The 72,089-nt window shown below is 37.3% G+C and overlaps 1 protein-coding gene and 3 long non-coding RNA genes across 4 annotated transcripts; all 4 read left to right on the top strand.

Annotated features, from left to right (window-relative positions):
* Positions 1-22,219: 22,219 nt before the first annotated feature.
* Positions 22,220-26,455, top strand: LOC127851883 (uncharacterized). Its single transcript, XR_008036009.1, has 3 exons — positions 22,220-22,260; positions 25,298-25,457; positions 26,351-26,455. It is a non-coding gene; the product is annotated as an uncharacterized LOC127851883 (long non-coding RNA).
* A 20,181-nt stretch (positions 26,456-46,636) lies between these two features.
* Positions 46,637-50,868, top strand: LOC127851884 (uncharacterized). Its single transcript, XR_008036010.1, has 3 exons — positions 46,637-46,677; positions 49,711-49,870; positions 50,764-50,868. It is a non-coding gene; the product is annotated as an uncharacterized LOC127851884 (long non-coding RNA).
* Positions 50,869-51,154: 286 nt separating this feature from the next.
* LOC127851881 (uncharacterized) lies at positions 51,155-62,274 on the top strand. Its single transcript, XR_008036007.1, has 4 exons — positions 51,155-53,768; positions 56,324-57,785; positions 58,374-58,427; positions 61,729-62,274. It is a non-coding gene; the product is annotated as an uncharacterized LOC127851881 (long non-coding RNA).
* A 608-nt stretch (positions 62,275-62,882) lies between these two features.
* LOC127851876 (uncharacterized) lies at positions 62,883-66,706 on the top strand. The gene is made up of 4 exons (XM_052385830.1): positions 62,883-63,041; positions 63,597-63,702; positions 65,268-65,358; positions 66,442-66,706. Exons 1-4 carry the CDS (start codon positions 63,007-63,009, stop codon positions 66,663-66,665), a joined length of 456 nt encoding a protein of 151 aa, XP_052241790.1. The 5' UTR covers positions 62,883-63,006; the 3' UTR covers positions 66,666-66,706.
* The last annotated feature ends 5,383 nt before the right edge of the window (positions 66,707-72,089 follow it).

Genomic DNA, 72,089 nt, shown 5'->3' with positions numbered 1-72,089 from the left:
TATCGGGATTGTTTAATATACTTAACATGTTAATCAATAATAATAATAAGTTGCGTCACAGAATCAGAAACAAATTTGATGGGGTCGCAATTTTATTGACTCTGATTTTCCGATTGTCTGTATTTTTTACCCGACTTATGAAGTCAACATACACAAAATGTCACATTTTCGAACCATTTTTATACCCCTCGACTTATGCCCAGGCAGACCTATGACCTAGTTTTTACGGTAGCCCTTTGTTTCTTGAAAAATTTTCTTTGCTGGTGAGCCACTTGCTGACATTTTGCAGCCGATTTTTTTTGTTTACATAGACACCGGTGGCGTAGTGATAATGATACATTAACACCGTTAAACAGTTTTCAGTACATGTGGTTCATGTTTAGGTTTGAAATCACTAAAACAGCCCGTCTCGGTAGTAATTATACAAAATTTTATAAAATCCAAACATTACTTTTTTTCTTGCGTGAGAAATTATTTAGTCAGCATGAGACCGTCATCGCATGTCAAAAACCGTGAGACACACGACGAAACCGTGAGACTTGACAGGTAGACGTTTCAGATTCTGCATTCACGTATGCACTATTTAAGACGTCCTCCGATCGCGAACCTAACATTCTGTAATTTCCTGAGTTAACATTATTCTGTCCGCTTTCTTTTTTTAAAGAATTGTGTTAATTTCAGTTGCTTCGACTTTCCATTTTCGCTCGCAGCATCCATTTTTCCCGTAATCTGCAACTCACTTTCTAAATCGGTCTTTCAAGTCGCATAGCGAACGTAAAGGGAAGTTACTCTAATCTACTTTTTTAGCCAATCAAAATCGTTGTTTCTTGGGAAATTAGTTTATAGTGGCTATGTCAACAGTGTTTTCATTATTACCCGATTGGCGATCGATATCATCGGTTGAAAATCTCGAAAAATCGGTTGTTTTTTTATCCGATAGTGAAATAAATTTAGTGGTGTCGCACCGCACAGTTTTTAGGAAACATCGTTGACGATTCGTCTGTCTAAAACGAAAAAGCCAATAAGAAGTGTTGTAACAGAAGCATTTCACACCGCGCTGTTTTTATAAAAACATCGTTGACGATTCGTCGGTCTAAAAAGAAAAAGCCAATCAGAAGCATTGTAACAGAAACCGATGTAAATTCAGCATGGAGTCTGATCGTGGAAAAATGAAAGAAAAATAAACCTTTTAGATTTCGGATCTAAAGCTAAATCTGGTTAGAAAGAAAATGACACAGTGGATTTTTCTTCTTGTTTATATTGTAAGTTATTGTTCAATAACTATCTGTTATATTTGTTTTGGTTCTCGTTATCTTTTTTGCGCTGTTTTAGATCGGCTTATTTCACGATTGTTTTGACTTTTCTTAGTGCCATTTGTTGTTATGGTTTTATTGCTGAAAAGAGAATAAGTTTTCCGCATTATCAGAATTGAACTTTCGAATTGTATTCAACTCTTTATAGTTTTCCACAATCACCCTTGTTTGAAGTTGTTGTTTATTTTAATTTCTTTGTTGCGTTTTTTTTCATATAGATCTAGTTTTAATACATAAGGAAAAATCTAAATTGTCCGTAATTGGACCTGTCATATTAATTACTACAATGTATATATTAGTTTGATTTTTATCTTGCTTTATGAGTAAATTTATATTTAGGTGCCGAAAACTCAACATTAATGATGATAGATTCTTGCGAGATGTAAATGTGAGATGAAGTTCTCATCAGGTAAAATTTATTTTAATAGAAAGAAAATATTTTTTTTCTCTCCTGTCTTATTTCCTTTGTCGATCATGAATTTCAGCCAGAGCACTGATATCTATTAGCCAAAGTTGCATTTTTTTTTCTCGAGGTGGTGCTTCGCCCCCCTGAACTCCCTACCAGGGCATTGCCCTGGACCCACCGGCCTTATCTGTTGCTTTATTAAACAAATCTGTTGTTCCAAATAATAATGAAAACACTGTGTCAATGCTATAACTCCGCCTATCTGATTAAATCACAATTCTGTACTGGTCGATTCGATAACGTTGAATCGTAACCTCTATAGCATAGGTCATTACACGGCACGCTTCAGTGATTCAGTTTTCAAAAAGTCTGGTCGCAGTGTAAAGCGTGACTAATTAAGACATTAGCCACGTGAATTATCTTAGCGATGTTTCTGGTGATTTATACGGCCTGAAAACAGGCATTTATGGTGTGCATTTGTTAAGCATAGGGTCTATTTTTTTCAATCGCCAATTTCATGAAAATCTTATTTTTAATCGCCAGCTAGGAATTGTAATCGCCAATGGCGATTTTGGCTATCGGTAACGCTAACGTAGGTTCATGTCTAAAATTATATTCAGTATGTATTTCAGTTTAATAAAGACATTAAGAACTTCTACAATTCCATGAAGTGAAATTAAGTAATAATTCCTGGACAAACAGAGAAGTTTGGTAAAAAATTAATTTTGAGTTATCTCCCTTGGTCTGGCATTACTCGTATATGTCACTTCCATTTCCAAATGTAGCATGATCCAACAAGGGAGGTCACATTTGGGTTGTTTACCAAAAGTGGTTCTTTATTACTTCACTGTACATGAGTCTAACTGACTTTAAGAGCTCTTTTCTAGTTGGATAAAACAGTCTGAAATCACCCACTCCAGAAAGTCGAAACACTTATCTGACAGAACATTCAATTCCATGCTACATGCAAGCTATTTACATCACAAAAATTGTAAACCAAAAAGATTGGAATATTTGTTTTCACGGTTATAGACAGTGTTCCTGATTGAAATCAATGTGCTATTGCTTGAAAATCATTTATTTATTGGTATACACAAGAAATGTCATTATGTGGTAGAATATTTGCAGAAATAAGAATTTTGAAAACAGTTTGTGCCTGTCAACATTTTCCGATTGGTTTCGGAAGTTGCCAATCGTATTTATATACACTGTATTGATAGACATAGGCCAAAGGACAGAATATCCTTCATATTTCAAGTGTGTCGGCCTTGATATTGTCACTTTATTAAATGAGAAGCAAAATCATACATGTATCAACCCGTTATAGTCAGTAAACATTAAAATATTTGGGTGCAGTCATTTGTTTTTTGTAAACCACGACATGCTGTTTTTCGTTAATTTTCGTAACCATTGGACATTTCACATCACAAGTTCTCGTATAAATGCGTATGTTTTCCTTCAAATATTCTACAACTTTCTTGGTGTATGCGAATACGTTAATGATTTAAAAGAAATATTACCTTGATTTTGGTCAGGAAGTCTTTATATAATTGCTTAAAAAAGAAACCCCAAATTTAGTGCATACAATATTTGAACCCCCCAGGCCCTACATATTTCATGTTCAGGGGTTGAAGAATTTTTCCAGAGCCAATCACCCTGCAGGGCAAGTAGGCCTGACAATCCACTCGCCCTTAACTTTAATCTACTCGCCCTGCATTAAAAAAATAGATTTCTATATTTATAGTTATGATCAACCAGAACCTTTTAAACCTACTTAACATAGTGACACTAAACTGCAAACAAATTAACTACATTATATGATGGATTATATTTGCTTTCCTTACGTTTTCTGCACTTCTTTTCTTTTCTCAATTCTTTCCGCTTCTCGTTTTGACGACCTTTCTAATTCTTTCTGTTCCCTGTTGCCACCACCTTGCAGATATTTTAAAATAGAGCCCTTTTCCATTTTAATATTTCAGACAAACTTTTACTGAAAGACACGCTTGATTGACAAACGGTTACAATATGTTTATTTTAAATTAAATATAACAAGTATTATAATTAACCGTGATGTATTATTGTTTTATTGATATTTACATTAAAATTCACAGAATGACCAATATATTTAACAGTTTTATTCACTTTTAATCGATTAGCTAAGAGCACTGACAAGGACGAAAAGAGCGCAGCCGATTTCGAGAATTATTTTTACTGTGCCCGTGACGTCATTTTTCATTGTCAAAACAAAAGTGCAGTTTCTTTGTGTACTAAACGTATTTTTTGTTCGTTCGAAAAATTGTTCGCAATTTGTATCGATATGGAAGGAGTTCTGGAACTGAATTTATATTTCTCAACTTGAAAAACAGCACTCGCCCGGTCGGTCAAGTATTTAACAAATTTTACTCGCCCGACCATCAACTTCACTCGCATATGCGAGTGGTCGAGTGGATTCTTCAACCCATGATGTTATTCTTTTTTCGATAGTTCCATAAATTCCTAAAACTTCGACCACCCTTTTACAGTACAGCCAAAGCGGAACAAAGGTATTTCGCGATCCGCGGCGGCAAGGTGAAATGAGTCGATGATGCGTCAGTTGTTGAAGCCGCGTCATGATGCGGCGGCAAGTCGCATTTCGCCGCGAAACTTCGCATCTGTCCGCCGAGGCATCCCCCGATCCGCGACATGATGCCGAGTCGATGCGCATCATGAAATAAAAAATCTTTTAAAAATTATTAGTTACATGTAGTTAACAAATTTTGAAAGAACAATTATAATAATAATTAAAATCATAATAAATTTATTGTGCGCGGATTGTATTAGGATATACATGTAAGCATAGTTAATGTGTCTGGCCAATTAAGTTTGTTTCCCGCCCGTAGTGTATGTATTTCACACATAAACAAGGTCACGTAATTATGTTTTTGCACATACAAGTGGTCAAGGCTCCTGCATATGGTGGATTTATAAATTTATTGCATGTTGAATTTGCTATTATATTTAAGCTGAGAAAATTAGCAGCTTGAAGCCACATCAATAATCAAGACGGTGACGACGTATTTGTTGTTTTGTTAATTATCAGCTTATTATAACTATTGTTTGAATATGTGTATATAAACACGTTTTATTTTGTTCATATTATATAGATAATATTGCTACTAATTACCCGATAATCCCGTACATTCCAGTTTTGAAGCATTTAAATGCTGGTAAATATTTACGATACACAAACATTCTTGATATTTCCTTTAGTATCAAATACATTTTGGCATTTTTTACTATTTATAAAGATGATGAAATAACGTCTAATCGGGGCGTTTTTTTTTTCCCACTGAACATGACTGTGATTTACGCCTGACGTTATGTTCATGTATTTATACAACACAAAATACACCCAAACTTTCCAAACGACGTTCTACATGTCTGCATAATTTTCGCGCGCTTTTTATGAAACAAAGGATATTTTAGCACTGTTTATTTGACGCTAGAATTTACCAAATGTCGCATTAGCATTAAAATTTGGAAGTGTGTTTCGGATTACAAATTAAATAATGATAATCAAACGAAACATTAACAGTTGCGCGTAAATTAATTCTATGCTACATATACATGTATGTACATGTAGGTGGATATCTTTTCACTCGATCCGCCGCGTACGTATGCGGCGGATTTTCTCCGCGAAAGTATGCGAGGTTAACTACAGACTCGGTGTCGTTGCGCGGATCAATGCTGAGTGCCACGGCGATACGCCGCGTCAACACACGATTCGGCCGCCGTGTACTAATAATCTGGCTGTGGCGTAGCCGCGGATTATGTTTGTGCCGCTTTGGCTGTACTGTATTTTGGACATTATGCCATATACATGTATCTGATTAATCTTGAGTTATTTCTTTGTATTTAAAAATGTTATCACATAATTTATTTTTTTGTTTACAAAATATTAATATTATATATAGTTTGGAAAAAAGGCCTTTGTTTAAGATTAAGCTAAATTTGCTACACATGTAAAATAAAATGCCAATAATTTTTAGAATATTCACTTTAAATCAGTATGTTTTTATTTATTAGTCTAAAACATTATTAATTTATTGATTTATTAAAAAAATATTACAAACATAAAATGTTTTCCTAAAAAAATAATGACATAACAGATTGATTGGAACATAGGAACTAATCACTGGGTTGCTAGGGTGCCATCCTAGGATTGTCATGTTACTATTAGGAAGTACATGATATGTCAATTACTTTGCCTTTATTTTGTTGTTAAGACATGGAGTGTTTAATGAAATGTTTTACTTTTCTTGAACATGTTTTTATTCAGTATAAAAAGTCAATGAACTCTGCATTGTTGCTGAATATACAATGCGCTTGAAAATAGGCTTTATGCTGATTGAAATTAAAAACAAAAAAAACAACTTAAGCATCAGTATTTGTTCTTTCTGAGCAAAAGTGGCATTAAATGTTAGTGAAGAAGATTCATTTTCAAGAATAAACATCAGAACTATAAATGTTTTTTAGAATGTGAGCATTTTATCCAGTAATCTCATGGTACCAGTTTTTGGATAGAAATCCAATAGCATTATTTAAAAGTTTGCAATCCCTTGTTCCGAAATAAAAATCAATAACAAATACGCGGAGTAATTCATTTAAACAAACAGAAAATGCATTCTGAAACCCTTAATAAGAGTCCTGCAATCATTTGTAATCAATAACTTATGTTTAAAAAAATCATTGGTTCATGCTACCAATTGTAAAATATTGCAACCAATTCCTGAATAATGTAAATATGCCATGACGTTGGAATAACATATATCCCAATCAGACTAGAATATTTAATATACCCATCGTCTGTTATAAAAAATTGTAACATAGGTTACAACTCAAATTTCTCACTTTGTTTAAACTTATTATAATTTGTAAATTATCAACTGGTAGGAGAGAAACATACATTTATGTTTGTTCTCCCTTTCTTCTGTTTGAATCACATTCTGAAGAAGTACATGCATTTGAACTTAAGTAAACTACTTTATAATTTAAACATTTAGGAAATTAAAGCAAATTTTGTCGCAGAATTTTATTTTATTTTGTATACTGTCTTGCTTTACCATTCGACCCTAACATATTGACTGATTATATTCATAAATGTAGCAATAATGATATGTTTCTTATTGGCTTTTTTGGTCTTGTGCTTCATTTAAATAAAAAAGCCTGTGTGGTAAGAGTGGTACAATTAATTGCGTAGTAAAATATAACACCCTGATGCCTGTGATGTTAATCAAGATTAAAGGTAGAGGTACATATTACTCTAAGAGGGATTTGCAGGACATTTATACACTTAGAAGCATGATGATGATCAGACATTGTTTAACCCCTTAGAAATGATCTACCGGGGTACGTAAATTGATGTGGGGGTGCTGCATAAAACAACAATCAGGTCTTGTGTTCCCTGCATAATACAACTAAATAAGGTAAACATGTTCGCCGCATAATACAAATACATGTAAATGAGACCAAAGTGTTCACTGCATAAAACAACAATAAGGTCATTGTGTTCGCTGCATAATACAACTTAATCATGGCGATCCATCCATTGACAAAGAAATTAGTTTTTACAGTAATATATGCAATTGATTTTGCGTTCATTTGCTGTTCTTGTTGATATCCGAGTTTTTCAAATGGCAGCGTTATATGTTCCCTTTGATATATTGCTCAAGAGCTAGAAGGTTACAACATTGCAGGGCATAGACCCCATTTTTGTAAGTTAATACATGTTAATTATCCAAAAACTACTTCATTACATTTCTACTGTATTTATTGTTTTTAACAACAAAAACATACATCTGAAGCAGTTAGCAAAACTTCTCTCTCATACAAAATTTATATAAACAACCAATAATAAACATCCTTAAGGTAATTGTATTAAAATGTGCAGACGTGTTATGTTGTAGATAATTGTATAACCTTAATGTTGCCTTGCTTGGCTTTTCTTGTAAGAATGAATGTGGCTGTCCCACTTGTGTTTTCTGATAATAATTCGCACTGTTTGTATTAACCCTAAGCTACCAATAAAAAGAACAATTTTTAGCAATTATCTGATATGACTGTAAAGTGGTTTACTCTTTATCGTGTTTAATTTGGTTGTAGTTGTATGCATGAACTAGGATGTACATGATTGTAATACTTAGCTATCTATTTTCCACAGTCAACATTTAAGCATGCCCTTCTGTTTACCAGATAGGCTTGACGCTCCTCACCAGTGGTTATTTCCGTTGATCACAATAATAATAATAAGTGACAACAAAATGTGTCTTGTTCTAAAATTAATATATTTATGAGAAGACTAAAAATATTGTGTATGCCCCTGCATTGACTGATTTGGGAGGTACATATTGATTGACCCATCCTTCCATCTCTACACGGTGAACACAAATCTTTCTTACTTGCATGGATGTTGTACTTGAACACTACCAACGCACCCATATCAACCTGACTGCACGTTGCTGTTGACCCTCACCTACTTTTGGTTTAGACTAATGCAGAGTCCAATCTCTTGTAGGCTGCAGAGTCCAATCTCTTGTAGGCTAAGAGCTTATATAGGCTGAGAGCTTGTATAAGCTTTATTGCTGAATAAATGTTGTTGTTGTTGTTGTTGTAATTGTTTATCCCTTTACCACTTACATACATGTTTTGACGCATTTGTATTCCCTCAGAAAGTTAAATTTAAATAAAGACCTATCTTACTAGATGCATGTTGAAAAGGCTTCATTTCAAACTCTTGAATACTGATTAGCAGCAAACAGCATAAAACCTGAACAGCCTGCGAGTTACTAACAGGCTGTTCTGGTTTTATGCTGTTTTCACATAGCCATTTTTACATTGCTTTGAGTGGGAAAGGGTTAACTAAAATTTACGCATTACATCTAACAACATTTTCGCTTTCTACAATGATTAAAAACTAGGATGGATATTTTCTATGAGCACTCTTAATAAACAAAAATCACCTGCTTCATCTTGACTATGACATTGACCAACTTTGCTCAGAAGGTCTAAATTTTGGTTACACCAAATTTACCCATCTTTAGTTTCTCCTTGAAGTTAACCTCATTTTGTACTTAAGTTTTCACTCTGGCCTAGTTCTTGGTTAATTATACCCCACCAAACAAAGTTGAGCTTGTCTGTTGGTAATTCGGTAGGTCGCTCCGTATTACGTGTCCGCTCTCTGATAAAAGTTGTTTTCATCCGATCTTCACCAAACTTGGTCAGATGTTATAAGTAGGTGATGTCTAGGTCAAGTTCGAATATGGGTCATGCCGGGTCAAAAACTGGGGTCACGGGTTCACTTAGTGTGTTTTAAACATTGAGCATGGTGTCCGCTCTCTAATTCAAGTAGTTTTCATCTGATCTTCACCACACTTTGTCAGAAGTTGTATCTAGATAATGTGTAGATCAAGTTCAAACATGGGCAATGCTGGGTCAAAAACTAGGTCACGGGGTCACTTATTACGTTTTAAACATTGAGCATGGTGTCCGCTTTTTTTGTTAAGACAACATACAAAATATTCTGTTTCAATGCGTCATGTGGGGGTATTCGTCACGTCTGTGACAAAGCTCTAGTTATAATTGTCATAATTCAAGCTCCTTGTATTGCCTAACGTTTTATTTCAATTTGCTGTCCAGTCATTGTTTTATGTCTGTCTGTTTGAGAGTAACCTTCAATGATATATTTGATCTTGCATCAATTATGATTATGAAGAGCTTTGTTTCATGCAAGGGCATTGTATTTTGACAATTGCTAGGATATCCTATATACCGGACTTCATTTTTTATTTGACATTGACCTCAAACTTAACAAGCACTTCTTTGGGGTCTAACTGTGATGCCACTGACCAAGTCAGATTATTGTTACGTTTAATAACAAGCAATAATGAGGAGAGTGTGACAACCACTTCTGGGGAATTAGTCACCATCTATGAGAAACAAAACGCTCTCATTCAATACAGCAGTATAACACAAAAAATAATGCTCATTGCTTAATAAAATTCTTATTTCAAGTAGATTTTTTAATCAGATCAGGCATATAGATCTTTAATAATTAAATGCAACCACTTCTGTCATATCAAAATAGAAGACTTAAAAGCCTGTAAACAGAATTGATGCTCAATACTAAGATTTTACAGTAAAACATTTATTTTTTCTTTTGGGGTAATGATATATTTAAACATTTGGATTTCACAATAAATGATATTTAAGAACATGTGTACATTTTTTTTAAATAAATAATAATTATAAATAATATTACAAAAAAAGGTTTTGTGGAGTTGTGTGGAGTTGGTCTGTGTTAAAAAAAAAAGACAGATAATAATTGACACAAATTGGTCTCAGCATGTTCAATAAATTATAACAGTATGTTTCCGAAAGAACATATAACACAGGCAAGTGTTATATGGTGTACAACAAATGTCAATTGTAAATGACAATATTTAATCTTCCCATCATTTATATACATTATATAATATATTACATGTATTTTTCTGTTTGTGACAAAAAAAGCATGATCATTGCTAATGATGAAGATGATGATGATGAGAATGATGAGAAGGATGATAATGATGATAATGATGATGATTATGATGATGATGATGGTGATGGTGGTGGTGGTGGTGGTGGTGGTGATGATGATGGTGATGATGATAATGATGTTGATGATGTTGAAGATGATGATGAGGAGGAGGATGATGATGATAATGATCATGATGATGATGATGCTTCTGCTACTACTGCTGCTGATGATGGTGATAGTGGTGGTGGTGGAGTCAATGATGATGATGATGATGATGATGATGATGATGACGATGACGATGGTGATGGTGGTGGTGGTGGTGATGATGGTGATGATGGTGATGATGATGATGATGATGATGATGATGATGATGATGATGATGATGATGATAATGATGATGATGATGATTGTCATGATTGTCACGATGGTGATGGTGATGATGACGATTATTATGAAATTTATACAGATATTATGATTATTATTTGACAATTGTGATAATGATAATGAAGATGAAGAAAATGATGATAATGCACTGACTCTTGTTACTCATATTTATTTTATTTTTTTCTCAAAATCATGTCTTTAAGGTGCTCGGTTAATTTCTTTAGAAGTTTTTGATAAAACCTTGCGAAAACCACCTGCTAAGTTTTTTTTTGTTACATGAAGTTTTGGATGAATGCCACAGAACCATTTGCGCTCTTGTGTTCTTTCTTGTATACCTCCAACTAGGCCAGTCAGGCCTTTGCCTGGATTAAAACAATCAGGAATTGAGTTTAATGATGCTTACCATTGCTAATCTTAAATCATGACAAGTTGGTACTTTATTTTATTTTCACTGTTAACCAAAATAACCTATCTCATGTGAACACATTGCATCCTATCAATGTTTGTGGTTCTGCTTTAAAATAAAATTATACAACACCAACATCTTTAATAAAAAAGTAACACTCTGGTCACAATGCACATGCTATATGTCTAGTCGTTAACATTAACTTATACACTTGACATTGTATCCAAAACTGTGTATTTTTTTAAGGCTAGGGACCAAGTACTGACTGTACAATACTGATCTATACATCATATCTTACAAGCTGTTTCTTGTGAAAAGTTTGCTGTCTCATCATGTGTTTTAAAAGTCCAGCTTTAGACATAATCTCACTACCAACACCCTACCAGCTCACATGGAAATATGTATAATAGGTGCCCAATATACATAATTATGAATCTTTATCATGACATGGTAGTGATGGGGAAAGATTTGTGCTTAATATTATTCAACATGTTTTTCTATGATGTCAGTCAAGAGCCACTTATTCAGAAAAAGGATGCAATTTTTATTAACTGCTATTTCTAGAAATCCACTATTTAAGTACTTACAGTCAACAAGGATGAATGTTGACCCTCTTGTTTCACTGAAGCTGTCTTATCCAGATGTTTTGGCCTAGATTTCTTACCATACTTGTGTGCAGCAAGAAAATTGATGGCAGATATAATTGCGCAGCCGCTCATGTTCATATTCTTTGCACGTTTATGCTGTTTGCATCTGCCTTCAATGTCAACATTAGTAGATTTCACGCAAACAATCGGCCTTCCATGTAAACAAAAGTAGATTTTATGCAAACATTTGATGATATCTGCAAGGCGCAGGATGTTAGTCCAAACTTAAAATTTAAAGGATGTTTGCATAGCTATGAATATTTAGAATATTTAAGTAATTGAACTTTGGCCGTATATAGATGTATATATATATTTATATATTTGATATAAAGTGATAATGCTGGAACAAGGCTTACTTAATTATTTAAATAAATAATTTTATAAAATTTAATAAATATGTAATACAATATTTATTGCAGGACCTTTGCCCCATCAGCATTCAATTATGGTTGTCAGGGACAGAAAAAACATTAATAATTGAAAAAACGGAACCATAGATATAACATTCGCACAAAAGAGAATGTGGGGGGCGCTACGAAAAAATAGCATTAAAGATTGAGGTTATTTTCACTGATGTAAATGTGGAGTGGTATTTCACTGAACATTGTAAATATGGGGTAATATTTCACTGATGTAAATTTGGGGTGGTATGCAGGGATCTCAATAACTTTTGAGCCAACAAGCCAAAATGTGAAACCAACAGGCCTTCTAGTGATGGTCAACCAGGCACTTAAATTTGAGCATTTTTCTGTGCATTTTATGAATTTTAGCGTTTTTAACTAACAAAAGATAAATGAAAAAGCTCTTTATTACTTTATTAAAATTTTCGATTTTAGATTGGGAATGGGGCAGAAATGGGGCCCTACAGGAATGGGCGGAAAAGGCATGATCGTCCGTGAACCATGCACATTTTGCGTAACACTTCTAGTTTGAAACGTAACTTAACCCTTTCCTTGACAGGTAAGCGTTTCTACGACCCTATCGATTCCCTGTCAAATACGCGTATCTACGCCTGTATCGATTCCCTGTTATCTACGCATTTCTACTACCCTATCTATTACCTGATATATACGCGTTTTTACGCGGCACAATTTAATTTGCTATTTAAATGCTTAAAATGACGTTTTAAGTGTAACAGAAATGCATATACACCTGCGTTCATCATTTTTCTAAACTGTCAAGTAAACATCCGGTAATGTTGCTATTTAAAGTTCTGATGCAATTGGCGACCAATCAAGACGAGGGTTTATCATTTGACATGCGTAAATCACGTTCCGGGATGTGCGCGCTTCGGGCATTTCGTAATGTCCTAAAATAGCTGCTATTCTCGAACCGTATTTAATTTGGACATTTTCCGAAAACGTATTAATACGGTAACTCGTTAAAAATGTTGCAAAAATAAACATGTTCCATAGGGATATAATATGATTTGGGTGTAAATCGATTTCTTTCTTATTGTTGTTTGATTCCATTATATCGTAAATGTTTGTTTCCGAGATCATATACGAGAATTACATCGATATATTAAATGGCATGTACACTCAAATGTTTTTACAAACGACACGTGCTTATCTAAAGTTTGTGTTTCGTAATACACAGGATATTTGATTATCGGTGCTTGATTGGGCAATAAAACTAAGACGCAGTCGGCGGTCTTCAATATGCCTTTGGTACTGACCAACATAATAATTAATAGGGCACGTGCTAATCTAACATTTAGGGATAAGAAACACGGGTTCTAGACACTTTGAATAAACATGTTTACCGGACGTAGCAGTAGTCTTCAGATGACGTGGGCGCGCGTGCCAATTGTTACCTCGGCATTTTGTAATTTGGCACACAAATACACGGGTTTGTCGGCGACGTCTGGGTTATAAAGTTATATGTCGGCGATCAGATTATAAACTGGAGTATTTGATAATAAAGTAGCCGCTTAAAATTGGAATTTTGCAAATAAATACACGAACTGCAGACTTATTGAAGACGCCGACATTGCCGGATTTCGATCGGTAATAAAATGCAAAATGCAAATTGATTATATGAATATTCATGGCACATTATGCAACATCCAATTAAATTGTTACCGGTATCTATAAATGTTTATAAATCATTTGGTGAATTAATGTAATAGAAATACCAAGTATTGTACGAATTTTATAAGAAATAATACAATTGATTTTGAAAATGCATGAAGTTGTTTGAGAAACTCTGTGTTTTTCTATAGTTATTTATAAGAATTTACATGAATTTTGAGGCTTGCAGAATGAATTTATAAAATTAAAAATTCTTCAAGAAAGAAGAATTGTAGTTTGGAAAGTAAGAAAAAAAAATAATATTCCAAAATATAATTATTTGTATTTGATTCAACACACCAACTTCGCAAAGTTTCTATATGAGCTGGAAAGAGATTTGCATTTAAACCCAGTAAAACACATAACGGTCAACTTTACATGACTATAACTGATGAATAAAATAATGTAAAAACATAAGATTACACCACAGGAAAGAAAATTTTATTAGCTAAAACTTTCATATTGAGTGTTTTTCAATAATATTTCAAATTGTATGAGAAAATCAGGTTTAAAGGCAATGACGGTTGCGTTTCCAAAGAGGTAGATTTGCATTGAAACGCAGTAAAACACACAACTGTCAACTTTGCATGACTATAACTGACCAATAAATTAAGTTAGAAACATACAATTTACACCACAGGAAAGGAAATTTTATTAGCTTAAACTTTCATATTGTGTATTTTTCAATAATATTTCAATTTTTATGAGAATATCAGGTTCAAAAGCAATGAGGGTCATAAAACAGCGTTTTTCCAATAACGCCTGTAAAGATGGGGTACTGATATTGATAAGATGGCTATCAGCCACTGGTCAGCAGGCAGCTAGGTCTTGTGGTAACTGGAGAGGCTTATATTGGCTAAATGGCTGTCAAGAAAAGGGTTAAGAGCTGTGAATTACAATGGAATACAATTGAATGACTTTATCTCATACTAGTCCCTTTTTATGGCCCCAGTAGGGTGGCATATAGCAGTTGAACTGTCCGTCAGGCCGTCTGTCTGTCAGTCTGTGCATTCATTCGGAAACTGGCCATACATTTTGCAATATTGAAGATAGCAACTTGATATTTGGCATGTATGTGTATCTCATAGAGCTGCTCATTTTGAGTGGTGAAAGGGCAAGGTCATCCTTCAAGGTTGAAGGTCAAATAAATCGCTTCAAAATGGCGCAGTAGGGATCACTGTGTTTCTGAAAACACATCTCTTGTTTATTCAAAATTCAAGATTCAATCTCGTGTTGTTAAAATAAAAAAGTTTTTCTTTAAATCAAAAGTCTACCTGGTACACAAAAAAGTCTGAATAAACCCCTTTTAACCTTGGTGACACTCAATATTAACCAAACATTTTGTCACGTGATATATCGGCTATAAAGTTTTCAGAGCAAGTCAAGAGGTAGTTTAATATTGGACGTCATTTGTAGATCATGCATGTTTCATTGAGGTTTACAAAATTCTATTGTTGCTAAATGGACGCTGGGCTACCAAAGTGACAACACATCTGTGTTATATCATTAAAGGAGTACATACATTGCAGTCGAATACAAAAGCTTTTTATTACTTTATTGAAATTTTGTTAATAAAATGGCGACACATTACGATAGGGTTACTTTCTATTGTTGCACATCATGCAAAGAAAACAATAATATTGAAAAATATTCAGTGTATTACTGTAAAACATGTCAACAGTGTTTCTGTAGAGAGTGTTGTGAGCTATATCATGATTATTTGTTTAAAAAACATGTTAAGTACGACCGACTAAATATGAACAATTGGCCAGTCTCAAAGGAGTTGGAGGCTGTTTTACTAATGTGTGATATACACACTCATAAACAACTAGATACCATCTGCAAAGACCACAGTAAGCTGTGCTGCTCAAAATGTGTTTCCTTTAGTCACAGGTATGTGAACATTAAAAATCCTTTCAAACCACATTCTTTAAGGTATTCCTTATTTGCCTAGTGATCCTTATGTCAGGTCCACTCATTTCCCCACGATTTAAAACTCATCTTACGGTTTGTACAGACGGTAATAGTCGAATGACTTAATATGTACACACGTGTAAAACTGCAAGGTTAAGTAGTATTGTGTTTACATAAATTGTTCTTATGATGCCCCATGGTTAATATTGGTCATGTACAGTTGTCTTAGGGTTTTAAATAGATTTGTGATCAGGGTTCAAATAAGAGAAGGCAGTTCATACAATGTAGGTCTGATGGTATCGCACATTGTATGGTGACTCTGTAGGATTGTTAAAAGAGGAAGACATTGACTTCCTGGGGTCACACAGTTAATTTTTACTTAAATGATTTTCAGTACAGCGCTTTTTACTTTCACAGTTACAAATCTTAATTTCATCATAATTAGCAACTTAAAAAACATTGATATAAACACTTAAAAATTGTATGATATAGTAACTTACCAATTCCAATAAATAACTATGACAAGGTTGGATCATCTATGTTAGATTTACTTTTATGCTCCCCATATGAATATATAGGGAGCATATAGTTGCCAGTTTGTAGTTCCTTCCTTCTGTCACACTTTAAGTACAGTTTCTCATAGCGTCTTCAATATTTTTCCGATCTCTTACATATTTGGCATGTAGGAACCTTGCATGGACCTCTACCTTTTGATGAGGTTTGACTTCACTGGGGTCAAGGTCACAGAGGCTAATAATAGATTTTCCGTCACACTTTTGTTACAGTTTCTCATAGCGCCTTCAATATTTTACAGATCTCTTACATATTTGGCATGTAGGTACCTTGCATGGCCCTCTTCCTTTTGATGAGGTTTGAGGTCACTGGAGTCAAGGTCACCGAGGTTTATAATAGATTTTCTCAAGGTCACACTTTGGTTACAGTTTTTCATTAATAGCCACTTCAATATTTGACCCATCTCTTACAAATATATATTTGAGATGTAGGTACCAGTTGCATAGACCTCTACCTTTTTGATGACGTTTGGGGTCACTGGGGTCAAGGTCAAGGTCACCTAGGCTAATAAAACATTTTATTAAGGTCACACTTTTTTCCCACACAATTAAACCATATATCGACAAAGCATCATTGGGGAGAATCCATCAGTGTTACTGATATCCTTGTTGTTCTTTGAATACATGTTGAATGTGTGGTAGTGTAAATTAAAAAATATTGTCTTTGTTTACTTAAACTTAAATATGCTTATACATATCATGCTTAATAACTTAAAAATAGTCTAATATAATCTGCATTTATCATATAAATACTCGTTGATAGCTTACCTGATTAATATTCTTACACGTTCCTGTGTGTTTCCTGTCTTTATGTATATAAGAATGGCGATTTTTAGCTCAGTTTAGGTGAGCTTTTGTGATTGCCTTTAGTCTGTCATTTGCAGTTTTTGATGTAGAGAAAACATGTAAAGATCAATCTTCAGATAGATCAGAATATTTATCCCAATGGTATCTAGGTCCAGTTAGAAACTGGGTCTCATGGCATGAACTTTGGTTGATGGGTCAAAATAAAGAAAAAAACTTGTGAAAACTCAAGAGACCACATGTTTTGCCAAATCTATATGAAAACTAGTTTGATAATTTATTTCATATATAACTGATCCGAAATTTGAAACTGGGTAATGTGGGGTTAAAACAAGGTCATTACGTCAGATTCAAGAAAAAGCTTGTGAACACTCTATAGGCCACATGTATTGCCCAGTCGGGACATCTGGACAAATAATAGTTTGGCTGACTTTGAAACAGGGTCATGTGGGTTCATAAACTAGGCCTGTAGATCATATTAAAGAAAACAACTTGTCCAAACTTTAGATGCCACATTTATTACAGCGCAATGTTCATTAAAATTAGTCAGAATGTGTTAGAATGATATTTTGCCATACTTAAAACTGAATCATGTGGGGTCAAAGACTTAGTTACAAGGTCAAATTATAAAAGAAGCTTGAGCACACTCTATAGGCCACATTCATTGTCCTATTTTTCATATAACTTTTTAAGAAATCTGGCCAATTGGTATCTAGTGTGAGTTCAAAACAGGGTCATACACGGTTAAATACATAGTAACCATGACAAATCTTCATGTAAGATGTTGACAAGATATTTCCCAAGTAAATCGTGGCTGAGTTGGAAACAGGGTCATTTAGCGTCAAACACTACAAGGTTATAAGGTCAAATTACAGAAACAGTTAAAGAAAATTCCTGTTAGCGCTATCTTCATGAATGTGTGTTCTAATTATTTATCCACCAATTAAGATATGGTTCATGTCCATTGAAATACATACTCGCCATTAGGTAGGGAAGTTTTACAGCATATGGTCGCAGTAAAATGAACTGTAGACTGGAGAACTCACTTTTTTACCCACTTACATGTATATAGCAACTTGCTGAGGACATTGACAACTTGTTATGATATCTGGGCTGATTTTGAAAATGATTGTACTTTGTTCAAAAACATGGCTGGCAGGTGTTGGGTAGTTTTCCTTGTGTATAGCTTTTTTCCTTCTTGTTTGATTATAATGCAGTCAATAATATTTTTCAGAAAATGCCAAAAGGTGACACTTAACTCAGCAAAGATACAGGCAGCAGACGTGCAAGAACTGTTTGAGAAGCTCCTGATCAATATGAGAAAACTGAGGAAACTGCAGAGTTGCTGTGAGTCTGGAATACAGGATCTGAAGAGTTCATACCAGGGGCTAGAACACATGGTACACACAATGAATAACAAAATTAAATCCACTATGGCCAAAATTGTGAGGAGAACTTTAAAGAAAATACCTAAAGTTGAGCAAAACAAAATCCATGAATGTATGCATTCCACTTTGTTTCATATAGAAAATATTACTTTGAATAAAGCAAAAAATACACTATCAAGTCTTGAAGATTCTCTCAAGACTGGTGTTGAAACGTGCATCCGTCATCATCATGAATTAAACACACTCCATGAACTCCTTCTATACAGCAGTGACAACAAGAAGAAGAAACTCTGTATAATAGCTAGTCGAAAAATGCATTGACAAAATACAACAAGTTGAATCATACCTGGATGAGAAAAGTGGGTTCATTCCCTTGTGACACAAGGCCTCACTTTTCAATTCGAAAAAAGGCCCCACTCTCTCGCGTCCCAATAGATCTGGTATCTCCGCATCCACAACTTCCAGACTCCATTCTCGGACTCCTGGAAAAACAGGCAGTAGAAAGGGTTAACGACCCTTGTTCTCCAGGATTTTAAAGTCGCCCTTTTTCCTTGTCTAAAAGAAAAGCGGCTCCTGGAGACCAGTCATAGACTTAAAAGTGTTAAACACGTTTCTAGTCAAACCTACTTTCAAGATGGAGACTCCTACCGTCATTCGGCGCTCCATCAAACCCATGCACTGGGGGGTTCCTTGGACCTGGAAGATGCATTCTTCCATGTTCCTATCCATCCCAACTACCGGAAGTACCTGCGCTTCTCCTTTCGAGGCCAGGTCTACCAGTTGCGGGCGTCACCTTTGGATTGGCCACAGCTCCACGAGTTTTCACCAAACTCATGGCCGCAGTGGGCGCACACCTCTGAATACACAGGGTTCAACTGCTTCAGTATTTCGACAATTGGCTTTTACACCAGCTCGATCGTCGACTGCTTCTGCTACACATAGAGTTCTCTTGGAAGGAGCTCCTCTCTTTAGGACTCCTCAATGAAGCCAAGTCAGACCTCATTCCCTCTCAGAATTTCATATTCGTGGGAATTAATTTTCTGACCCACATCAATCGGGTCAGAGTCTCGCGGCAACGTGTATCAGACCTCCTTTTGAAGGCCAAATGTGTGCTGTCCCAATCTCATATCACAGCTCAATATTTCCTCTAACTCAGCGGTATCCTGAGCTCTGTAGCAGACTTCGTGCAGTTGGGACGTCTCTTCCTACGTCCTCTTCAGCATTATCTCTCAGCTCGTTGGAAATGGTCTCCAGACAATCTGCTAACACAGATTCCCATCCTTCCGTCCTTAGTCCCCCACCTTCAATGGTGGCTAGACGAGGAGACCCTATTGGCAGGAGTACCGCTTCTTCCCCCGCAACCTTCTTTACATCTCAACGGATGCGAGCATGGAAGGTGGGGCGCTCACCTGGAACCCCGCAGCTTGACATTATCAGGATTGTGGTCTCCTCAGGAGTTTCACCTGCACATAAACAATCTCGAAATGCGAGCAGTCTTCCTAGCTGTTTCTCAATTCCAATCACATCTTCGGGACTCCTGTGTGATGGTATCGACAGACAACACATCAGTCGTGGCTTACATCCAGAAACAGGGAGGTACACACTCTCACTCCCTGTATCTGGAAACAAGGAACTTACTTGTTCTTTGCAAGAGCCTCACCGTCTCTCTCTTGTCTAAACACAAACCAGGTCGTCTCAACGCCCTGGCGGACGGTTTGTCTCGCAAACACCAGTTACTTCCATCGGAGTGGACACTTCATCAGGAAGTGGCCAACCAGATTTCCTCACATTCGGCTATCCACTGGTCGACCTGTTTGCGACCAGAGACAACCACATACTTCCTCTGTATGTGAGTCCAGTGTACGAACCAGCAGCGTGGGCGGTAGACGCGCTTTTGTTCGATTGGGACCAACTGGACGCTTACGCTTATCCCCCACCCATTCTAATTCCCCAAATTTTAGGGAAAATCAGTGTGAGCTCTTGCCGGATCCTCCTGATAGCCCCTTGGTGGCCCAGGAAATCCTGGTTCAACGACCTGCTCGGTCTCCTGTGCGAATTTCCCTGGGAACTCCTGCACAGGTCAGATCTCCTATCTCAGAGAAGCAGACTTCAATTGCACGGTGGATCCATACATGTTCCACTTACACGTCTGGCCGTTATCAGACAATTCCTTCAGAAGAAACGCTTTTCTGTCAGGGCTTCAAGGCTCGTTGCCTCTGCAAGGAGAAAGTCCACCAGAGCAGTCTATGATGCTCGCTGGAAACTCGTCTCTAATTGGTGTGTTCGAGGGAAAATTGATCCCCTCAATCCCTCTGCTAGACGCATAGCGGATTTTCTAATCTATCTCTTTGATGATAAGAAACTTTCTCTTAGCTCCATCAAAGGATACAGATCTATGCTTTTGCATACCTTGGCTTTTCGTAAGTCATCACAAGTCTGTGCTGACCCAGCCATTTCAGAACTAATCCTAGCCATGGAACTTAAACGTCCTGTGTCTCGTTCTCTTACCCCCAAATGGGATTTGGCTTGTGTTCTTGGATCGCGTACTAAGGCTCCCTATGAACCCCTTAATCAGGCTTCTTTACAGTTCCTAACCTGGAAGACCGTTTTCCTTCTTACCATGGCTTCATCCAAACGTAGAAGTGAAATTCATGCTCTTTCTATCGAAGAAAGCCATCTTCGTTTTGATTCCTCCGATGGCGCCGTCACTTTGTTGTGTCAGCCAGAATTCCTTGCTAAAACTCAACTCCCCCTAAATGGCTTCTAAACCCTTCAAGGTCCCAAGTCTTTCTAGAACTTGTGGAAATGAAGATGAAGATAGACTCCTCTGCCCTGTCAGGTCTTTGAAGTTTTATCTTAGTAGAGTTAAGTCTATTCGAGGTTCTCGCAAGAGACTCTTCATGCCCTTAAAAGGGGGGTGCGATGTGTCTGCGGCTTCTATTTCCCGTTGGATAGCATCGACTATAAAAAGGGCTTACTCTTCTCTTTCATCAAGGGATTCATCCCTTTTTAAGATTAGACCGCATGAATTACGAGCAATGTCGGCTTCGTGGGCGTATATTAATCATACCCCACTCTCTGACGTGCTTCAAGCTGCTTTCTGTGGGAATCAGACCACCTTTTCATCTTTTTATCTTCGTTCTCTGGAGTTCCAACAGGACAACTTGAATCTGTTGGGCCCCCTTGTGGTTGCACAAACGGTAGTATCTTCTACGGCATAGGTATATTACGCTTATCTGTGAATTAAGTTAATACCGTAATAACGAAGATTAGCTGAGAACCCGAGATAGGGGTTTCTATGTGATGGGGAGCTTTTCGCGAACCTTCCCGCCGCAGCTGCAAAGTCAGCTATTAGATAGCAGGTAACGTAATTAAGCTATTAAAACAAATTTTTATAGTAAATTCATTTTAATAAGTAATTACTTACCTGCTATCGGTAAGTCCCACCTCCCACCCCGCTCTTCGTCTAATATTTTCATATTGTTTATTGAAATAAGAGTGATGGTTTCTGGGTAATATCCCGTTTTTGGTTACACTGCACTATGTGACCGTTCTGACCTGGACGGGTTTATGACAAGTGTGGGATTCGGACAGAAAGCTTCCGGATAAAATACGATCCTTTTGGATAAGTAAGCTATTAGATAGCAGGTAAGTAATTACTAATTAAAATGAATTTTACTATAAAAATTTGTTTTACAGACCCATAAATACACCAGGAATGCGCCGTCTTGTGTATTTCCTGTTTATTAAGAATGCAAAAAGATGAGGTGGTAAAGAACATAATGAATTTACATAAGGTAAAATATTCTCTTAAATTGTTTGTATATTGTACATATGGTAAAATATCCTCTTAAAGTGTTTGTATAATGTGAAACCATTATTATTCGTCAGACATTAATTTTCGTCTTTTTCGTCCTTCGACCGATGGACGAATTGAAGATCCTAACGAACAATCATGTCCCATATTTGAAACAAAAAAGACTGAATTACCATAGGCATGAGGCATTTAAATCCAGCGTAATCCACGCATATACACAGTTCTCGAAATTAACACTCGCACACTTGCAAGATTAAAAAAAGAATGCAAGGTAAGTTAAAAGCCACTAGTATTTTTTGCGAGTAAAGAAATAGTGAAAAAAAACGAGTTATATTGCTAAACGCGTTCGACGGCGTGAACGCTAAACTGTAGGTCAATTTTTTGAACGTCCGAGTACCCATATGCGGAAGCGCGCACCTTGTTTGTAGACTGGTATACTTATAGTACAGATACCCGGATGGTATTGATACAAAGAATATTAAACAGTCGACTATTCACACTCAAGTTAAATCCGGTTTTGACACAAAGGGGTGTACATTATACAGTGTACTGACAACTGACATTTCCTGTAAAACGCGAATGCAATAAGGCTGTATCAAATGCGCTGACTTCGTTTAGGTATAATAGTGTTGATTAGCGCTAATTGTTAACAACTTTATCACCCATTGTGTGTATTGTGTTTTTCAGGGGTGTTGCTGATTATACAGCCAACACGCGGCGAATCCAGATTAAAGACAATACTATTTAACGCAATTAAAATATGACAATGTGTGATCAACACCTTACTGAAATGTATTCTGCGCTTTTATTACAAATTAATAAAGAATATATTGATTTGTGTTTGGTTGTCCGTGATTGTAATGGAAAAAGACTAATTGGCAATTGGCTTCGTTGTTTTAAAACACTCGTTAACGGTTATTCAGTCCCACTTATCAGCTTATCATAACAAAGAACGTGTCAATGACATAAAATAAAAGGGACAGTTACTATCAACTGAAATAACAGACTTGTTAATTGGCATATGCCAGACAAGGCCCACCTCCTGCAAGTGACTACCAAGTGTTGCACCCCCTCTTTCCCCAGCACAATTTTTTCGAAACCGCGTATTACATGTATTTCAAACATTACAAACAAATCTGACGCTTTTTTTTTCAAAACCAGAAATGGACGAATTTAAGTGCTGACGAAATAGTCATTTTTTTTAAAAAGGACGAAATTTCGTGCTGACGAAAATAAATGGTTTTACAGTATCACATATGGTAAAATATCCTCTTTAATTGTTTGTATATTGCAAAATCATTGATATTCCTCCTCATCAAATTTTGGTGATTCCAAAAGTATTTCATGGACATATTATTAGTAATGTGTGGGTTACTCAGTTTGGAAAAATAAATGGGGAATTTGTGTCAGTTCATTTTCCGTGTGCTTGTGATAAATTTGTGGATCGGTAAAACCTTAAAATCAACAAAAAATAGCCCCAAACGCATTACAATTCTTTTATAGTGTTACCTCTGTATTAAAAATGCTAAATATGAAGTGGACAAGAATATGATTTGATTTCATAGCATTTAAAATTGTGTCTTTTCTTTTATGTATCATGTTTACAGTGTTGAGTTTGTATAAAGTTGTGAGATATTTAGTTAAGCTTTAAATGCCTTGGTTCTATAGAGCCTGTTTGCAAGGAGGTGTTAAGTTCTTGATGTGTATATGTACTGTGTTATTGTTTTTTTGTCAATTATAGGGGCCAAGATCGGCCCCATACCAAATGCTGGAACTATGTATTTTTCCCAAACAACTTCCTAAAATTCCCAATTGAAGGTAAAGTAAAAGAAATTTGTCTAGCGGAAAGTGTTGTCCCTGATAAGCCTGTGTGGCTGTATAGGCTTATCTGGGCAGACACTTAGTGCACAATTTATAAAGCCCTGTTTTCTCGGAATGAGGCTCAAAGTAAATCCCCCTACAGTCTGTTACAGAGTTGTACAAGATGATACCAGGTGAGCCTTGTTATGGGAAAAGGGTGCTTAATGCATGTTATGTACCATCCACAGATTAGCCTGTGCAGTGCGCACTCAGAATTATCAGGGATAATGCTTTCCATTTTTGAGGAATTTTTCACTTTAAAAAAATTATTTTGAAACAAAAATCATGTCTTGGTGAAAAGTGTCATCTCAAGTTAGCCTGTGTGGACTTCACAGGCTAATGTGGTACTATACATATTCATTAAGCCCAGTTGTCCAGAATATGGCTCAAGTTTAGTCTGCTTCCAGTCTGTTGGCATTTGTAAATTCTGATTAGAACAAATATGGTGTAAAAACCACTATGATTTAAAACTGGTAATTGAGACATCGGTGTACATATAACTGCAAATTTAACATACATATTGAGCAATTCTAATAGTAGCTCATAATTTCCCAATTTAACATAGTTTACCATTTTTAAAGAGTTGGCTACTCATTTTTCACAAAATTGAAAATGTCGAGCCATAATTTGTTCACAAAATAGCATATCAAACACAGTTAATGTTTAAAATAACTTGGACAAAATATTGTTTTGTTATTGGTAACTGTGAAAATATACATTTATGTGCGTCAATAAAGTACAGGCAAACTAGTATTGTAATATGATAGTTATTAAGGGCAAATGGTTTGTAACATAATTTTTACTCCAGGATGTATGTGAAGAAAAAGCCTTTTCTTTCCATCTTTATAAAGAACACGTAATAGGCACTTCCTTATATGCAAATGGACTAATAAAATGAGCACTGAAACTGAACTTTTCAACAAAAACGCATGTCAAAGAATATATTTTGATTGGATTTGTGCAATTAAGTTCCATTCAATTAAAAAGACCTATAATTCCCAAATTAAAAGATAGAATGTTCCCTATGTTTGATATTATTACGCTAATTTTCCTCATTGGTGTGGTACAGGTACTTTTTTCAATTTGGCAAAAAAATGCTGGTGTATTACTAATTTACTAGTTCAAAAGACTTCATATTGGTTTTCTCAATGTTACAGCAACTGCTAAGCACAGAAGACAAAGGAGTAGTGAAAGGCTCAGTCAAATCAAAGTCCAGCGATGTGAGGGTGACACAGACTTTCCATGTCCTGGTATTGCAACATGAAGGACATTTTAGCTGAAACTAACAAGGGAGAGAACTGTAGATCTGCATTAGCAGTGAGTTGTTGCCCTTAAGTTGTTTAATATTGTGTTTTTTTTAAATTATGTCTTACAAATTACATGTTAATTGACTTTAAAACTGTTTTCTAGTGTGAATTTAAACAGATTTTAACCATCAAAGGTCTGTAAAGGCATGGTAAAATATTATGTATGTGTGTTTTTTTGCAACGTTGGTGAGACATTAATATTATTGTTAAATATTAATATTGTTGCCTTCCATTTATTGAAACATATATAAACAATAAAACATATATAATGGCATTTTAAAAGTAATGTGATTAATAGAACAAGTACAATTAAAAAATATTAAATTTTTAACCAGATGGTTTTCCTTCTTTTTGTTATGCAGCAAAAAAATGGCTAATAGATAAATAAGCTGTGATGTGGAAAAATGGGGCCTAATGCATGTGCTTAGATTGTTGTCACAGATTAGCCTGTGCAGTCCACACAGGCTAATCATGGACAACACTTTCCTCTTAAAGGTATTTTTCATTGAACAAATAATCCTCTTTATGAAAATCCAGTCTAGTCAGAAAGTACCCTCCCTTATTAGCTTATGTGAATTTCACATGCTAATCTGGGACGACACTTTCTAACATTAGTGATCCGCATATTGGCATATGAAAATACATTTCTGGAAATGGAGTAAAGATTATAGATATAAATTTACAGATACGTATAGCATTAGCCAACACTTTTCTTGTTTTAATACAAAATGACTTAATTGTATTTATGTTCCTGCTATTGATGACAAGGAACCAATAAAATGCCAGATTAGAAATTCATGTTGTTGAAAACCTTCACAGCCAGTCAAGAGGCATATTTTGTTATAGATTGTAATATAATTTGTTACAAGTTCCTATCACCCACTGTGTTGTTGTTGTTTTCAGCAGAGCACCAGCATTGATATCGAGTTGGCCCAGCAACCGCACCAGTCTCGCCTGCAGGAGCCCCAGTCCAGAGTGACACTTCCCCTCCCTTGACTTCTAACTCCTTCCCCATGACCTCCTGCCTCAAAAAGTCAGCATCGTTGAACAACTCTGTTCTGCAGGAAATTCTGAGCATGATTCTGTTCTGACAAACGCAATGTAAACGTCATGTTTTCCAAACATAAGCCTGGGTAGTTTTGTTAAGCTAGAGTTCCGCGTGGGCCTGAAAGGGACGAGTGTTACAGACACGAAAAGTTATAGCAGTAGTTATGGTAACCCTAACAGTCAGTTGTTGCTGTTGGACATCACAACAAATATCATGAAGAATAAAAAGTTCAATAACAAACAGAAATTGAACAGGAGGAAATCAAGGAATAATAAAAGCGTAAGCTTTCCTAGTGGGATACTTGTGCTGTTGATAGTTTGGACAACAGTAGGGTTACGGACTGCCCCAGATTGTCCTCTCAGCGGCCAAAATATCATAATAGAACGGACTTTTGGCAATGTTACTGAAAAAAAAGGCAATAATGACTTGGTTGTGAATACCCAGAGCACGATACATCCATGCTGACAAAGAACGGCGGTAATGACTTGGTTGTAAACACCTAGAGCACGATACATCCATGCTGACACAGGCAGAAATGACTTGGTTGTGAACACCCAGAGCGTGATACATCCATGCTGACACAGATAGGCAGTAATGACTTGGTTGTGAACACCCAGAGCAAAATACATCTGTGCTGACACAGAAAGGCAGTAATGACTTGGTTGTGAACATCCAGAGCACAATACATCCATGCTGACACAGAAAGGCAGTAATGACTTGGCTGTAAACACCCAGAGCACTATACATCCATGCTGACACAGAAAGGCAGTGATGACTATGCTGTGAACACCCACAGCACATTACATCCATGCTGAAACAGAAAGGAAGTCATGACTATGCAGTGAACACCCAGAGCAAGATATATCCATGCTGACACAGAAAGGAAGTAATGACTATGCTGTGAACACCCAGAGCATGATATATCCATGCTGACACAGAAAGACAGTAATGACTATGCTGTGAACACCCAGAGCAAAATACATCCATGCTGACACAGAAAGGCAGTAATGACTTGGTTGGGAACACCCAGCGCACAATAAATCCATGCTGACACAGAAAGGCAGTAATGACTTGGCTGTGAACATTGAACACGATACACCCATGCCGACACAGAAAGGCAGTAATGACTTGACTGTGAACATAGAGCACAATACATCCATGTTGAAACAGAAAGGCAGTCATGACTATTCTTTGAACACCCAGAGCACGATGTATCCATGCTGACACAGAATGGCAGTAATGACTATGCTGTGAACACCCAGAGCAAGATATATTCATGCTGACACAGAAAGGCAGTAATGACTATGCTGTGAACCCCCAGAGCAAGATATATCCATGCTGACACAGAAAGGAAGTAATGACTATGCTGTGAACACCCAGAGCAAGATATATCCATGCTGACACAGAAAGGCAGTAATGACTATGCTGTGAACACCCAGAGCACAATACATCCATGCTGACACAGAAAGGCAGTAATGACTTGGTTGGGAACACCCAGAGCACAATAAATCCATGCTGACACAAAAAGGCAGTAATGACTTGGCTGTGAACACCCAGAACACGATACACCCATGCTGACACAGAATGGCAGTAATGACTTGGCTGTGAACACAGAGCACAATACATCCTTGCTGATACAGAAACGCAGTCATGACTATGCTGTGAACACCCAGAGCATGATATATCCATGCTGACACAGAAAGGCAGTAATGACTATGCAGTGAACACCCAGAGCAAGACTTTTCCATGCTGACACAGAAAGGCAGTACTGACTATGCTGTGAACACCCAGAGCACAATACATCCATGCTGACACAGAAAGGCAGTAATGACTATGCTGTGAACATCCAGAGCACAATACATACATGCTGATACAGAAAGGCAGTTATGACTCGGTTGTGAACACCCAGAGCAAGATATATCCATGCTGACACAGAAAGGCAGTAATGACTTGGCTGTGAACACAGAACACGATACACCCATGCTGACACAGAAAGGCAGTAATGACTTGGCTGTGAACACAGAACAAGATATATCCATGCTGACACAGAAAGGCAGTAATGATTTGGCTGTGAACACAGAGCACAATACATCCATGCTGACACAGAAAGGCAGTAATGACTTGGCTGTGAACACAGAGCACAATACATCCATGCTGACACAGAAAGGCAGTAATGACTTGGTTGAGAACACCCAGAGCACAATACATTCATGCTGACACAGAAAGGCAGTAAAGACTTGGCTGTCAACACAGAGCACAATACATCCATGCTGACACAGAAAGGCAGTAATGGCTTTGCTGTGAATTCAGAGCACGATACATCCATGCTGACACAGAAAGACAGTAATGACTTGGATGTAAACACCCAGAGCACAATACATCCATGCTGACACAGAAAGGCAGTAAAGACTTGGTTGTGAACACCCAGAGCACAATACATCCATGCTGACACAGAAAGGCAGTAAAGACTTGGATGTAAACACCCAGAGCACAATACATCCATGCTGACACAGAAAGGCAGTAAAGACTTTGTTGTAAACACTAAGAGATTCCTACATCCATGGGGTGTGCTACAGACGCAAATTACGCCCACTATTGTGAACAAGGTGCTTAAAGTGAACACGTCTGGTTTTGTTATGAGCACTTAGCACTCCAAGCCCAAAAGGCCTCACATTGAATTGATGCAAGAGAAGGCTTTAAAAATGACAGCAGTTTTGTTGTGTGGTCCAGAAAATGACAGCAGTTTTGTTGTGTGGTCCAGTACGCCCTTCGACTCTCAACCTTAAGAAAGCAGAACTCAAACTCGTCTCTTAGCAATATCAGCAAGGCCAGCATGTCATCTCAGCTTCTTGAGCTTCAGGTGAGACCTTACAGTGTTAATTATTTTGTTGAAATCGGGGCCGAAATTCAGCCCCATTCTTATCTCAAAAAGTCTATATCCATGATTACTGGCTTAATTTCTCAATTCATGGTTTCCCGGAAAAAAAGAATGTTTTGATAGGTTGCAACATTGAGTTAATCAGAACTCAAATTCAGCCTTTGGCAATATCAGCGAGGCCAGCATATCAGCTCAGCTTCTTGAGCTTCAGGTGAGATCATACAGTGTTATTCATTTTGTCGAAATTGGGGCCAAAATTGAGTCACATTCCTAATCTTAGACAGTTTATTTTTTCCATGATTACTGGCTAAAGTTCTCAATTCAAGGTTTGACCCCAAACAATGTTTTAATAGGTTACAAATTGAGTTTGTTTCCTTATGCAGCTCTATAAGTTGAACCTTAGTGCAATTATCTTGATAGCACTTATTCTCTTTTTTTAAATTATGTTTAGCAAAAACTACAACCATTTTCCCAATTAAATTCAAAACACTATGATTTTTTACGAATTGTCCCAATCCAAAAACGGTTAAAATAAACTCTGCACAGAGGTAGCCCCTAGTTATAGCACATTTTTAAGTTTTTTATCCGAATAACTGGCTTAATTATACCCCCACAAACGAAGTTTAGGGGGGTATATAGGAGTGAACTTGTCTGTCGGTCTGTCGGTCTGTCTGTCGGGCCATATTAAGTGTCCGCTCTCTAATTCAAGTAGTTTTCATCCGATCTTCACCAAACTTGGTCAGAAGTTGAATCTTCATGATGTCTATGCCAAGTTTGAACATGGGCCTTGTCGGGTCAAACACTAGGTCATGGGGTCACTTAGTGCGTTTTAAACATTCAGCATGTTGTCCGCTCTCTAATTCAAGTAGTTTTCATTCGATCTTCACCAAACTTGGTCAGAAGTTGTATCTAGATGATCTTGAGTCCAAGTTCAAACATGGCCTTGCTGGGTCAAAAACTAGGTCATGGGGTCACTTAGTGCGTTTTAAACATTCAGCACGTTGTCCGCTCTCTAATTCAAGTAGTTTTCATCCGATCTTCACCAAACTTGGTCAGAAGTTGTATCTAGATTATCTTGAGGCCAAGTTCGAACATGGGCCTTGCCGGGTCAAAAACTAGGTCACGGGGTCACTTGCTGCGTTTTTTTAACATTCAGCATAGTGTCCTCTCTCTTTTTCAAGTAGTTTTCCTCCGATCTTCACCAAACTAGGTCACACGTTCACTTAGTACGTTTTACACATTGAGCATGGTGTCCGCTCTCTATATCAAGTAGTTTAAATCCGATCTTCACCACACTTGGTCAGAAGTTGTAACTAGATGAATTAATGTAATAGAAATACCAAGTATTGTACGAATTTTATAAGAAATAATACAATTGATTTTGAAAATGCATGAAGTTGTTTGAGAAACTCTGTGTTTTTCTATAGTTATTTATAAGAATTTACATGAATTTTGAGGCTTGCAGAATGAATTTATAAAATTAAAAATTCTTCAAGAAAGAAGAATTGTAGTTTGGAAAGTAAGAAAAAAAAATAATATTCCAAAATATAATTATTTGTATTTGATTCAACACACCAACTTCGCAAAGTTTCTATATGAGCTGGAAAGAGATTTGCATTTAAACCCAGTAAAACACATAACGGTCAACTTTACATGACTATAACTGATGAATAAAATAATGTAAAAACATAAGATTACACCACAGGAAAGAAAATTTTATTAGCTAAAACTTTCATATTGAGTGTTTTTCAATAATATTTCAAATTGTATGAGAAAATCAGGTTTAAAGGCAATGACGGTTGCGTTTCCAAAGAGGTAGATTTGCATTGAAACGCAGTAAAACACACAACTGTCAACTTTGCATGACTATAACTGACCAATAAATTAAGTTAGAAACATACAATTTACACCACAGGAAAGGAAATTTTATTAGCTTAAACTTTCATATTGTGTATTTTTCAATAATATTTCAATTTTTATGAGAATATCAGGTTCAAAAGCAATGAGGGTCATAAAACAGCGTTTTTCCAATAACGCCTGTAAAGATGGGGTACTGATATTGATAAGATGGCTATCAGCCACTGGTCAGCAGGCAGCTAGGTCTTGTGGTAACTGGAGAGGCTTATATTGGCTAAATGGCTGTCAAGAAAAGGGTTAAGAGCTGTGAATTACAATGGAATACAATTGAATGACTTTATCTCATACTAGTCCCTTTTTATGGCCCCAGTAGGGTGGCATATAGCAGTTGAACTGTCCGTCAGGCCGTCTGTCTGTCAGTCTGTGCATTCATTCGGAAACTGGCCATACATTTTGCAATATTGAAGATAGCAACTTGATATTTGGCATGTATGTGTATCTCATAGAGCTGCTCATTTTGAGTGGTGAAAGGGCAAGGTCATCCTTCAAGGTTGAAGGTCAAATAAATCGCTTCAAAATGGCGCAGTAGGGATCACTGTGTTTCTGAAAACACATCTCTTGTTTATTCAAAATTCAAGATTCAATCTCGTGTTGTTAAAATAAAAAAGTTTTTCTTTAAATCAAAAGTCTACCTGGTACACAAAAAAGTCTGAATAAACCCCTTTTAACCTTGGTGACACTCAATATTAACCAAACATTTTGTCACGTGATATATCGGCTATAAAGTTTTCAGAGCAAGTCAAGAGGTAGTTTAATATTGGACGTCATTTGTAGATCATGCATGTTTCATTGAGGTTTACAAAATTCTATTGTTGCTAAATGGACGCTGGGCTACCAAAGTGACAACACATCTGTGTTATATCATTAAAGGAGTACATACATTGCAGTCGAATACAAAAGCTTTTTATTACTTTATTGAAATTTTGTTAATAAAATGGCGACACATTACGATAGGGTTACTTTCTATTGTTGCACATCATGCAAAGAAAACAATAATATTGAAAAATATTCAGTGTATTACTGTAAAACATGTCAACAGTGTTTCTGTAGAGAGTGCTGTGAGCTATATCATGATTATTTGTTTAAAAAACATGTTAAGTACGACCGACTAAATATGAACAATTGGCCAGTCTCAAAGGAGTTGGAGGCTGTTTTACTAATGTGTGATATACACACTCATAAACAACTAGATACCATCTGCAAAGACCACAGTAAGCTGTGCTGCTCAAAATGTGTTTCCTTTAGTCACAGGTATGTGAACATTAAAAATCCTTTCAAACCACATTCTTTAAGGTATTCCTTATTTGCCTAGTGATCCTTATGTCAGGTCCACTCATTTCCCCACGATTTAAAACTCATCTTACGGTTTGTACAGACGGTAATAGTCGAATGACTTAATATGTACACACGTGTAAAACTGCAAGGTTAAGTAGTATTGTGTTTACATAAATTGTTCTTATGATGCCCCATGGTTAATATTGGTCATGTACAGTTGTCTTAGGGTTTTAAATAGATTTGTGATCAGGGTTCAAATAAGAGAAGGCAGTTCATACAATGTAGGTCTGATGGTATCGCACATTGTATGGTGACTCTGTAGGATTGTTAAAAGAGGAAGACATTGACTTCCTGGGGTCACACAGTTAATTTTTACTTAAATGATTTTCAGTACAGCGCTTTTTACTTTCACAGTTACAAATCTTAATTTCATCATAATTAGCAACTTAAAAAACATTGATATAAACACTTAAAAATTGTATGATATAGTAACTTACCAATTCCAATAAATAACTATGACAAGGTTGGATCATCTATGTTAGATTTACTTTTATGCTCCCCATATGAATATATAGGGAGCATATAGTTGCCAGTTTGTAGTTCCTTCCTTCTGTCACACTTTAAGTACAGTTTCTCATAGCGTCTTCAATATTTTTCCGATCTCTTACATATTTGGCATGTAGGAACCTTGCATGGACCTCTACCTTTTGATGAGGTTTGACTTCACTGGGGTCAAGGTCACAGAGGCTAATAATAGATTTTCCGTCACACTTTTGTTACAGTTTCTCATAGCGCCTTCAATATTTTACAGATCTCTTACATATTTGGCATGTAGGTACCTTGCATGGCCCTCTTCCTTTTGATGAGGTTTGAGGTCACTGGAGTCAAGGTCACCGAGGTTTATAATAGATTTTCTCAAGGTCACACTTTGGTTACAGTTTTTCATTAATAGCCACTTCAATATTTGACCCATCTCTTACAAATATATATTTGAGATGTAGGTACCAGTTGCATAGACCTCTACCTTTTTGATGACGTTTGGGGTCACTGGGGTCAAGGTCAAGGTCACCTAGGCTAATAAAACATTTTATTAAGGTCACACTTTTTTCCCACACAATTAAACCATATATCGACAAAGCATCATTGGGGAGAATCCATCAGTGTTACTGATATCCTTGTTGTTCTTTGAATACATGTTGAATGTGTGGTAGTGTAAATTAAAAAATATTGTCTTTGTTTACTTAAACTTAAATATGCTTATACATATCATGCTTAATAACTTAAAAATAGTCTAATATAATCTGCATTTATCATATAAATACTCGTTGATAGCTTACCTGATTAATATTCTTACACGTTCCTGTGTGTTTCCTGTCTTTATGTATATAAGAATGGCGATTTTTAGCTCAGTTTAGGTGAGCTTTTGTGATTGCCTTTAGTCTGTCATTTGCAGTTTTTGATGTAGAGAAAACATGTAAAGATCAATCTTCAGATAGATCAGAATATTTATCCCAATGGTATCTAGGTCCAGTTAGAAACTGGGTCTCATGGCATGAACTTTGGTTGATGGGTCAAAATAAAGAAAAAAACTTGTGAAAACTCAAGAGACCACATGTTTTGCCAAATCTATATGAAAACTAGTTTGATAATTTATTTCATATATAACTGATCCGAAATTTGAAACTGGGTAATGTGGGGTTAAAACAAGGTCATTACGTCAGATTCAAGAAAAAGCTTGTGAACACTCTATAGGCCACATGTATTGCCCAGTCGGGACATCTGGACAAATAATAGTTTGGCTGACTTTGAAACAGGGTCATGTGGGTTCATAAACTAGGCCTGTAGATCATATTAAAGAAAACAACTTGTCCAAACTTTAGATGCCACATTTATTACAGCGCAATGTTCATTAAAATTAGTCAGAATGTGTTAGAATGATATTTTGCCATACTTAAAACTGAATCATGTGGGGTCAAAGACTTAGTTACAAGGTCAAATTATAAAAGAAGCTTGAGCACACTCTATAGGCCACATTCATTGTCCTATTTTTCATATAACTTTTTAAGAAATCTGGCCAATTGGTATCTAGTGTGAGTTCAAAACAGGGTCATACACGGTTAAATACATAGTAACCATGACAAATCTTCATGTAAGATGTTGACAAGATATTTCCCAAGTAAATCGTGGCTGAGTTGGAAACAGGGTCATTTAGCGTCAAACACTACAAGGTTATAAGGTCAAATTACAGAAACAGTTAAAGAAAATTCCTGTTAGCGCTATCTTCATGAATGTGTGTTCTAATTATTTATCCACCAATTAAGATATGGTTCATGTCCATTGAAATACATACTCGCCATTAGGTAGGGAAGTTTTACAGCATATGGTCGCAGTAAAATGAACTGTAGACTGGAGAACTCACTTTTTTACCCACTTACATGTATATAGCAACTTGCTGAGGACATTGACAACTTGTTATGATATCTGGGCTGATTTTGAAAATGATTGTACTTTGTTCAAAAACATGGCTGGCAGGTGTTGGGTAGTTTTCCTTGTGTATAGCTTTTTTCCTTCTTGTTTGATTATAATGCAGTCAATAATATTTTTCAGAAAATGCCAAAAGGTGACACTTAACTCAGCAAAGATACAGGCAGCAGACGTGCAAGAACTGTTTGAGAAGCTCCTGATCAATATGAGAAAACTGAGGAAACTGCAGAGTTGCTGTGAGTCTGGAATACAGGATCTGAAGAGTTCATACCAGGGGCTAGAACACATGGTACACACAATGAATAACAAAATTAAATCCACTATGGCCAAAATTGTGAGGAGAACTTTAAAGAAAATACCTAAAGTTGAGCAAAACAAAATCCATGAATGTATGCATTCCACTTTGTTTCATATAGAAAATATTACTTTGAATAAAGCAAAAAATACACTATCAAGTCTTGAAGATTCTCTCAAGACTGGTGTTGAAACGTGCATCCGTCATCATCATGAATTAAACACACTCCATGAACTCCTTCTATACAGCAGTGACAACAAGAAGAAGAAACTCTGTATAATAGCTAGTCGAAAATGCATTGACAAAATACAACAAGTTGAATCATACCTGGATGAGAACAGTGTTAAACTTGAATGTTCGGTATTACACCAGACTATACAAGGCACTGAGCAGTACATTGTCAGATTGTCAGGTCTGGGGAGGCTGATAGAGAGTATGAAAGCTAACACTGACATTGAACAGTACTTGTTTAAACTGTCAGGTCTTGTGAGAGTTGTAGGTCCTAACTATGTGTTCACTGTCCAGGGGAAGTCTGAGCACACTGTGAGAATACCAAGTGATTCAGAAACATGCTCTATCATAGCCATCTGTGTTCTCCCAGATGGGCAAATGCTTCTTGCCGACGAAGATAATAAGGAAGTCAAGCTGCTGAACCAGCAGTACCGTGTGGTGAGCCACTTGGATGTGAGGGCTGAGCCACAGGGCATTTGTCAGATCACACCCAGTGAGGTTGCAGTGGCTGTGAATAAGATTTATGGTAACATACATGAGGTCCAGTTTATCACAGTCATCCAGAGCCAGCTCGCTCTTGGCAAGATGTTTCAGTTACAACATGATTGTTATGGTATTGCCCACAATCAGGGAATCCTGTTTATTGCATCTGGTACTGCTCTGTTCAGCTACACACTGAATGGCAAACTAGTCTGCAAACTCTATGAAAATAAATCACATTATTTTACAGGTAAGAATCATGGTGGATTCATCCTGATAACATTCGTATATTGTACAGCGGTTTTCTAGCCATTTTAAGAAAAGGATGTCTGGTTAAATTGGGATTTGTTAAAAAGTTAAATGGCAAATTTGGGATTTTTTATCGACTAAATGGAGTGAATCAAATTTGTTTATCAACAAATATTGAAACATCAGGCCTTTACCTTTAGACACTTCTTTCTACAAATATTTTTTTTTTTTTTAATTGGGAATATTTTTTTACAATATTGGTTTAGGATCGGTCCATTTTAAGGCCATTTTTACATAGTAGAAAACCCCCTGATGTATTATAAAGTAATTATTTTATAATTCATATGTGCCCTTTGAATGTTACAGTAGCCAAAAACAGATTCAGAATTATTGATTTATAAACATGAGTAATGAAGTACTTTGACTGTCACTACATGACATGTCTATAAATAGAAACTGAGTTCCTGGGAAAGAGACACTTTCTGACCTGGTGTTCATTTTTGTGGCTCTCAACTTACCGTACATGTACACTATGTTTTATAAATTGAAATAAAAAAACATAACATTGTAAAATGTAGGTACTCTTTTAATTGTTGTTGTTGGATCTTAAGAAGTGATCAAAGGTATGCATTAATTATAATAATTCATTTTAACATTTTGCTGTTCTTACCGAAGTGTTTCGCCGAAACTTTCGGTAAGAAACTATATGCATGTAGAAAGGCGTCAATATTTGTTGTTTGAAATATTATTTTACTTCTTCTAAACACTTTACAAACACAAAAAACGTCGTAGCATTACGCATGCATGAATTGTGTCTTGTTAATTTCACTCATTTCAGTACATAGTTATCACATGTATACATGTGTGGGAAATATATGAGTGTTGCATATAGTAGCATTTATAATGTACACGAGTTGATTGAACCGTGAAATTGTTTCCATCTGTGTAATTATGCTACACTTTATTTGTAACTCACCAGTCACATTTCAACTTGTCAAACTTTTACACAATTACACTTCTACTGAAGCTTAATGTCACACTTAACTATTCAATATTGGAATGTATGCATATATTTTAGATGTGTAAAGGCCTATTTATAACAACATATGCATAATACAATATCACTGCAGTATGTGTATAAGATTATTTAACATTTACAGTAATTCAATATCTTGATGTTACTCTGCTTTGCAGTAGACAGGTGTGCTGTGAGTCCCACAGGGGACAAGCTGTATATTACTAACCACTCCCATGACAAGCTTCACACACTGGCCAGGGATGGTACACTCCTGGCTTCATACACAAACCCAGCACTATATCACCCATCTGGTCTACATGTGACCCCTGCAGGCCAGGTGCTGGTCTGTGGACAATGGCACCCCACTATAGTACAGGTGGACAGCGAGGGGAAGAGTGAGCTGGCTACTCTTGGTACATGGGAGAGGGATAGAGTGAAGTTACCATGGTCAGTCTGCTACAGCAGCACCACATCATCCATCATTGTGGGACAATGGCAGGGCGACAACATCCTGGTGTTCAGAGTGGAATAGTGTGTACATGTATGTATTAGTTGTTGTAATTAGTGATTAGTATTTCAATGACAATGTGTTGTTTAGGATACCAACATTGTAGTGTAAGTGTGTAGTTAAAAGATACAAATAATTTATGTACACATATTGTTATCTGATTACACAATGTGAGGTTTTTTGTTTGAACATTAGATCTAATGCATATTATGTTATGTTGTCATAACGTTTGTGTCATTATGGTCCTAAAATTTACTTCTTGTAAACTAAAGTTCTTGCATGAAAAAACAAAGCATTTCAACTGAACATGATATATTTGTACATAGATGCATATGTACATAGCAACTAAGGCTATTTTTAGACTTTCATTTCTATAAACACCATGATGCCATGTAAGAAATGTATATTGATGAATACTTTTTTTTATAAAATATGAAATTGTTTAAGTAATCTTTGGAGAAGAATATATTGATATTGTACGCAATGTTTACAGAAAGGTAACACTTGATGTAATATTTATTAATTTGCCATGTTTTATGCTGTTGAACATTTGTTATTGGTTTTCATTACATTTATATAAGCGTGTGTGTGTTAATTACATTTTTATGCTCCCCTTCGAAGAAGAGGGGGTATATTTTTTGCTCATGTCAGTCGGTATGTCGGTCTGTCGGTCCGTCCACCAGGTGGTTGTCAGACGATAACTCAAGAACGCTTGGGCCTAGGATCATGAAACTTCATAGGTACATTGATCATGACTCGCAGATGACCCCTATTGATTTTGAGGTCACTAGGTCAAAGGTCAAGGTCACGGTGACCCGAAATAGTAAAATGGTTTTTGAATGATAACTCAAGAATGCATACGCCTAGGATCATGAAACTTCATGGGTAGATTGATCATGACTCGCAGATGACCCCTATTGATTTTGAGGTCACTAGGTCAAAGGTCACGGTGACCCGAAATAGTAAAATGGTTTCCGGATGATAACTCAAGAATGCATACGCCTAGGATCATGAAACTTCATGGGTAGATTGATCATGACTCGCAGATGACCCCTTTTGATTTTGAGGTCACTAGGTCAAAGGTCAAGGTCACTGTAACCCGAAATAGTAAAGTGGTTTTCTGATGATAACTCAAGAACGCATATGCCTAGGATCATGAAACTTCACAGGTAGAATGATCATGACTCGCAGATGACCCCTATTGATTTTGAGGTCACAAGGTCAAAGGTCAAGGTCACAGTGACCCAAAATAGTAAAATGATTTTCGGATGATAACTCAAGAACGCTTTTGCCTAGGATCATGACACTTCATAGGTACATTGATCGTGACTCACAGATGACCCCTATTGATTTTCAGGTCACTAGGTCAAAGGTCAAGGTCACAGTGACAAAAAACGTATTCACACAATGACTTCCACTACAACGGACAGCCCATATGGGGGGCATGCATGTTTTACAAACAGCCCTTGTTTATAAATTTGTTTGTGTCCTAAATATACATACAAGAAAAACATCAAGCTATTCTGCTGCTACAGTCGCTGCTGAGTCAGGACAACGATGCTGAGGATGTGGTGGACAAGGATGACCTGACTACGCAGAAGGTAACATAGACCCTTTGTCAGACTTTTTCTTTGTCATTTTGGGAAAAAATGCCATTGTGGGTTTGGAATATTTTCCTATGAAAAGTCAATTGATTTGGGAAAAACTAATTTAATATCATTCTTTCTAATATATCAAATTATATGAATAAAATCATTTATGATAGTTATATACTTTTATAGGTCTAAGTGAAATTTGATTGATTTATAATAATTATATTGCATAAAAACGGGAACATCACGTCAGGCAATTTATGCGTGTTTAGTCGAAAAAACGCCCCGATTGGACGTTTTTTATCAAATCTTTACACAGCAACATATATGCCAAAATTTAACAACAAATGGTGAATGTTTGTGTTTCTTGGAAATTTTGAGCACTTTTATAGTAAATATTTATCAGAATGTCCTTTTTATAATGAAATATACGGTATTATCAGGTAATGAGTAGCAACGGTAAAAGTAGTAAGTTGGCAGTAATAGATAAAAAGTATTGTTTCTTACGGATGTATTAAGGAATCGATCGAGACGCGATTATGGGTATCTATGCCGAAAAGGGTTAAAACAAATTTTTGTTAAATCTCGTTATTAATGACTATTGCTGTTTTTTCTTGAAGAGTCATAACGCACCGTCACAAGGTCATTTCACTCTGAAAAAAAAAACACATATGGAGGGTGCAGCCCTCCCCCCCCCCTATAGCCCAGGGGCGTCTGAAAAAATTCCTGTTGAAAGCACTGTTATTTTAATACATGTAAGGCACTTATTTAAAAACAAATAAAACGCTTCGGGTATGGGTCCTTTTTAATAGCTTAATTACGTTACCTGCTATCTAATAGCTTACTTATCCGAAAGGATCGTATTTTATGCGGAAGCTTTCTGTCCGAATCCCAATGTTGTCATAAACCCGTCCAGGTAAGAACGGTCACATAGTGCAGTGTAACCAAAAACGGGATATTACCTAGAAACCATCACTCTTATTCCGGATAGCGTTAAACAAGGCCGACATTTTGTTGTTAACTTAATTGTTGCTCTGTTTCGCAGGATTCTTCTGTTTAACAGAACTAGAGAAGTTTTGAATTGTTTTAAATATTCTCCGTATATATATATATATCCGATTATTTCTGTATTGTTTTGTGATTTTGTTTGTTTGTTTAAGGCAAATGCCTCAAACACGTGGTTCGTGTGGCCACATTAGAGCAGCATGGGACAACCATGACAGCTGCCTTTCGTGTGCCGGATGCAACCAGGACAACTGCTGCCCTTTCTGTGAGAATTGGTCAGAAGATACCTGGGCCATCAAGCGTAGAACATTCAAGAGCCGGAAACGCAATATGCGTGGCTCAGGTCAAAGTCGGGAAAGTTCGGTTAGCCGTGACTTTTCCCCACACGACCTCGACCACATGCAATCAGGAGATGCCATGCATCGGTTCTTGCCCGGTGACGACACCGGTCAAAATTTGACCGGTCCGTTCATCGGAACGACCAGTTGACCAGTCCGGAGACTTCACCGGTCACCGGTCAACATGGTCCGGTCACCGGTCATGCTATGACCAGTGTCGTCACCGGTCACCAGTCAACCGGTTACCAGTCACTGACCGGTCCAGTCACCGGTCATGCTATGACCGGTCCGGTCAACGGTCTACAGGTCACCGGTCATTGACCGGTCCGGTCACCGGTCATGCTATGACCGGTCGGGTCACCGGTCAACCTGTCACCGGTCATTGACCGGTCCGGTCACTGACTGGTCCGGTCACCGGTCAGGTTATGACTGATCTGGTCACCGGGTACCGGTCTGTGCCACAGACCGTTTTGGTCACCATAGATGTTGACACTACCTTGTCAGTACTCCACAAAGGTAGACGCAGTCGCGTTTCTACTGTGAGTCACAGACGTAAACGCGTAGTGTTTCCGGCTACTCCTCCACCTCGGGCTCGTCGTCGCATGACTCATCGTCTACTTCAACTAGCCCTCATCATTATCGGAGTGGACGTCGTTCATGCTCACCGAGTGTTTCTCGGCGTAGATTGCCTCGTAAAGAGCGATCACGCCAGCGCTCTGGGAGACTTTTGATCAGGAAACATCATTCCCAGCGCCGCCGAACAGTGTCTCGGCATCGCAGGGATAAGAGACATAGACCTTCCTCTATTAGGCACTCTCGGACTCCTAGGTCCCCTAGGCGATCCTTCTCTGAGGAATCTAGTGACACCCTTCCACGTGTGTCGGCCTCTATTTTTGCCTCCACACACACGGCCGTTCCTACAACCACTGAGCATAATTTGTATTCAAACACTAGTTCGCATACATATCAGGCTCAAGGTACAGGGGTTAACCTGACCACTTCGGCTGCGTGTTCAGCCCCACGGGTTTCTTCCACATTGCATAGAAGTAAACCCCGGGTTGCCGCTTCACCATCAAATCCCAATACTTTGTGGATCCAACAGTCGCCGGGAATCTTTGTCCCTTTTTCGACTGATCCTTTACCGCTGGTATTCAAAGTGAGTCTGCTGACTTGATCTCTGATAGACCTAACTCACAAGCTATATCTTTGATGGTGCCGGAAAACGATCCTCTCATGATAGAAGCGGATGAATCTAGTATTCCTACTTCTGTATCCACCGGTTTCAATCAATCCAATGCTCCCGCAGACGGTTCGATTGAGGCGGGTTCGGAGTCTAATGAGGCCGAACTTTATTATTTGGCCTCTATCAATCAGGTTTACGAACTAATGTTCAATACCTTAGATGAGGACTTCTGCCCCCGCCCTTCCTTGTCTCTTACAGGATCTGCGGTTACCGTTACAGAACAGGTAGCCCGCAGACGGGAGCCCGGCAGGATAAGTAAGGCGACTTCCCGAGTGGATCTCCGCCTTCCTATTGGCTCTTCCACAATGGCTGTATTCCAGTCACTTGAGCCAGCCAATAAACCTTCGCCATCTCCATGGAATGCCCCTAAGGAGCTGACGGAGCCTAAACAGATGGACGGCGGTAAAAGTTATAAGGCCCCGGTACCAGACCCTTCTACCGGTTTGGACCTTTCCAAACTTCCGGTTCCTGATGCTGACATTAGTAAGCTGTCCCTTACAATGCCTTCATCATCTACCCATACAGCAGTCCCTCTTTCCCTGTTGTAAAATTGGGAGCTGAGAGAACGCCGTTCCATAGGTCTGGCTAACCAGCTAGATCTGATGGCAGCCACAGCCTTAGACATTGTTTGGGAGCTCTCTGATTCTATCCCAGAGGAGCTCCGTGCCTTGTTGATACACCTTTCACGTACTACGCAGTGTTTATCACTCAATGCTGCGTCGTCTATGTCTGAGATGTTAAGGCTTCGGAGAGACCTTCGAACTGCTCCCTTAACAGCAGATTCTCTTTTCGGAGGGAGGATACAGTCGGCACTTACTGCAGATCGTGAAGATCAGATATATGCTTCCGTAGTTAGGAGCAACTCTGGCCAGCACCCTGTGGTTTTTAAGCGCCCTGCTTCTAAGCCCCCAGGAGCCCCACCTGCCAAGAACGCTAAAAGGGACAGTTTCCCTACTAAGCGTCCGTCTGCTCCACGTCAGTCCACTAATAGGCCTCCTTTTCAGAACAGAACATCTTCCTATCGGAAGCCGTCTGTATACCAAAATTGGAGTAAGGGCAAACCCAATGCGGACAAGAAGTCATTTAATCCTTCTTCTGGCAAGGGTGGGCCTCCAAAAGGTCAGCCCTAGGTCAAACCCCTTTCTACGCCACAACCTCCGATGCCGGAGGTACCAGTCGGGGCCAGACTTATGCACTTCGCAAATCGATGGCTCCAAATTACTTCGGACAAGTGGGTTCATTCCCTTGTGACACAAGGCCTCACTTTTCAATTCGAAAAAAGGCCCCACTCTCTCGCGTCCCAATAGATCTGGTATCTCCGCATCCACAACTTCCAGACTCCATTCTCGGACTCCTGGAAAAACAGGCAGTAGAAAGGGTTAACGACCCTTGTTCTCCAGGATTTTAAAGTCGCCTTTTCCTTGTCTAAAAGAAAAGCGGCTCCTGGAGACCAGTCATAGACTTAAAAGTGTTAAACACGTTTCTAGTCAAACCTACTTTCAAGATGGAGACTCCTACCGTCATTCGGCGCTCCATCAAACCCATGCACTGGGGGGTTTCCTTGGACCTGGAAGATGCATTCTTCCATGTTCCTATCCATCCCAACTACCGGAAGTACCTGCGCTTCTACTTTCGAGGCCAGGTCTACCAGTTGCGGGCGTCACCTTTGGATTGGCCACAGCTCCACGAGTTTTCACCAAACTCATGGCCGCAGTGGGCGCACACCTCTGAATACACAGGGTTCAACTGCTTCAGTATTTCGACAATTGGCTTTTACACCAGCTCGATCGTCGACTGCTTCTGCTACACATAGAGTTCTCTTGGAAGGAGCTCCTCTCTTTAGGACTCCTCAATGAAGCCAAGTCAGACCTCATTCCCTCTCAGAATTTCATATTCGTGGGAATTAATTTTCTGACCCACATCAATCGGGTCAGAGTCTCGCGGCAACGTGTATCAGACCTCCTTTTGAAGGCCAAATGTGTGCTGTCCCAATCTCATATCACAGCTCAATATTTCCTCTAACTCAGCGGTATCCTGAGCTCTGTAGCAGACTTCGTGCAGTTGGGACGTCTCTTCCTACGTCCTCTTCAGCATTATCTCTCAGCTCGTTGGAAATGGTCTCCAGACAATCTGCTAACACAGATTCCCATCCTTCCGTCCTTAGTCCCCCACCTTCAATGGTGGCTAGACGAGGAGACCCTATTGGCAGGAGTACCGCTTCTTCCCCCGCAACCTTCTTTACATCTCAACGGATGCGAGCATGGAAGGTGGGGCGCTCACCTGGAACCCCGCAGCTTGACATTATCAGGATTGTGGTCTCCTCAGGAGTTTCACCTGCACATAAACAATCTCGAAATGCGAGCAGTCTTCCTAGCTGTTTCTCAATTCCAATCACATCTTCGGGACTCCTGTGTGATGGTATCGACAGACAACACATCAGTCGTGGCTTACATCCAGAAACAGGGAGGTACACACTCTCACTCCCTGTATCTGGAAACAAGGAACTTACTTGTTCTTTGCAAGAGCCTCACCGTCTCTCTCTTGTCTAAACACAAACCAGGTCGTCTCAACGCCCTGGCGGACGGTTTGTCTCGCAAACACCAGTTACTTCCATCGGAGTGGACACTTCATCAGGAAGTGGCCAACCAGATTTTCCTCACATTCGGCTATCCACTGGTCGACCTGTTTGCGACCAGAGACAACCACAGACTTCCTCTGTATGTGAGTCCAGTGTACGAACCAGCAGCGTGGGCGGTAGACGCGCTTTTGTTCGATTGGGACCAACTGGACGCTTACGCTTATCCCCCACCCATTCTAATTCCCCAAATTTTAGGGAAAATCAGTGTGAGCTCTTGCCGGATCCTCCTGATAGCCCCTTGGTGGCCCAGGAAATCCTGGTTCAACGACCTGCTCGGTCTCCTGTGCGAATTTCCCTGGGAACTCCTGCACAGGTCAGATCTCCTATCTCAGAGAAGCAGACTTCAATTGCACGGTGGATCCATACATGTTCCACTTACACGTCTGGCCGTTATCAGACAATTCCTTCAGAAGAAACGCTTTTCTGTCAGGGCTTCAAGGCTCGTTGCCTCTGCAAGGAGAAAGTCCACCAGAGCAGTCTATGATGCTCGCTGGAAACTCGTCTCTAATTGGTGTGTTCGAGGGAAAATTGATCCCCTCAATCCCTCTGCTAGACGCATAGCGGATTTTCTAATCTATCTCTTTGATGATAAGAAACTTTCTCTTAGCTCCATCAAAGGATACAGATCTATGCTTTTGCATACCTTGGCTTTTCGTAAGTCATCACAAGTCTGTGCTGACCCAGCCATTTCAGAACTAATCCTAGCCATGGAACTTAAACGTCCTGTGTCTCGTTCTCTTACCCCCAAATGGGATTTGGCTTGTGTTCTTGGATCGCGTACTAAGGCTCCCTATGAACCCCTTAATCAGGCTTCTTTACAGTTCCTAACCTGGAAGACCGTTTTCCTTCTTACCATGGCTTCATCCAAACGTAGAAGTGAAATTCATGCTCTTTCTATCGAAGAAAGCCATCTTCGTTTTGATTCCTCCGATGGCGCCGTCACTTTGTTGTGTCAGCCAGAATTCCTTGCTAAAACTCAACTCCCCTAAATGGCTTCTAAACCCTTCAAGGTCCCAAGTCTTTCTAGAACTTGTGGAAATGAAGATGAAGATAGACTCCTCTGCCCTGTCAGGTCTTTGAAGTTTTATCTTAGTAGAGTTAAGTCTATTCGAGGTTCTCGCAAGAGACTCTTCATGCCCTTAAAAGGGGGGTGCGATGTGTCTGCGGCTTCTATTTCCCGTTGGATAGCATCGACTATAAAAAGGGCTTACTCTTCTCTTTCATCAAGGGATTCATCCCTTTTTAAGATTAGACCGCATGAATTACGAGCAATGTCGGCTTCGTGGGCGTATATTAATCATACCCCACTCTCTGACGTGCTTCAAGCTGCTTTCTGTGGGAATCAGACCACCTTTTCATCTTTTTATCTTCGTTCTCTGGAGTTCCAACAGGACAACTTGAATCTGTTGGGCCCCCTTGTGGTTGCACAAACGGTAGTATCTTCTACGGCATAGGTATATTACGCTTATCTGTGAATTAAGTTAATACCGTAATAACGAAGATTAGCTGAGAACCCGAGATAGGGGTTTCTATGTGATGGGGAGCTTTTCGCGAACCTTCCCGCCGCAGCTGCAAAGTCAGCTATTAGATAGCAGGTAACGTAATTAAGCTATTAAAACAAATTTTTATAGTAAAATTCATTTTAATAAGTAATTACTTACCTGCTATCGGTAAGTCCCACCTCCCACCCCGCTCTTCGTCTAATATTTTCATATTGTTTATTGAAATAAGAGTGATGGTTTCTGGGTAATATCCCGTTTTTGGTTACACTGCACTATGTGACCGTTCTGACCTGGACGGGTTTATGACAAGTGTGGGATTCGGACAGAAAGCTTCCGGATAAAATACGATCCTTTTGGATAAGTAAGCTATTAGATAGCAGGTAAGTAATTACTAATTAAAATGAATTTTACTATAAAAATTTGTTTTACAGACCCATAAATACACCAGGAATGCGCCGTCTTGTGTATTTCCTGTTTATTAAGAATGCAAAAAGATGAGGTGGTAAAGAACATAATGAATTTACATAAGGTAAAATATTCTCTTAAATTGTTTGTATATTGTACATATGGTAAAATATCCTCTTAAAGTGTTTGTATAATGTGAAACCATTATTATTCGTCAGACATTAATTTTCGTCTTTTTCGTCCTTCGACCGATGGACGAATTGAAGATCCTAACGAACAATCATGTCCCATATTTGAAACAAAAAAGACTGAATTACCATAGGCATGAGGCATTTAAATCCAGCGTAATCCACGCATATACACAGTTCTCGAAATTAACACTCGCACACTTGCAAGATTAAAAAAAGAATGCAAGGTAAGTTAAAAGCCACTAGTATTTTTTGCGAGTAAAGAAATAGTGAAAAAAACGAGTTATATTGCTAAACGCGTTCGACGGCGTGAACGCTAAACTGTAGGTCAATTTTTTGAACGTCCGAGTACCCATATGCGGAAGCGCGCACCTTGTTTGTAGACTGGTATACTTATAGTACAGATACCCGGATGGTATTGATACAAAGAATATTAAACAGTCGACTATTCACACTCAAGTTAAATCCGGTTTTGACACAAAGGGGTGTACATTATACAGTGTACTGACAACTGACATTTCCTGTAAAACGCGAATGCAATAAGGCTGTATCGAATGCGCTGACTTCGTTTAGGTATAATAGTGTTGATTAGCGCTAATTGTTAACAACTTTATCACCCATTGTGTGTATTGTGTTTTTCAGGGGTGTTGCTGATTATACAGCCAACACGCGGCGAATCCAGATTAAAGACAATACTATTTAACGCAATTAAAATATGACAATGTGTGATCAACACCTTACTGAAATGTATTCTGCGCTTTTATTACAAATTAATAAAGAATATATTGATTTGTGTTTGGTTGTCCGTGATTGTAATGGAAAAAGACTAATTGGCAATTGGCTTCGTTGTTTAAAACACTCGTTAACGGTTATTCAGTCCCACTTATCAGCTTATCATAACAAAGAACGTGTCAATGACATAAAATAAAAAGGGACAGTTACTATCAACTGAAATAACAGACTTGTTAATTGGCATATGCCAGACAAGGCCCACCTCCTGCAAGTGACTACCAAGTGTTGCACCCCTCTTTCCCCAGCACAATTTTTTCGAAACCGCGTATTACATGTATTTCAAACATTACAAACAAATCTGACGCTTTTTTTTCAAAACCAGAAATGGACGAATTTAAGTGCTGACGAAATAGTCATTTTTTTAAAAAGGACGAAATTTCGTGCTGACGAAAATAAATGGTTTTACAGTATCACATATGGTAAAATATCCTCTTTAATTGTTTGTATATTGCAAAATCATTGATATTCCTCCTCATCAAATTTTGGTGATTCCAAAAGTATTTCATGGACATATTATTAGTAATGTGTGGGTTACTCAGTTTGGAAAAATAAATGGGGAATTTGTGTCAGTTCATTTTCCGTGTGCTTGTGATAAATTTGTGGATCGGTAAAACCTTAAAATCAACAAAAAATAGCCCCAAACGCATTACAATTCTTTTATAGTGTTACCTCTGTATTAAAAATGCTAAATATGAAGTGGACAAGAATATGATTTGATTTCATAGCATTTAAAATTGTGTCTTTTCTTTTATGTATCATGTTTACAGTGTTGAGTTTGTATAAAGTTGTGAGATATTTAGTTAAGCTTTAAATGCCTTGGTTCTATAGAGCCTGTTTGCAAGGAGGTGTTAAGTTCTTGATGTGTATATGTACTGTGTTATTGTTTTTTTGTCAATTATAGGGGCCAAGATCGGCCCCATACCAAATGCTGGAACTATGTATTTTTCCCAAACAACTTCCTAAAATTCCCAATTGAAGGTAAAGTAAAAGAAATTTGTCTAGCGGAAAGTGTTGTCCCTGATAAGCCTGTGTGGCTGTATAGGCTTATCTGGGCAGACACTTAGTGCACAATTTATAAAGCCCTGTTTTCTCGGAATGAGGCTCAAAGTAAATCCCCCTACAGTCTGTTACAGAGTTGTACAAGATGATACCAGGTGAGCCTTGTTATGGGAAAAGGGTGCTTAATGCATGTTATGTACCATCCACAGATTAGCCTGTGCAGTGCGCACTCAGAATTATCAGGGATAATGCTTTCCATTTTTGAGGAATTTTTCACTTTAAAAAAATTATTTTGAAACAAAAATCATGTCTTGGTGAAAAGTGTCATCTCAAGTTAGCCTGTGTGGACTTCACAGGCTAATGTGGTACTATACATATTCATTAAGCCCAGTTGTCCAGAATATGGCTCAAGTTTAGTCTGCTTCCAGTCTGTTGGCATTTGTAAATTCTGATTAGAACAAATATGGTGTAAAAACCACTATGATTTAAAACTGGTAATTGAGACATCGGTGTACATATAACTGCAAATTTAACATACATATTGAGCAATTCTAATAGTAGCTCATAATTTCCCAATTTAACATAGTTTACCATTTTTAAAGAGTTGGCTACTCATTTTTCACAAAATTGAAAATGTCGAGCCATAATTTGTTCACAAAATAGCATATCAAACACAGTTAATGTTTAAAATAACTTGGACAAAATATTGTTTTGTTATTGGTAACTGTGAAAATATACATTTATGTGCGTCAATAAAGTACAGGCAAACTAGTATTGTAATATGATAGTTATTAAGGGCAAATGGTTTGTAACATAATTTTTACTCCAGGATGTATGTGAAGAAAAAGCCTTTTCTTTCCATCTTTATAAAGAACACGTAATAGGCACTTCCTTATATGCAAATGGACTAATAAAATGAGCACTGAAACTGAACTTTTCAACAAAAACGCATGTCAAAGAATATATTTTGATTGGATTTGTGCAATTAAGTTCCATTCAATTAAAAAGACCTATAATTCCCAAATTAAAAGATAGAATTTTCCCTATGTTTGATATTATTACGCTAATTTTCCTCATTGGTGTGGTACAGGTACTTTTTTCAATTTGGCAAAAAAATGCTGGTGTATTACTAATTTACTAGTTCAAAAGACTTCATATTGGTTTTCTCAATGTTACAGCAACTGCTAAGCACAGAAGACAAAGGAGTAGTGAAAGGCTCAGTCAAATCAAAGTCCAGCGATGTGAGGGTGACACAGACTTTCCATGTCCTGGTATTGCAACATGAAGGACATTTTAGCTGAAACTAACAAGGGAGAGAACTGTAGATCTGCATTAGCAGTGAGTTGTTGCCCTTAAGTTGTTTAATATTGTGTTTTTTTTAAATTATGTCTTACAAATTACATGTTAATTGACTTTAAAACTGTTTTCTAGTGTGAATTTAAACAGATTTTAACCATCAAAGGTCTGTAAAGGCATGGTAAAATATTATGTATGTGTGTTTTTTTGCAACGTTGGTGAGACATTAATATTATTGTTAAATATTAATATTGTTGCCTTCCATTTATTGAAACATATATAAACAATAAAACATATATAATGGCATTTTAAAAGTAATGTGATTAATAGAACAAGTACAATTAAAAAATATTAAATTTTTAACCAGATGGTTTTCCTTCTTTTTGTTATGCAGCAAAAAAATGGCTAATAGATAAATAAGCTGTGATGTGGAAAAATGGGGCCTAATGCATGTGCTTAGATTGTTGTCACAGATTAGCCTGTGCAGTCCACACAGGCTAATCATGGACAACACTTTCCTCTTAAAGGTATTTTTCATTGAACAAATAATCCTCTTTATGAAAATCCAGTCTAGTCAGAAAGTACCCTCCCTTATTAGCTTATGTGAATTTCACATGCTAATCTGGGACGACACTTTCTAACATTAGTGATCCGCATATTGGCATATGAAAATACATTTCTGGAAATGGAGTAAAGATTATAGATATAAATTTACAGATACGTATAGCATTAGCCAACACTTTTCTTGTTTTAATACAAAATGACTTAATTGTATTTATGTTCATGCTATTGATGACAAGGAACCAATAAAATGCCAGATTAGAAATTCATGTTGTTGAAAACCTTCACAGCCAGTCAAGAGGCATATTTTGTTATAGATTGTAATATAATTTGTTACAAGTTCCTATCACCCACTGTGTTGTTGTTGTTTTCAGCAGAGCACCAGCATTGATATCGAGTTGGCCCAGCAACCGCACCAGTCTCGCCTGCAGGAGCCCCAGTCCAGAGTGACACTTCCCCTCCCTTGACTTCTAACTCCTTCCCCATGACCTCCTGCCTCAAAAAGTCAGCATCGTTGAACAACTCTGTTCTGCAGGAAATTCTGAGCATGATTCTGTTCTGACAAACGCAATGTAAACGTCATGTTTTCCAAACATAAGCCTGGGTAGTTTTGTTAAGCTAGAGTTCCGCGTGGGCCTGAAAGGGACGAGTGTTACAGACACGAAAAATTATAGCAGTAGTTATGGTAACCCTAACAGTCAGTTGTTGCTGTTGGACATCACAACAAATATCATGAAGAATAAAAAGTTCAATAACAAACAGAAATTGAACAGGAGGAAATCAAGGAATAATAAAAGCGTAAGCTTTCCTAGTGGGATACTTGTGCTGTTGATAGTTTGGACAACAGTAGGGTTACGGACTGCCCCAGATTGTCCTCTCAGCGGCCAAAATATCATAATAGAACGGACTTTTGGCAATGTTACTGAAAAAAAAGGCAATAATGACTTGGTTGTGAATACCCAGAGCACGATACATCCATGCTGACAAAGAACGGCGGTAATGACTTGGTTGTAAACACCTAGAGCACGATACATCCATGCTGACACAGGCAGAAATGACTTGGTTGTGAACACCCAGAGCGTGATACATCCATGCTGACACAGATAGGCAGTAATGACTTGGTTGTGAACACCCAGAGCAAAATACATCTGTGCTGACACAGAAAGGCAGTAATGACTTGGTTGTGAACATCCAGAGCACAATACATCCATGCTGACACAGAAAGGCAGTAATGACTTGGCTGTAAACACCCAGAGCACTATACATCCATGCTGACACAGAAAGGCAGTGATGACTATGCTGTGAACACCCACAGCACATTACATCCATGCTGAAACAGAAAGGAAGTCATGACTATGCAGTGAACACCCAGAGCAAGATATATCCATGCTGACACAGAAAGGAAGTAATGACTATGCTGTGAACACCCAGAGCATGATATATCCATGCTGACACAGAAAGACAGTAATGACTATGCTGTGAACACCCAGAGCAAAATACATCCATGCTGACACAGAAAGGCAGTAATGACTTGGTTGGGAACACCCAGCGCACAATAAATCCATGCTGACACAGAAAGGCAGTAATGACTTGGCTGTGAACATTGAACACGATACACCCATGCCGACACAGAAAGGCAGTAATGACTTGACTGTGAACATAGAGCACAATACATCCATGTTGAAACAGAAAGGCAGTCATGACTATTCTTTGAACACCCAGAGCACGATGTATCCATGCTGACACAGAATGGCAGTAATGACTATGCTGTGAACACCCAGAGCAAGATATATTCATGCTGACACAGAAAGGCAGTAATGACTATGCTGTGAACCCCCAGAGCAAGATATATCCATGCTGACACAGAAAGGAAGTAATGACTATGCTGTGAACACCCAGAGCAAGATATATCCATGCTGACACAGAAAGGCAGTAATGACTATGCTGTGAACACCCAGAGCACAATACATCCATGCTGACACAGAAAGGCAGTAATGACTTGGTTGGGAACACCCAGAGCACAATAAATCCATGCTGACACAAAAAGGCAGTAATGACTTGGCTGTGAACACCCAGAACACGATACACCCATGCTGACACAGAATGGCAGTAATGACTTGGCTGTGAACACAGAGCACAATACATCCTTGCTGATACAGAAACGCAGTCATGACTATGCTGTGAACACCCAGAGCATGATATATCCATGCTGACACAGAAAGGCAGTAATGACTATGCAGTGAACACCCAGAGCAAGACTTTTCCATGCTGACACAGAAAGGCAGTACTGACTATGCTGTGAACACCCAGAGCACAATACATCCATGCTGACACAGAAAGGCAGTAATGACTATGCTGTGAACATCCAGAGCACAATACATACATGCTGATACAGAAAGGCAGTTATGACTCGGTTGTGAACACCCAGAGCAAGATATATCCATGCTGACACAGAAAGGCAGTAATGACTTGGCTGTGAACACAGAACACGATACACCCATGCTGACACAGAAAGGCAGTAATGACTTGGCTGTGAACACAGAACAAGATATATCCATGCTGACACAGAAAGGCAGTAATGATTTGGCTGTGAACACAGAGCACAATACATCCATGCTGACACAGAAAGGCAGTAATGACTTGGCTGTGAACACAGAGCACAATACATCCATGCTGACACAGAAAGGCAGTAATGACTTGGTTGAGAACACCCAGAGCACAATACATTCATGCTGACACAGAAAGGCAGTAAAGACTTGGCTGTCAACACAGAGCACAATACATCCATGCTGACACAGAAAGGCAGTAATGGCTTTGCTGTGAATTCAGAGCACGATACATCCATGCTGACACAGAAAGACAGTAATGACTTGGATGTAAACACCCAGAGCACAATACATCCATGCTGACACAGAAAGGCAGTAAAGACTTGGTTGTGAACACCCAGAGCACAATACATCCATGCTGACACAGAAAGGCAGTAAAGACTTGGATGTAAACACCCAGAGCACAATACATCCATGCTGACACAGAAAGGCAGTAAAGACTTTGTTGTAAACACTAAGAGATTCCTACATCCATGGGGTGTGCTACAGACGCAAATTACGCCCACTATTGTGAACAAGGTGCTTAAAGTGAACACGTCTGGTTTTGTTATGAGCACTTAGCACTCCAAGCCCAAAAGGCCTCACATTGAATTGATGCAAGAGAAGGCTTTAAAAATGACAGCAGTTTTGTTGTGTGGTCCAGAAAATGACAGCAGTTTTGTTGTGTGGTCCAGTACGCCCTTCGACTCTCAACCTTAAGAAAGCAGAACTCAAACTCGTCTCTTAGCAATATCAGCAAGGCCAGCATGTCATCTCAGCTTCTTGAGCTTCAGGTGAGACCTTACAGTGTTAATTATTTTGTTGAAATCGGGGCCGAAATTCAGCCCCATTCTTATCTCAAAAAGTCTATATCCATGATTACTGGCTTAATTTCTCAATTCATGGTTTCCCGGAAAAAAAGAATGTTTTGATAGGTTGCAACATTGAGTTAATCAGAACTCAAATTCAGCCTTTGGCAATATCAGCGAGGCCAGCATATCAGCTCAGCTTCTTGAGCTTCAGGTGAGATCATACAGTGTTATTCATTTTGTCGAAATTGGGGCCAAAATTGAGTCACATTCCTAATCTTAGACAGTTTATTTTTTCCATGATTACTGGCTAAAGTTCTCAATTCAAGGTTTGACCCCAAACAATGTTTTAATAGGTTACAAATTGAGTTTGTTTCCTTATGCAGCTCTATAAGTTGAACCTTAGTGCAATTATCTTGATAGCACTTATTCTCTTTTTTTAAATTATGTTTAGCAAAAACTACAACCATTTTCCCAATTAAATTCAAAACACTATGATTTTTTACGAATTGTCCCAATCCAAAAACGGTTAAAATAAACTCTGCACAGAGGTAGCCCCTAGTTATAGCACATTTTTAAGTTTTTTATCCGAATAACTGGCTTAATTATACCCCCACAAACGAAGTTTAGGGGGGTATATAGGAGTGAACTTGTCTGTCGGTCTGTCGGTCTGTCTGTCGGGCCATATTAAGTGTCCGCTCTCTAATTCAAGTAGTTTTCATCCGATCTTCACCAAACTTGGTCAGAAGTTGAATCTTCATGATGTCTATGCCAAGTTTGAACATGGGCCTTGTCGGGTCAAACACTAGGTAATGGGGTCACTTAGTGCGTTTTAAACATTCAGCATGTTGTCCGCTCTCTAATTCAAGTAGTTTTCATTCGATCTTCACCAAACTTGGTCAGAAGTTGTATCTAGATGATCTTGAGTCCAAGTTCAAACATGGCCTTGCTGGGTCAAAAACTAGGTCATGGGGTCACTTAGTGCGTTTTAAACATTCAGCACGTTGTCCGCTCTCTAATTCAAGTAGTTTTCATCCGATCTTCACCAAACTTGGTCAGAAGTTGTATCTAGATTATCTTGAGGCCAAGTTCGAACATGGGCCTTGCCGGGTCAAAAACTAGGTCACGGGGTCACTTGCTGCGTTTTTTTAACATTCAGCATGGTGTCCTCTCTCTTTTTCAAGTAGTTTTCCTCCGATCTTCACCAAACTAGGTCACACGTTCACTTAGTACGTTTTACACATTGAGCATGGTGTCCGCTCTCTATATCAAGTAGTTTAAATCCGATCTTCACCACACTTGGTCAGAAGTTGTAACTAGATGATGTGTAGGTCAAGTTCGAACATGGGCAATGCCGGGTCAAAAACTAGGTCACGGGGTCATTTAGTGTGTTTTAGATCTCACCATGTTGTCCGCTCTCTAATTCAATAAGTTTTTATCTAATCTTCACCAAACTTGATCAGAAGGTGTATCTATCTAGATGATGTCTAGGTCAAGTTTGAATATGGGTCATGCCCGGTCAAAAACTAGGTCACGGGGTATCTTAGTGCGTTTTAAACCTCACCATGTTGTCCGCTCTCTAATTCAAGTAGTTTTCATCCAATCTTCATCAAACTTGGTCACAAGTTTTATCTAAATGATCTCTAGGACAAGTTTGAACATGGGCCATTCCGGGCCTAAAACTAAGTAACCGGGTCACTTTGTGCATTTTTTTAAATTCAGCATGGTGTCCGCTCTGTAATTCAAGTAGTTTACATCCGATCTTCACCAAACTTGGTCAGAAGTTTAATGGAGATGATCTAAAGGCAAAGTTAGAACTTGGGCCTTTCTGGGTCAAAAACTAGGTCAAGGGGTCACTTAGTGCGTTTAAAAATTGAGCATGGTGTCCGCTGTTTTTTGTGAAGACGGCATGAAAAATATTATGTGTCAATGCGGCATGTGGGGGCATTCGTCATGTCTTTGACAAAGCTATAGTTTGCTTATTTCACTTAGTTTAATTACTATTTTGAACTCACATCTATTGTTTCTTATTAAATGCCATACAGTTGAATTGTCTCACATTTAAAGTTGTTAAGTCTCAGGTATAAGTCATAAACTGTCACATTTAAAGGTGTGCAGACTCACACTTAAATATGTAGATTGTAACATTTAAAGTTGTGTTGTCTCACATTTTAAGTTGCTTAGTATCACATTTAAAATTATGTAGTCTCAAATTTAAAGTTCTATAGTCACACAATTAAAGGTGTACAGTCTCACATTCTAAATTGCTCAAGTAATGCGTGGTTTTGATTTACAAAAAATAAATATAACACTTTGCTACAAACCCAAAAATTCCAATTTAAAGCTGGTGCCCGTAAAACATTGATACTTCGTTATTCTGAGTTCTCATTGGTAAAAAATTAATTGCAATATTCTAAATATCAATTATAGGCACAATGTTTGGCATTTAAAAAAACAGGTCTGTTAAGTAAGGTGTTGCAAGGCTTATTCATGTGTCACTAAACAATCCGGTTTAAGTTTACTTTCCATTTCCTTTTCAGTGAACTTTACTAGCAAACATGACAAACGTCATTGAAGTGAAAGTCAATGACAACCCCCTTCTTGCACAAATACTACAACTCGCTTAAGAAATTCAGCATGAAGACGTCTTGTGTCAGACTACCAAGCCTCCTATCAATATCTCCTCCCATGTTGGCTACATCAACACTTCCAACAGCAGAGCCTAGGTGAATTCGACTTCCGTCTCAGCATTGATGTGGCTTAGCAACAATTGGATGATTGCGTCAACAAATTAGGCCGGACAAGTTGCTCGAACTGAAACGATCTGATTCAACAGATAGAGCAGGCGTTGCCTGACACGTCCGTTAATGTGACTGACCTCGATATGATGTTCTCGAAAAATGTGAACCTTAGGCCTGGAGAGCAGTATGCGATTGACGCCATTCAACAACAGTTGTTGTCGGCAATTCTCGGGTTTGGGGTGGCGACTTCGGCGTTGGGACTCACTCCATCTCTGTCTATGGCCCAGTCACAGCAGCAGCAGCAACAAGAACAATAAGAAGTATCTTAGCAGTGTTCTGCGATATGGGGCTTAAATTGTCATCCCAGATTAGCCTATGCAGACTGCACATAATTAAGTCCTATTAAATTGTCATTCCAGATTAGCCTGTGCAGACTGCACATACATTAAGTCCTATTAAAGTGTCATCCCAGATTGTGCAGACTGCACATACATTAAGTCCTATTAAAGTGTCATCCCAGATTGTGCAGACTGCACATACATTAAGTCCTATTAAAGTGTCATTCCAGATTGTGCAGACTGCACATACATTAAGTCCTATTAAAGTGTCATCCCAGATTGTGCAGACTGCACATACATTAAGTCCTTTTAAAGTGTCATCCCAGATAAGCCTGTGCAGACTGCACATACATTAAGTCCTATTTTTTCCCAGAATGCACTCATATAGTTCACTTAACATCAGTCCGTTGTCTGCCTGATTGAGGAAAAGTTCATAGCATCAAATAGGAATTCTGTGTTTTTATATTGATCAAACTTGGTAAATGAATGCGAATAACACTTGATTTAATATAAGTTTTAGAATGTCAAGCATAGTTTGTCTATTTTGCGGCCGAAATTCAGCTCCTGTACCAAAAGTTTCTCCTTGCATGAAAACTCCCGCTTTTCTATTCAATTTTAGTAAAACAATTATTTAAATGCTTTCAGTACATTATAAAATTATTGTCTTCATTATTTTCCGATATTTATTTAAATTCTTTGGAATCTGTTTTAAGAGCCGGTTCCTACAGGACCAGATGCACTCATAGATTGGTACGCAGCTGAACAACAGGCTCTCTGGTCAGCTGGACCCGAACACCCAGGGATTTTTTCTGGCCAAGTTTCATGGGGCAAATGCCCAATGAGTTCTACCCGAGGGTGCAGCGTCTCTAGACCTGGGGCTCCAGACTGCCTTACTCAGGGGCCAAGATTACTTTATCTGCAAGGTACATTGGTAATTTATCATGTATAATGTGTGATGTGTTTTTTACTCCAAATTCAATTTAAATAGTGTGTGCGTTTTATATATTGATTAAACTATATTCTAGCTGACAGTTACTATGATATTGTTAATATTTATAATAGCCACCAATTTGTATTGCCTTGAAAGGGCGGAGGAGAGGGGTGTAAATATTTGTTCTTGTCTGTTATTCGCTCTGCTCTTCCTGAAATCCGTCCTTATGTCCGTCCGACCTTTTTTGAGTTACACATAACTTAATAAATATTTTAAGATAGGGATAAACTATTATTTAGTAGGCTAGGTTTGTATCAAGTGTACAGCATATAGAAGTATAGTATCAAGTGTTTAATTGTGTATCTCTTTTCTATCAGAAGTCTTCAAATTTAATGTATTTCTTATATTTCTGTATCTCTTTTCTATCAGAAGCCTTCAAATTTAATGTATTTCTTATATTTTTGTTTACTCAAAGAAAATTGATTCAAATATAACAAATGCCATTTCAGAATGCATTGAATTATTTGGTTTACAGGGACACATTTCTGGGATGCCCCGAGGTCTTTTTTTCTGTTTACAGAGGCCTTATACTCGCAGGTTCCCCAAATACAACTCAGCCACAACATCCTAATCGGTAAGTCCCGTTGCCATGGCAAAACGGGTAACTTTGGCAAAGCATTCTGGAGACCCTGGCTTTACAAATAGTTAAAACTCAATGCGATTTGGGGTTTCTGCTCTTCAATTAAGAAGACCAGTACAAATTATTTCATTTCAAGGGTTCATCAACAACCTTATTTTACTATTTTGACATTCGAAGAAGATGCAACAGTTTCACGCTAATCCCTGACATTCAGACTTGAATTAGGAATCCAGAGCTTTATTAAAACACAGAATAACATGGAAAACACACACTTTTTAAGCAGGTTCCAATATATCTAAATTGTTAACTCTTTACAAAGTGAGGTTCCATTTTAAATGTAAGTATGTTGATAAAAAAAAATTGATATCTAAGAGGGGTCACTGATGTTTGTAGCTTTGCATAAAATGTTGTTTTGTTTTGTGGAGATCCGAACATCTAGTTTAGAGACTAATTATAAATTATGAACTATGGATTATAATTTTAATGGTTTATAAAATCACACGTAAATACAAGTGTCCATAGCTTGTGTATTGAGTGCATCAGGAATTTCCCATATGTATATTCCCCCGAGAAGTAATTGTGATCACCCTATGTCATTGAGCGTGCTGTGTGCTGCTTCAACTGTCAGCTTGTTTAAGAATCTAAAGGCCTGAATGTTTATTGAACCTTGATGAAACTGGGTCAAAATGTTCTGGCATTATCAAGGCAAAAAGTTTATTTTAACAATATTTAGCCTGAGTTTAAACCAAGGCCACTTGTGTAACAATACACTAGGTCTCACATCTCAATCATGATCAAAGATGATTATCATGATATGTTATAGGTTAAGTTTGAATCTGTCACATTGCTTCCAAAAACTAGGTCACCAGTTCAAACCTTGAAACAAACTTGGTTATCACTCTATAGGCCAGATTTATGCCACATCAATTATGAAAGTTAATCAGAATGTTTAAAGTGAAGTCAAAAAGTATGTCACAAGGTCATGTCTTCTACAGTAGGTTTACCTTGAATTGAGGTGAGCATTTCAGGCACTTTTTTCCATTTACAACAATTCAACATTCAGATACTTGTCCATGAAGGACCATTGGGCTTTTTTAAATTATGAAACAGTTTGATTGATTTAGAAAAAAGTTTACATATAAGGATTTGTGTATGTTCAGTGTAATTACAACACGAGATGTCCCATGCACACATAGATTTAATGAGATACAAAATGCTCGTTTTTAAATATGTGTGGCACAATATATTCCATTTTATTTTTCTGCAACAATATCTATTCATATGACACTTACATGGTGCATGAACATGTGTGGAATATATTGATTCACACAAAACAAAAAAAGAGCAATGTGTATCTTGATCTATATTACCAGACCACATCTAGTGATCAAATTTTGGATATTGCTATAAGGAACATTGATTTTTTTATGTGTTAACTTTACTTTTTGAAATATTGTACGAAATATTAATTGATTTTGAGTGTTTATGGTCTTTTAATTGTTGTTTTGATACTTACAATTTTATAGATTTTTATGTCATTCTGATTATCATGCCCGTGTGCCTTTTTATTCCTCCCGAACCCAATAACAATCACAAATTAACTCATCAATTCTATACCTCCCGAACCCACTAACAATCACACATTAAGTCATCAATTTTATACCTCCCGAACCCACTAACAATCACAATTTATTCATCAATTTAAATTTGTATTATTCCATTCACAAGTTGAACAATCATGTCTTTGTTGTACCAACCTTAGCACTGTTGGGTTTCTATGTCTATTGCGAAATGAAGTCAATATTTGCACCTTGCCATTCATACTAAATGCAGACAAAAATAATAATATGTTACAGGATTTTTATGTAACAACTTATGTTCACTTTGTGTTGTTATTATAAGAGTTAAAAGGTAGCTTTGAAAACACGAATTAGCCTTGCTCTGGGAAACGCAATCCGCACAGGCTAGTCAGGGAAACCACTTACCTCTGGGAAATGCAATCCGCACAGGCTAGTCTGGGAAACCACTTACCTTTGGGAAACGCACTCTGCACAGGCTAGTCAGGGAAACCACTTACCTCTGGGAAACGCAATCTGCACAGGCTAGTCAGGGAAACCACTAACCTCTGGTAAACACAATCCACAGTCTAGTCAGGGAAACCATTTACCGCTGGGAAACGCAATCCGCACAGGCTAGTCAGGGAAACAACTTACCTCTGGAAAACGCAATCCGCACAGGCTAGTCAGGGAAACCACTTACATGTGGGAAACGCAATCCACACAGGCTAGTCAGGGAAACCACTTACACCCGGGAAACGCAATCCGCACAGGCTAGTCAGGGAAACCACTTACCTCTGGGAAACGCAATCCGCACAGGCTAGTCAGGGAAACCACTTACATCTGGGAAACCCAATCCGCACAGGTTAGTGAGGAAAACCACTTACCTTTGGGAAACGTAATCCGCAAAGGCTAGTCAGGGAAATCTCTTACCTCTGGGAAACGCAATCCGCACAGGCTAGTCAGGGAAACCACTTACGTCTGGGAAACGCAATCTGCACAGGCTAGTCAGGGAAACCACTTACCTCTGGGAAACACAATCTGCACAGGCTAGTCAGGGAAACCACTTACCTCTGGGGAACGCAATCTGCACAGGCTAGTCAGGAAAGCCACTTACCGCAAAAACTGGATTTTGATAATGAAATGCTTCCTTAAAAACCAAAAAATCAATAAAAGCAAAAGTGTTGACACTTATTAACATCTGCTATCCGTTTCAAAATAAGTTTTATTGGATCATCATGAAAATGTTCAATATTGTTTTGGGGCATACTATCTTTTACAAGTTTAGTAACCAGCCAGATCGCATTGTCTTGTTTAATGAAGAACATAGACCGTTAAACATATCTAACATTGTACACACGATCAATGTGAACCAGACCATTAAACATATCGAACATTGTACACACGATCAATGTAAACCAGACTTCTAACCGGGAGTATTTTGTTGGTTTTATCATTCTTAATTTTTTTGGTGTGTGAAATGTCGGAAAAGTTGCGACTCGACTAAGCATTAATGCCACCAGAATTTATGCAATTGGCGTAAGTTTCATAATAGTTCATACACTCTTAAGTTTGCTGCTCATGTTACAAAACTGTGTAATGCTTTGTATAATTTATATCATATGTCTAATTTTGTCACATGGTTACTTGCCTTAAGTAAAGGACATTCTAAGAGATGAATAGAATTATCTGTTGCTGATGCTACTGAAGTTTAAGTTTGTTGATATTTTATTTTACAGGACAACTTGTCAATCAACATGGAACAGTACCCTGAAAATCACGACCATCTAAAGAACTGTGTAACTGTGCCAAGCGTGACCCTTTAGAGAAAGGGGCTTCCATGCCGAAGGTCAAATTGGTACCAATCTGGGCTCAAGCAGCAGCCTCAGTCTATAATCTATTATCTATTAACATTCCAATCTCACAGTAATATTACAAAAACATGACCTGCAAGGTGGAGATGTGAATACAATGAGTATTAAATCCCACAAATCATACAGAGGTTATATGGGAGTCAATTTTCTGTAAGTTGGTCTGTTAGAGGGGCGTTTCGTCTGCATTTTATGTAAACATAGTTTTACCTCACCACATCTACATTTCTAAAGGGAATAAGATGAAACTTCAATCATGTGAGCCCCATGAAGTCTGGGTTGAGGTTGTGAGCCCCATGAAGTCTGGGTTGAGGTTTAGTTATCATTTTGTGACAAAGCTCCAACTTATCATTGGCCAAGTAACTCTCTTGCACAATATTAATTTACTGTTTCTGTATCTCACCATACATGGAATTTCAGAGGCTGTGTTACTTATATTTTATTCAGGGGGATTAACTTATATTTACACAGAAGTGTGTTGATATTTGTGTATAAAAACAACAAAAGCATTAAATCCCTTGCACCACTTGTCATCTTTGATTGCATTATAACAAATGATCCAATATAACTTATTTTTCAGTGGCCATTGTTCAGTGTCAAGCGGAATTCTAGCCACCAAGCAATGTCAGCACAGCAGCAAAAACAGTTTCAGCAGCAGTTGTATACTAAACATCAACAACAGTGGTGCATATGCATTAAACTACGAGAGGAATGAATGCAAATATGTCTGTATGATTTTAGTTTATTCTCAACCATTTAATATTAACTATTGTTTTGTTTAAAAATATATTTTAGCATATTGCTATATTCAAATTTGCTTTTATTAAGTTTTAGTTTTCTTGCCTTCTGCCTCTTCTAATCATGTTAAGGATGGCCGCACCCTGCCCCTGTACTGACCTGTGGGTCATGGCCCGTACCCTGCCCCTGTACTGACCAGTGGGTCATGGCCCGCACCCTGCCTCTGTACTGATCTGTGGGTCATGTTAAGGATGGCCCGTACCCTGCCCCTGTACTGACAAGTGGGTCATGGCCCGCACCCTGCCCCTGTACTGACCTGTGGGTCATGGCCCACACCCTTCCCCTGTACTGACCTGTGGGTCATGTTAAGGATGGCCCGCACCCTGCCCCTGTACTGACCTATGGGTCATGTTATGGTCATATGGGCTTGGATGGTCATGGAAGTAAGAAAGTGTAAGATTTTAAAGAGACATGTTCAAATATGTTGTGAGAAAGTTGACTGACATAAGTCAGTGACATGACTAAAAGAAATTAATACGCAAACACAAAAAAACAGATTTATTGGTAACTACAAATTATACCAATATATTGCATTACATATTGTATGGTATCGTAATATGCTTTGGCTGCTTTTAATTCGATGATTATTTAAAGTAGGCTTTTCTTTAAATATACAAGCATATCTTTGTTTAATATGTATTTTATTTTATTCCATGAACTGTATTAGTTTCATTTTAATAATATATGTTAAATATATATTGCACACTTTTAAACCAATTTATGTAATAATATTCCATTTTTATATGTAAATAAAGGGACTCTAACACAGGGCATTAGCAAGAACAACCAAAAACGTTCCTTTAAAAATTACATACTCTTTCTCTGTTTGCAGAATATATGCAGAAAAACTAGTGTCTTATTGACTGATAAGGGATTTGATTACAGCTTAGGAATAATCTTTAAACGTTATCTGTAAAATATTGTTTTGCCATTTGCAGTAAACAAGTTAACTGCATAATGTGGCATCAAAGTCTGCAAGGAGAAACCATACAATTGAGGAAGCCAAGAAACCATGTGATAATTTCAAGCTGCTTACCTACTCTGGTAAGTATGGGTTTAGTTTTAGCGCACACATTATATATTTTTATTTGAGTACAGATTTATGTTATTGAAATAATAATTGGTTTCCATGCACAAATTAAAGATGTTATGTTTTTCACTAGAGTAAATATATAAACGCAAGTATTAAAATATAATATGTCTGAAGAATATCCACAAAACATGTGTTTGTCATAAATCATATTAAATTTATCGATAAAGATGCGCACATTATGACTAGTTTTGTCCACCAATATATAACTTAAACATAAAGTTTGACGTTTTTAACGCACATTTCAATGACGCAAACTGTGGGATCACTTATTTTAAGGAGGTATTTTTGTGCACCCACCATGTCTCAGATTTATGACCACTGCCCATATTAATAGAGTTTTCAATTAACAAACAGGTGTCAGTTTGACAGGATTTGATACAACTAGGGTGTGTATATTATTATAACTATTGTTTCATGCGACCCATATTAGAAGTATAGCCCTGTCTAGTAAGGGCATATTAGGGAACCATCTTGAGCACATGTTTGTTGCAATAAACAGTTTTGTGTTAAGTTCCACTTTTCTCATAAAGTAACAAAGCTATTGCATTCAAACTTGGTACACTTACTTACTATCATGAGGGGACTGGGTAGGCAAAGTGAGATAACTCTGGCTGGCAGTTTGACATAATTATGTGCCCTTATACTTAGAAAAGTGATAATTAGGTTAAGTTTTGTGTTAAGGTCTACTTTATTTCTTAAGTATCAAAGCTATTGCTTTCATACTTGCATCAATTACTAACTACCATAAGGGGACTGTGCAGGCAAAGTTATGTAACTCTGACTGGCATTTTGACAGAATTATTGCCCCTTTTATACTTAGAACATTGAAAATTTGGTTAAGTTTTGTGATTTGGTGCACTTTACTCCTAAAGTATCCTGGCTATTGATTTCGCACTTGGAACACATGCTAACTATCATAAGGGGACTGTGTAGGCAAGTTATGTAACTTTTTTTTCATTTTTGAAAGATAATGTCATAAATGACCACACCTTCACACTATAAACTCTCTCCACCCCACCCCTCCCTCCTGTTTGATGAAGTATTGAGATAGGTCCCTTCACCTTTACAAAGAACAATATATGAGCGGTGCTCTTTGTATACTTATCCATTAAAACAAAATCTGTTGCAATTGGTGAATCTTCAAAAAGTGTTCTAGAACAATTTATAAATAACCCTTGTCTTTTTAACACACCACTTGATATTTTTGTTTTGTATAAACACCATTGAAATAAAATTTGGTCTTAAAACCAAATGAAAGTAATTTATAACAACTACATAGTTTAATTTTATTTCATTGAACGTGTACACAGTTTCAAGTGGTTACCCAGCTCCGTAACATCCTGGGCACAAGGCGAGCTTTAGTTAAAATATGTGTGCTCGTTTATATGAAAGTTAATAGCTTATTAAGACACTCACAATTATGTTACCGGGTTGAGCCAGTTTTTTATCGTTGAAAAAGCTTGTGTTGTCTTCAGTTTTGTTGTTTCATTTTGCACATGATTTACTTTATTTCCAGAAAACCTTGATAGCAAATCATTCAGTTTGTTCTGGAAGCATTTGTAGTCACAGATTAAGCATCCCCCTGGTCCAGGACCCTCAGTCTACGGGTGAGTTTTCAAGTGATGTGTAAATTTTTGGCATGCCCCTGAATTCAGAGATGGGTGGGTGCATGTAGATTGACCCTTTTTCGTCGATGCATCCATCCAGCTGTCCGATTTGTGTCTAGTATAACCTCGAAAAGTATTGCTTCTTGTGTGATGAAACCAAATATATTTATCATCATGTGAACTTTCCTACTTGTTTATTTGGATTTATGTTTCCTTTGACATAAGTAGTAGAGTTTTGACACAAAATTGGAATGTGGGTGCATGGTGGCCAAACCTTTTTCTTACATCATAAAAGTCATCTGAGTTTTCTCAGAAAAACTCTCGCTGAATTCATGTTTTTGGGACCATCGTCTAGTAGGCCTTTGCTTATTGTCATTATTGATAAGGTAGTATCTGATAATGAAAAGGATCTTTATAAAATCTCAGTCCAAATTATTTGGTAATAAAGAGGTTATACTTTATCTAAAATAATTATTATTAATTATCATTGTATCAATAGTCCCAGGTCCATCATTTTGCTTGATTGGTCTTTGTCAGCCCGGGTACTACTTAAAAGTACCGCGGGTACTCTTAAACATACTACAATGTACCCAGGGTATGGACAATATACTAAAATGTACCCAGGAATACTTTCGCTAAATTGCCCGTTGTTTAATCATTTTATAAAGTTAGTTATGTTCATATTTATATCAGTGTTTTGTAAAATGGCCCCAGTATTATCGAAACTCATACTCTCAAAGAATGTTAAGTAAGTTTTTTTTCAAAGATAATTTAGTTTCGTAATTCAGTAGCGGGTTATATCACATCGGATTTTGGGTAGGAGTAAAACTTGGGTACAGTCAAATATTGGCTGGATGCGTTCAAGCGTATTTTATGTACCCGGGGTATATTGTAGTATACTTGAAGAGTACCCGGGATACTTATAAGTAGCACTCAAACCGACATGGACCAATCGAGCCATCGTTTCATCTATGAATTCAAGTCAGATAAGTCGTAACACCCTATGCAAGTTTTGTTTTTGGTTTGGTATCAAAAATAGACGGAAACACATTTACAGTATCCCGTTTTTCTTTTTTTTTTCAGACGCCAATCGACGAAATAAAACTGGTCAATCAGCAACACAGCCAGTTGCAGCAGTTGTTACCATATTGACCCCAGTCAAAACTAGGAGCTCAGAGACAATCAGCAACACAGCCAGTTGCAGCAGTTGTTACCGTATGACCCCAGTCAAAACTAGGAGCTCAGAGACAATCAGCAACACAGCCAGTTGCAGCAGTTGTTACCATATTGACCCCAGTCAAAAATAGGAGCTCAGAGACAATCAGCAACACAGCCAGTTGCAGCAGTTGTTACCATATTGACCCCAGTCAAAACTAGGAGCTCAGAGATAAATACTGTTTAAGATAGATCAACACAGCCAGTTACAGCAGTTGTTACCATATTGACCCCAGTCAAAAATAGGAGCTCAGAGACAATCAGCAACACAGCCAGTTGCAGCAGTTGTTACCATATTGACCCCAGTCAAAAATAGGAGCTCAGAGACAATCAGCAACACAGCCAGTTACAGCAGTTGTTACCATATTGACCCCAGTCAAAAATAGGAGCTCAGAGACAATCAGCAACACAGCCAGTTGCAGCAGTTGTTACCGTATTGACCCCAGTCAAAACTAGGAGCTCATAGATAAATACTGTTTAAGATAGATATGCTCTACATTCCTCATGGTCAGCCAACACAGCCAGTTGCAGCAGTTGTTACCATATTGACCCCAGTCAAAACTAGGAGCTCAGAGACAATCAGCAACACAGCCAGTTGCTGCAGTTGTTACCATATTGACCCCAGTCAAAACTAGGAGCTCAGAGATAGATCAACACAGCCAGTTGCAGCAGTTGTTACCATATTGACCCCAGTCAAAACTAGGAGCTCAGAGATAGATACTGTTTAAGATAGATATTCTCTACATTCCTCATGGTCAGGCAACACAGCCAGTTGCAGCAGTTGTTACCATATTGACCCCAGTCAAAACTAGGAGCAGCAGTTGTTACCCTATTGACCCCAGTCAAAACTAGGAGCTCAGAGATAAATACTGTTTAAGATAGATCAACACAGCCAGTTGCAGCAGTTGTTACCATATTGACCCCAGTCAAAACTAGGAGCTCAGAGATATATACTGTTTAAGATAGATATTCTCTACATTCCTCATGGTCTGTTAAGCACAAACTCTGACAGATATTATCTTTGAACTTTGTAACGGGTGAAAAATAAATGACCTAATTCAGAATGAAATGGCAGAATGACAAAGCACAACAATTCAAACGGAAAGCCATAAATTAATGTGACCAGCAAAGATGTGTTCAAAGCAAAACAATATGTCATGTCTTTGGGGAATGATGGTGTCATTCATTTAACATTGAAGATTGTTGTTAAATATAGCTATATACAATGATATAAAGGTTATTTGATTAAGGCGTGTATGTTAATTATTACTTTATGCACAAATATAGCACGTCTATCAATTACTTATGAAACTCGCACCTGATAATGATAAATGCATGAAAATTAAACTGTGCGTAAGACATTATTTCATACGTTGAGCTTAAGATAATTGAAAGCTGTTTAAATAATGCTAGTAACTTATATACAAAATCACAAAATATGTATTGGATTATATTCATGTAAAAAACAAGTTTCAGTTTTCTGTTGTAACATGCAATATAGAAGTATTAGTTAAAATAACTGTTCACAAAGGTTGAGTAATATTACGGCTCTGCCTTGATCTGTCTTTATATACAAGAATCATTCTTAGTTTGCTCATTTGGGTCAGTATTTTATCAAGAATCGTGTTAAGTATGGCACTATTCGAAATGAATATTCATTAAATAAAGACAAAATCATTTAATCTTCTTTCAATTGTCTATTCTGTATTTACTACTACTACCTTATTTATTTGACTTGAAATGGTTTGTTAAATTATAAGATAATGCCTCTTTCTTTATTTGGAAAGCTTTCAACGTTTTGAAACTGAGTCTTTAAAAATAAATTATTAAAAGAATTATGAAAAATCATGACTGATGTCCAAAGTTATGTTTGCTTTTGCCAATTTTGTGTTGTTATATAATATACATGTACTTACATGCTCATAAGTGTTGACATTTGTTTTTGAACATAATAGTTTTTTATGTTTTATATCGTGTATATACACATTTACAAGTCCAGATTTTCATCATCCTCTCAATCACTCAGTAACTCTACCAACAATAAATGTTGGATCTCTGTATATAGGTAAATTGTGCCATTGATATATGGAGCAACTGCAAAAAATCAGTCAGTTTCAAATCAAGGCAGAGTGATGTAATATGCTGGCAATTGTTGAGAAGTGCAGTTGTCTCTTTTTGTTCTCAGGTAAGAGCAATGTCGTTTGCTTAAAAAATAAAAACAAAGTCTCCCTTTAAAGAAAATTAATGCGTTCACATCTCAACATTACAAGTAAATTCATAGAGAAAATCAAATTATTTACATGATATACTCGACCAGAAGTCTAATAAAATTTGAAGAATAAAAAATAACATGTAATTATGACGATTATAAGTGAATGTTTGACACAAAATGCCTCCAAAAATGTGTATATTTTAATGATAAATCTATACATTGTACTTGCTATACTTTTTATAGTATATTTAATGAACATGCAGCTGATAAGTGAATGTGACAATTTACGAGTTATGTTACAATTTGTTTCACGTTGACATGGCCACATAAGCTGTTAATGGAGTGCATTCACTGCGGCCAGTTTCCCGAAATCTCCCAATTAAAAAACTTCAGAAAATATCTTAAGATCAGATGTTCCTAAATGGTTTGGTTGTTGACATTAGTATTAATTTATTTATTGTTTTTTGTATGCCTTTTACTCTTAATTTGTTATCAAATATTTAAGTTTATATGACTTGAAGAGACTTACATGTTTATGTTATTGATGTGTTTGTGCTGATTTCTTGCATTCTGATTAAAGAATATTCAAGTGGAAAAAGAATATTGTTGTGCATTGAAAGTGTGTTGTGATTTCAAATAAAAATACTATGAAAATATAGTTCAGTTGTCTGATCACAAAGTTATTACAAAGGTGATCAATTGCTCATCAAGTGTAGGTGTTTGCATACGGACATAATATTCTGTGCTTTATATGTATATAATGTAGATCCCCATAAACCAGACCAGATTTTGATGTGCTTAAATGTGCTAATAGCCTGATGAAATTCGTGTTGACTATGCGTTTTACATTTTGCCATTTTTATTTAACAACTGAAAAACAAATGAATTATCAGTGTATATAATTAATGTATTGTTGTTCAATCAGTTAAACTATTTCACTGTTTTCATGCATATGTTCAAATCATTTTCATTTTTTTCAATCTTTAAGATGCAACGCTTGTGTAATTTATTTTATGAAACTTATATATACACAAAAATGTAGTACAGATGTATATCAAATAACTGCTGTGGGCTTGTGGTAAACAGAAAACCATGTTTTAAATTGAAAATCCTTGTTATATGCCATGTTTTTCATTTAATAGCACTCTTGAAATTGAACTTCTTGAAAATATGTTTAATTGTTTTGTAAAATTATCTAAAGTTATCTATTCTAAATTATCTATTCTTATATCAAAAATACAAATTAAAACTGGTTATTGGAAATAAGTCAATTAAAAGTCAAGGGATAATGATGTAATGTACTTAAAATTGTAAAAACTGCTATTTTGTCTATTTGTATTCTAGATAAGATAGGTTATATCCTTAAACAAACAAATACAATGTTGTCTCCTTGTTTAAATAGGTTTTGTGTACCTCTGAACCTGTTAAGTCATTTACTTTAAGTATTTTAAATTAGTTCTCACTATCTGCACCCGTAAGTCACTCATGGAATTCGTGTAATAAACATTGGATAAATATATTTTTATATAATCGATTATAAGATAAGATGAAAAGTGTATGTGCGTTATTAAATTCAATAGTTATGACAATACAGTGCTACAAGTTTTGTAATTGTGACTATTAAAAGTACATGATCTGCAAAAAAATGTCACTTAAACAAATTTGTATACCGGGTATGTTTATCATTATTAAATTCTTTCTAACTAGATTACACTTGATAAGTATCGGCTTAAAGCTGAAAAGTTATTGTTACATTTTATCAGTGTTGAGCTCAACTAGCATCCGTAGTGAATACTGTCAAATGTAAGCTTTCTCAGAATGTTTATGTTGAAAATATCTTGATGGCGGTTAGAATCTGTGTCGCATGTGTCCAAAAACTAGAACTACAGGTCAAATCTTAGAAAAAAACTTTTTTTAACGGCAGAGGCTTCTTTTAATAATCGATCTGTAGTCAACGTTCTCCGAATACTTATCTTGACAATATCTAGAATGAGTGCGAATCTGGGTCACGTGCATCCAAAAACTAGGTCACCAGATCATATCTAATACCATCTCATTAAGGAATCAATATTGATGATACCACACCAAAGATGCGGACCTATGTTTCTTTAAATGTTCGTGTTATCAGGACGTTCGCGTACAAATGTATATAAACACGTGTATATTTCATCAAATTAGTGAATCGAAACTCATGTATGGCATACAAACGTTGAACTACGAAGAAAATTGTTAGCTCGTTCAAGAAGTTCAGTTATTTATCAAAGGAACGAGACGATTTAATGTGCAACAATCAATTAAAAATTACATAATAGCACCCCTCTAAGCTTTTCAATATCAAGTTAAAAGGAAGGATATCGTCGAGCTGGTCAGGGTTATCGTAAGCATGTTTATCTTGTTTATGATGTTTGTTTTTTTTATTAGTTTTTTTTTCCTTTTTGTCTCATTTGTCCAATATTAAGTATACACAAACTATCTATTATCCACTTACTCTGTATAAACAATTGTGTTATTTTAACAGAGCTTTGCTTTATGCACATACAACATTGGACTACCCAATTACCTGTATTTTAGCATACCCATCTTGTCAACCTTTACAATAAACTGTTATAATAGAGAGGGCCCTCCGATGATGTTGGTATAACTCTTGGCCCAGTCAATTTGTATACATGTACTACAAACTTTCTATTATATGTAGTTGTTTGTAAATGAATGTGTTTATACAATAAAATATGTTTAAACTAATATTGATGATACTTGGTTAGAATGTTGTCTTGACGATATATACATGTAGTCAATGTTTTAATATTGGTCACGTTGGTTCAAATACTAAGTAACAAAGTGATATCTTACATAAATATTGACGATATATAGTCAATGTTTTAATATTGGTCACGTTGGTTCAAATACTAGGTAACAAAGTGATATCTTACATAAATCTTGACGATATATATTCAATGTTTTAATATTGGTCACGTTGGTTCAAATACTAGGTAACAAAGTGATATCTTACATTAATCTTGACGATATATAGTCAATGTTTTAATATTGGTCACGTTGGTTCAAATACTAGGTTACAAAGTGATATCTTACATAAATCTTGACGATATATAGTCAATGTTTCTAATATTGGTCACGTTGGTTCAAATACTAGGTTACAAAGTGATATCTTACATAAATCTTGACGATATATAGTCAATGTTTTAATATTGGTCACGTTGGTTCAAATACTAGGTTACAAAGTGATATCTTACATAAATCTTGACGATATATAGTCAATGTTTTAATATTGGTCACGTTGGTTCAA

This window comes from Dreissena polymorpha, chromosome 11 (genome assembly GCF_020536995.1).
Source record: "Dreissena polymorpha isolate Duluth1 chromosome 11, UMN_Dpol_1.0, whole genome shotgun sequence".
In the NCBI taxonomy this organism is placed as follows: domain Eukaryota; kingdom Metazoa; phylum Mollusca; class Bivalvia; order Myida; family Dreissenidae; genus Dreissena; species Dreissena polymorpha.
Note: the sequence above shows the minus strand (reverse complement) of the source record. Positions and strands in the feature narration are given on the sequence as shown.

What these genes read in the sequence shown, in the direction of transcription:
- LOC127851876 (XM_052385830.1), top strand. Translation starts at nt 63,007, where the DNA reads ATGTTATGGTCATATGGGCTTGGATGGTCATGGAA. An exon ending in CAAGCTGCTTACCTACTCTG is followed by an intron (nt 63,703 to 65,267) that starts GTAAGTATGGGT and finishes CTTTATTTCCAG; the next exon opens with AAAACCTTGATAGCAAATCA. An exon ending in CCAGGACCCTCAGTCTACGG is followed by an intron (nt 65,359 to 66,441) that starts GTGAGTTTTCAA and finishes TTTTTTTTTCAG; the next exon opens with ACGCCAATCGACGAAATAAA.